The sequence below is a fragment of the Prionailurus bengalensis genome, chromosome C1 (assembly GCF_016509475.1).
Source record: "Prionailurus bengalensis isolate Pbe53 chromosome C1, Fcat_Pben_1.1_paternal_pri, whole genome shotgun sequence".
Classification (NCBI taxonomy): domain Eukaryota; kingdom Metazoa; phylum Chordata; class Mammalia; order Carnivora; family Felidae; genus Prionailurus; species Prionailurus bengalensis.
The window spans coordinates 142266135-142338223 of NC_057345.1; the positions used below are offsets into that span (position 1 = coordinate 142266135).

A 72089-nucleotide genomic window follows, 5' to 3' on the forward strand; every position below is an offset into this window, starting at 1 on the left:
ATGAGATACCACCTTACACCTGTCAGAATGGCTAACATTAACAACTCAGGCAACAACAGATGTTGGCAAGGATGCGGAGAAAGAGGATCTCTTTTGCATTGTTGGTGGGAATGCAAGCTGGTGCAGCCACTCTGGAAAACAGTATGGAGGTTTCTCAAAAAACTAAAAATAGAACTACCCTATGACCCAGCGATTGCACTACTAGGCATTTATCCAAGGGATACAGGTGTGCTGTTTCAAAGGGACACATGCACCCCAATGTTTATAGCAGCACTATCAACAATAGCCAACGTATGGAAAGAGCCCAAATGTCCATCAATGGATGAACGGATAAAGAAGAAGTGGTATATATACACAATGGAGTATTACTCAGCAATCAAAAAGAATGGAATCTTGCCATTTGCAACTACGTGGATGGAACTAGAGGGTATTATGCTAAGCAAAAGTAGTCAGTCAGAGAAAGACAAAAATCATATGACTTCACTCATATGAGGACTTTAAGAGACAAAACAGATGAATATAAGGGAAGGGAAACAAAAATAATATAAAAACAGGGAGGGGCACAAAACAGAATAGACTCATAAATATGGAGAACAAACAGAGGGGTACTGGAGGGGTTGTGGGAAGGGGGATGGGCTAAATGGGTAAGGGGCACTAAGGAATCTACTCCTGAAATCATTGTTGCACTATATGCTAATTAATTTAGATGTAAATCTTAAAAAAGAATTAAAAAAAGAAAAAAAAGTCCATCTAAAAAGGCTACAAAATATATGATTTCAACTGTTTGACATTCTGCAAAATGCAAAACTATGGAGACAATAAAAAGATCAGACAATAAAAAGATAGCACAGGGACTTTTAGGTCAATAAAAATACTCTGTATGATAATGGTGGACACATGTCATTATACATTTGTCCAAACCCACAGAATGTGGGTTCACCAAGAGTGAAACCTAACATAAACTATAGACTTTGGGTAATAATAATGTGTCCATGTAGGCTCATCAATTATGACACATGCATTACTGTTGAGAGAGATGTTGATAATGGGGTATATGGAAAACCTCTAGTCCATCCACTCAATTTTGCTGTGAACCTAAAACTGGTGTAAAAAATAAAGTCTATTAAAAATAATAAAAAATAAAACTCCAAAAATGTACATCCTTGGGGTGTCTGGGTGTCTCAGTCAGTTGAGCATCTAACATCAGCTCAGGTTGTGATCTCACAGCTAGTGAGTCGAAGCCTCGCATTGGGCTCTGAGCTGTCAGCATAGTGGTGCTGACAGCTCAGAGCCTGGAGACTGCTTTGGATTCTGTATCTCCCTCTTTCTCTGCCCCTCCCCTGTTCGTGCTCTGTCTGGCTCTGTCTCTGTCTCTCTCTCTCTCAAAAACAAACATTAAAAAAAAAAGTTTTTGGTTTTTTGTTGGTTTGTTGGCTTTTTGGGTTTTTGTTTTTTGTTTTTTGATACACAGAAGCTCTGGAAGGCAAAAAGTTTTTTTTTTTTCTGTGCCCTGGAGTAATATGAGAAGCAATTATTATAGAATTGGTCTTAGGGAACTCTGGCCAGGAGACTAAGACAACTCTCCCCTCTCCATGTGTCTACTGACAGCATGAGTATCACGAGTGCTAGGAAGGCTTCTGGGATAAACAAACTGTGCATAGGTGGTGTTGAGACCTGAATAACAGCCTAGGGAGATTATTGTAAAAGAGGAATTGGAGAGGGAGCAATGGGGAGGCTGAAAGAGAGCTCACCAGAAAGAAAGATGAAATTGCAGAGTGAACTAAAACTGCAATAACTTAAACAGTGGACGATAACAGATGCTTCTGGTTGGATGGGAGCATGTTCCATTTCCACCCAGGGGTATGCACTGTGGAAGGCAGCGACGGTATGTCCACTGAGAGAACGGTCTCACTAAGCCTGCAAATGATTAACAGCAAAATCAACCTTGCAATGGCATTTCCCTGTCCTTACTCCCCAGTGAGCAGGGACACAGGATTGCCCTTCTCACCCCACAGGATCTCTGCGGCTGGGCGCCGATGACCAGTTCCAATGGTACTGAGATAACGGTCATGGCTGCTGAAATATGCCAAAGGCTCTTTGAGCCTCGGGCAAGGATGGCAAAGTCTCAGGGTGACCTTCCATGACAGTTAAGGAAGGCAAGGGCTCATTTGTGGACTCAGGTTTTCTCTTGTGTTTACTCCAAGAAGTGCTCGGGGAGGGTTTCTCTGCAAAAGCCTAAACACACAGCCAGGCAAGTGGAAATCAGAAGCCACTTACGTTTAGGCTTTTATGTACTTTGTGCTTACCAGTTAATAAAACCCATGACAAGGATGGAGGAAAATGGATCCTGAGAAAAATGCCTTAACGAATCCACATTACCTTCAGGGACTCGGCAAGATGGCAGGAATGTATTTAGAAATGCTCAAAGGTGTGGGGAGAAAAAAAAAAAAAAAAAACTTCAAACTTAATTGCTGTCTAAATTATTACTCCAAAGGCCAAGTGTTGCTTAAGTTTCATACCCATGCTTAGCATCATGCGTGAGTTTACAAGCTGTAAACAAGCCGCAACTTAATCATAGCATTTTTTGTTGTTTGTAAAGCTTACTGCCAAAGGTCTTGGTATTATTTTATTCATCAAGCTTCCTTTTCCCTTTTGAAGTCGGAGTACACCCAGGGAGAGAGTTACTATTGTTGCAGTAATCTTTTATTCAAATAATCAGATAAATATTTCAATGATACAGAGTGATAAAGGAAGCACTTCATTACCTTCAGGCTGAAGATTCTCAGAGGGATAAAAGGAACAGGGAAAAAAAGTAGCGAACATGCTGCTGTTGAAAATCCAACACTACCCACATGACTGGGCAGCTCTACTGCCAAGAGCCGTTCTTGCCCCTCATTATAGGAATGGTCATTAATGTTTCATACCTGCTGGAAGAGAGAGGGGCTTTGTGAGCTATGGGCTCGGAGACTGGTATTGTCTTCTTCCCTGGTATTTATGGAGCTTCAGGGCTCGAGTGACATTTCCATCCCCCTGGTCGAGTTCTCCCCACGGCTGATTTCTTAAAGGCAGAGGAGCAGGTTGCTTTTCCCATCTGCCTCTTCCTCTGATCTCCAGGCTTGGCAAATTAGTTTTCAGACAAATAAAAAATATTTTGATAGTAAATCCTTGTTTGTAATATCCCCCTGGGGAGGGAGTAATCAGCCTTAGAATATCAGGCAGGCCATCAGTTTAACCACAATTTGAGTCCTGCAATCTGGTGAAACATAATTTCCTCTCTCTTTGTTGCTGAATATTTTTTTATTTTTCTGCCTTTTGTTCTCTTCAAAATCCCGTTGTCCAAATAATAATATTTTGGAGGATTAATCATCATGAAGTAACCATAACCACTGGAAAAATCATGTCCTTGAATTCATAAGCCAATAGTGTTACCTTTTGGAGCCCTGTAAAAACATGAAATCTATATATCTGGGTGAGACTGTACCTTTGTGACTGTTAAATAAACATGTACACAAAACTACACAAATACAAAATCAGTTCTCTTAACTTACTAAAAAGGAACAGCTAGCAAATGACTAAGAATTATTTTTTTTAGTTTATTTATTTTTAGAGAGAGACAGCACAAGCAGGGGAAGCACAGAGAGAGAGGGAGAGAGACGATCCCAAGCAGACTCTGCACCATCAGCACAGAGCCCAATGTGGGGCTGGAACCCATGAACCTTGAGATCATGACCTGAGCCAAAATCAAGAGTTGGACGTTTAACCAACTGAACCACCCATGCACCCCACAAATGACTAAGAATTATTTAGAACCATCCTAAACCAACCTAAATATCAATTTTTTATGAATTAAATTGTAGTGATACTGACTTACCTCTGACTATAATTAAACAAACTAAACCAATAAACTATTCCCAGTGTACTAGTAGGTCTTTTACATTTTGGAGAAATTTGCTTTCAGAATATGGGAAGGCAGATAAAGGCAGTGGACGGAAAACTACTTGCACAGAGACCCATGAAGGACAAGAATTTATACATTAAGGAGAAAAAATATAAGCAGTAAGAAAGAAAAAAAAGATGGTAATGAATCAAGCAATGAAATAAATAATAGCATGGCTGTGAAAAGAAAGTAAGTATGTACCTCCCATTCTCCATTCATACTTTTCAAAGCATTCCTGAAGGCATGAACCACAGATTCCAAAAACAAACAAATAAACAAACAAAATCCAGTAGAGGGCATGGTCTGAATAGTGGAGTCACTGAGAAAAGCTGGTGATGATCCCAACAACTGAAACCAGGAAACATGACTCAAGTAAGCCATTGTTCTGTAAGAGAGATGTGCAGAGATCAGACGGTGGGTAGAGTTGGAAATACTGGCTTCCTGTATAGATATTAACTTGTAAAAATTAACTTGTAAAAAAAAAATCCTGTATAGATATTAACTTGTAAAAATATATTAGTTTTAAATGTTGATTTAATGAATATTCCAACATTAATATTCCAACAGTTTGTGATTAAGAAGGAAGAAATCAAAGGAAACAAACAAACAAGAACCCCACAAAATCTTACCCATATTTTAAATTTACTATTGGGTGCTTGGGAGTGGGGGTTGGGAGGAGAATCAATCATCAAAAACCAAATTCTGTTAAAGTAATTACCCAAAGAATTCCTTGAGAAAACAACAGAAACAACAAAAAAGAAGAATTGATATAGGTATTACATAATAAGTGGGCTATTTTCAAGTGATACATCAGCAACAATGTACACAGGTTGGAATAAAAAGAGCATTGGTACAGAGCAACCATTTTGGAGAATGTAGCTGATGAGAAAAGAAATATAAGGGAAGAGATACACGTGAGTCAATTTAGAGGACAAATCCTCAGAGTTAAATATGGAGGCTAAGAAAAGAAAGCCAAGATTTTCCTAGTAAATGTGTTATTTAGTAACTCTTATGGAAATGACCCTTACTCCTATCATATTTCTGGGAAGCAGTATTTCTGCAGAGGTCCTAGGATAGCCCTATGGATATATATGACACATTTCCCCTTCTTTCCAAGTGTATAGGTAGCTTGTATTTATTTACAAATGAAAGCCACTTTTCTTGGCTAAATGAGCTAGAGAGTGAAAACTAAATTAGTAACTTTAGGTAGTAAAAAATAACCCAAGTGAGCCCTCAGATTTAGAAGCTTGCCAAAATTGAGGATGACTCTATTTTTAGGGTTTGGCTTTATTTTAATTCTCTGAAAATAAGCAATGAACATGTATGAAGCAACATATGTAAAGGTTATTTATCAAAAGCACTGTATATACCAGTAAAAATTGGAAGTAATCCAGCTTCCCATCATTAAGGAACTGCTTAAATAGATTACTGTACATGCATGCCATGAGAAATACTATAAAACTGTAAGAAAAAAAAGGCAAAGCACTTGAAGTATGGGTAAGAAAAGATCTTCAGGAGGTATAGTTAGGTGAAAATAGAAAAATACAGAGCAGTCTATAGTGTGCTACATTTTATGGAAGAAAGAGTGGAAATAATATATATCTGCATTTCCTTGGTCTTGCATAAAGACATTCTGGAAGAATACTCAGTAATTAATGATATGGTGACCTGCTGGTGACAGAAAAAAGTGGGGCTGATGAGGGTTAAAGTGATAGATAACCTTTTTACTGCACTTTGTATTATATATTTAATCATGTAAAAATACTCCCTATTCAATTTTGTTAAAGAAAACAAAATGAAAAATTAAATACAAACTTCAGTACACAGAGACTATTCAAAGGTATTATATTTTAAAATTTCATGGTTATTGTTTTCCTGGCACATTATCCTTCACTAAGAATATCACCGTTTACTTCTTGGTTTTGGTTCTCTAGTTGGGTAGAGAACTACTACCCAACTCTACTGCTTTCAAATGTCTACTCACATTTTGGCGGTAGACACAGAAAGTTTATTCCATAAGCTGATGATGTTTCAAAGATAGAAAGTGTTCTGATCTTAGTAAGTAACTGCCTCTGCTGGAATTGAAATATTGGCCATGGTGAGACCCCGTTCTGAGTCCATTCTGCCAATTCAGGGAATTCAGCGAGAAGTAGCAACGATTGAGAACAAGGTACTTACTCTTAAAGGGAAACCTCACAATTTTGCAAGCGTTATAGGTTCTATTTGTTGTTATCTACAACCTGTTTGTCATAGTTTTCTTAATTTCAATTATTTTCTAGTGAAAAAACTGCAATGATTAATCAGGAAAAAAAATCCAGTATTTTAGACCCTTTATCACTTCATGACTCCTTGTGCCTCCCCCCAACCCTTCTCTTCAGAAATCTTTGTTTATATATTTTCAAACAGGTATTGTTTTGAAAAGTGTAAATTCTTCACTTATCCTTGAAGAAATCATTTGAATCTTATTAGTTGTATAGTAGTCTTACATAGTTCTTATTTGGCATCCACCTATTTTTATGTCTTGCCTCTTGAGTGGTTTTCTTCCTTTGTCATCATTGATCTGGCTAGTGACTTTTAGGACCTTATAGCCTAAATTACTTGGGCTGGCTTCAAGGTTACTTCAGATGTCTGTTGTAGGAAAACGAAGTGGAATTTATGGTATGATACATAAAGCAATTTGTTTGCTTTGGCTGCAAGTAGCAGAAAACTGAACTAAAATTAGCTTAAGCAAATATATTGATTCACTTAAATAAAAAAGTCAGCCATGAGCCAAGGGTATGTGACATCATCAGAATTCCATCTGCCTTTCTCTATGATTTCCTGGACTCTGCTTCCTTCTTATGTCAGCTTTGCCATTAGGCTGCCTCATGAGGCAAAAATGGCTGCAGCTCTTCCAAGCCTCACCTCCATACCCTACCATTTATGCTAAGTTATGCTGCAGAAAAAAAACAACTCCCACATTTCAATGTCTCACATCAACAAAAAAAAGTATTTTTCATTTACTATTCATTTCCATTATAGGTCAACTATGGCTCTGTTTCACACAGCCCATATTCCAGGACCCAGGCTGATAGAGCAACCCTGATGTGGGACGTTGCCAGTACTATATGAGGGGGCAGGCATGGTGCAAACACTATGCGGGCACTTAAAGCTCCAACTTAGACATGCCACACACTACTTCTTATATATCATTGACCGCAGTTAAGTTGTATGCCCTAATCTGAAGTCAGTGGGGGCTGGGAAATAGAATCCTATGTTAACTAAATGAACAGAAGTGCCTTTCCCCCGGCATTCCAAACTAAGTCTTGGGACTCATACTGATTAGACAAACTAAGGTTGCATGCTCAATTGTTGAACTAACCATTGTACCAGAGGAACAGAAAGATGATTGGCTCCACCGGCATCACATGACACACCATTGAAACTGGGGTTAAATTTTGCTTCCCTAGACACAAATAGATCCTCTCCAAAAACGTGGAAGTCTCTGTGGCAAGACAGGGGACATGGTTGCAGGGGATGAAACCTGGCACCCAGTATATAGATCATATTTAACAACGTTTATATCAAATTTCTTAAAGGTAATTCAATGATTACTAGAAACTAAAACAAAGGAGCATTATATCATACCATCTCTCCAAATCTGAAGTCATCCTGTCAGGGTTTATCTCCCCAAATTGATAAAAAGAATATGGGTTTGGGGATTAGACAGACCTGTGTCTCTATGAGAAAGACCATCATATCTCTGTTATTTATTGGCTTTGTGATGGTGGATATGAAAAAATCCTCTCCTTAGCCTCATCTATAAAACAAGTTAATAATACTTAAAAGTGAGCACAATAAACAACATAATAATAATACTTAATAGTGCTATATTAAAAGAGACAATATATACAAAGTGAGAGAAAAACACAATGAGTGCTCCAAAAAAATGTTGTCTTCCCACTCAAGGCCTGATAGAAGGTGCTAATGAACTGCAAATGGTGGTCAAGGGAGTCTTCTTTTTTTATTATTATTTTTTAAATTTATTTTAGAGAGTGCACGAGCAGGGAGAGGGACAGAGGGAGAGACAGAGAGAGAGAGAGAGAGGGAGAGGTAGAGGGAGAGAGAGAGAGAGAGAGGGAGAGAGAGAGGGAGAGAGAGAGAGAGAGAGGGAGAGAGAGAGAGAATCTCAAGCAGGCTTCACACTCATCATGGAGCCTGACAGAGGGCTCAACCCCACAACCCTGGGATCATGACCTGGGCTGAAGTCAAGAGTCAGACACTCAACCGGCTGAGCCACCCAAGCACCCCAAGGGAGCCTTCTTTTAGCAAGGAAAAATTAACTAAATTTCATAAACAGTGCTTCAGCTGCCCTTTCTTAACCTAAACAAAACACACAAAAAAAACACTCAGTGTTTTGCTGTTGATAATGCCATTCCATTAAAAAAAAAAGGGCAAAACTCACATTCTTTTTCAAACTGAGATTGGAGACAAGACAGTGGAAGGAATTTAGAGACCTCTTTATCATTGATAATATATATTTATGAAAAGAAATGGAAATATATAAATGGTAAACACACTGTTAAGCACATTCTTATATATCTGTCAGTATGCAATTTCCCCTAGAGAAGGTCATATGTCAATTATATTATGTATATGACTTGGTTTTAAGCGAAGCCTACTCATCTGCAATTATTATTTTACACATAGTGCTTAAAGATCATTAAATAAAGTGTGGAAGAACTTCAAGGCTTCAGAATGACTCTTAAGTTAATTATACATGGATATCTACTTAAACTTCACCAAGGACAGGCTGATGTGATTTCATCTTAATTGCTATTTGAAAACTGGCGCATATAATGTGTATGTATGTGAATCAGTGGTTCTTGTATTCTCTTTGTGGAGGATGCAGCAATGCAGCTAATAACTCCCTAATTTTGGTTCAAGCCACAGGATGAATGGTCGCAAAGTCCAGGGAAAAATTATAATTACAGATTCATTCACCTTATGATCTGTCCATCCTGATTGTATAAAACTTTGTCCACCCATCCCCCACTGAACAGTATTCCCAAGGAAAAGTCCTATTTAGGACGAGGCACCGTAGATTAAAATGCGAATATTAAAGCAAATGAATTGCAGTGTCGGTTATATAATGAAGCCACTGTCACCTTGAAAGCTTCTCTTCCCACGTGAACACAAAGCAGAGAAATCAGCAGCTTTGGTAGCTGTGGCAACCGCACCGCCAAGCCTGGAGAGCGAACTGTGTCCTACGCAGGTTTTGTGCCCCTCTGGCGCTTTGTAGATTTTGCTAATGTTAAGGCCTCTCAGATTCTCAACTTGGTGCATTCACCCAGCTGGGAAAATTAGAGCTGTGATCAGGAGACAAAAGGAGGCTTGCTTTGTGTCTGACAAAGGTAGGAAAACACCCTTCAGTTGAAGCTCCTAATGACCACCCACAACAGCATCACAAATAGCAAATATTTATCATGCATATTCTTTGTTTAAATTCTGGGAAGAATACAAAGCCAGTTTACTTGGGTTAGACAAACCACTGGATTAATTGCCCCCAAAGTCTGCAAATTTATGATGAATGTCAAAAAAATCTGCATGTCACATAGACCCAGAAGTGTGTGCCATGGTGAAGAGTAATTACTAGACATTTGTTGAATGTTCTAACCCAGTAGTGTAAGCATCACAATCCAGCTACACCTATATAATTGTTTTCTTCAACAGAACAAAACGGTGTTCACAAATGAACAAGTTTCACATTTATTTTTATCTTCTGTAGTTGTTTAAAATTTTTTATCTCTTTGTACATATTTCTTGTATGAGAGTGATGAGTATGAGATAAAGTAAAGAAGAAATCGTCTTCCTGACCACAGGGAACATCCCGATTTGTCAAACATTTACAGTTTACTTATGTCACCACTGATCAGGAAAGCAAAGCAGACACTTGCTGTGTCCCTGCAGCTACAGTGAATGGGGAGCCTCACATTTATGCATGCATCACATGGACTGAGAGGGGCCCACAGTAGCCATCTTCCTTCCTTCCCTATTAACAGTATCCCTAGATTTGGGGGAGCAGTGATGTGAATGTCTCAAAGATTACATTTCCCTTGCAGAAGACGGTGACCTTTCAATGGGTACCACTTCCAGAAAAGCTTTTCAAAATAGACTGATCACCTACTCCACTTCTTTCCTCTTGACTGAGCTACTGCAGCATCTTGTATCTTTTCAAGTTGTGGACCAGACCTGAGGAACTGAAGAACGGAAAGCCACAAGGGGCCACTGTAGCAACTGTGAACTCCCTACCTCCTGACACCTCATTACATGAGAACGAGTATCTGTCATATTCAGGCCACCATAGTCAGGTCTCTTATAAGTAGCCAAGTGTACCTCCTAACCTATACAGAATGAAATAACCATAGGAAGCTAAAAGGGTTAAATTATGTGTTACAGACTCTCAATTTGCTCTTAGAATTGAGATAGAAAAGGTTGTGGGATGAAGATTTAATTATTAAAGAAGATTTCACAGAGGAGATGTGAGTAGGCTAGAACTTGAGCAGAATGGGATTTATCTTAATAAAATGTAAGACGGCTTAAAGATAACAGGTGGCTGCAGAGAGGCTGGGGAGCACTACAGAGTTTAGACTGACTGGAGCACAGACGTCACGGCAAGCCTTGATGCACAAGAGCTTATTTGTTTGTTTGTTTTAATGTTTATTTATTTATTTTGAGAGAGGGGGAGAGAGAGAGAGAGACAGAGAGACAAAGAAAGAGAGAGAGAATCCCAAGCAGGCTCCATGCTCAGCAGAGGGCTCAATCCCACCAACCGTGAGCTGAAAATCCAGAGTCAGAAGTTGAACCAACTGAGCCACCTGGTGCCCCAAGAACTTGTTTTATACTTGATGAGTAACCAAGAACAATTATGGTCATTGGAAAGTAACATAATGGAAGAAATATTTTGGGAAAAATAATGTGTTAGGAAGATGCGACAAAGAAGAAAGCAAAGAGGGAAGAGGAGAACATTCTGAAGGCAGTGACAACAATTCTGGAAGGAGGAGCTGAGATCTGGGCTACAACAGTGGTGCTGGCAGGCAGTGTCGCTCAGGGACTGGATACACAACCAGAGGAAGTGATGTCGTCAGGGTCCAGCATTAATGGAGTGGGAGAAGCCACTGGCTTCAGAGGAATGTGGACAGAGAGTTCACCCGGAATTATGGGGAGACAGATAAATTAAGACTGAGGAATTTGCACCAAGATACATTTCCAAAAGTGAGGTGAACCAACTGTGGTTGGAGTTTGCCCAAATAGAAGGAAGTCAAAACAGAGACAGAATTGCTTATGCTCTACTCCCAGAGTTCCTGGCAGCGGGATTCCCACTGATGCTAATAAAAGTAAATAATCCACATACAAATAAAGCAAATGGTAATCAGAGGTAGAATATCAAGTGGTCTAGTTATCCACACCTTGGAGAAAAGACAGGAAGAGTTTGGGAGGGTTCTCTTAGGCACATCAAGACGTACTGACAGAAATAATTCTAGTGATATATCAAAGGTTTGCCATTAGTCTGCACACCTGAGAAGTTGTCTGGGTCCTACTGATACAGAAGTTCTCCCATAACAATTGACAGTCAGTTGAGGAATAAATGACATAGCTGCACATTCTCTCCACCTAGTCCACACCTCAACATCACTGCCTGGGGCTGGGAAAAGGCAGAAGTGTACTCTGAGTACCCTCTAAGAGGTGGGCTGCTCTTCCTCTTTCCCCAGGAGGACGGGCCCACCTAGCATAAGGAGAAGAGCAAGATGTCACCCATTGCTCTAGTAAACAGTGTTTAGTATAGGGAAACAAGCAAACAAACAAAAAGTAATGTAGAAAAGGGTTAGTAACAATATTAAAAAAATATGTCAAACATTTAGTAGTTTTGCCACTAAATCGATACTACATAAATGTTGAGGTAGCTAAAAAAAAAAAAAAATAGAGTAATCTGAGACCTGCTCTTGCCATATATCACAGAATTTTAATTGTCTGCAATGCCCATTATCAACAGAAAAACTAGATATCAGCTAAATCAAGTAGAAAGGGAAACATTTTATGTAAATATATACCAGCCATAAAGAGATCACAGCCTAAAACTTGCACTCTTAGTTGGACAAATAAGACAAAAAGAATGTCAGAAGTCATGCCCACATGCTAGTAGGTATAGAGAGGATATGCATCACTGAAGTCAGGAAGATTTAAAACAAGCAGGGGAGGGGCAGACAGAGGGGGAGAAAGAGAATCCCAAGCAGGCTCTGTGCTGTCAGCGCAGAGGCTGATGGGGGGCTCTAACTCAGGAACCATAAGATCATGACCTCATGATCCAGGAGTTGGATGCTTAACCGACTGAGGCACCCAGGCTCCCCTCAAATAAAATTTTCATTAAATACAAAATAGTATAAAATGGAATATCATGAACTACATGCAGAACCCAAAGGCAATTCTAAAACCATGAAAGCCATTATTATTTGTAATAGCAGAATTCACTGCATATGTGTAAAGATTCTTCAGTCTGGATCATATCCATGTAAGAGACTCAAAGGAAAGCTATCCTTGGCTTTCAATCTTTTCTCACATTTCAGTCATTGAGTGACTGACTAGTGAAACTCCTCTCCCAGATGGCCCATGTGGGCTGGGTCAAACTTCATGTAGTCAAATATTAATTCCCTTGAGGCAATATGCAAATGAACCAAGTATATATGCAAGCCAAAGCCATAGTGAATAATTCCAGCCACATTTTTTTTTCTCAACTATGCCAAGTAAACTACCATAAAATTAAAATTCCATTCCATTAAAATTAGTGAGTTATTAATGGGTAGAACATCAGAAATACAAACAATTATTTTTGAAAATATATATTTAACTTTCTACTCTCAAATGCAACATAGTAACACAGACACAGACATACCCACACCACATCCACACCCCCACCACACACACACACACACACACCATTTAAAGGAATAATTCTAGTTGTATGAATATAAGTTACATGCCTAATCTGATCACAAGTTTCCTCTGAGCAGGAAGCACGTTATACATACCATTTTCTGCGCTCACAGAAACTAGTTCATTTATGAATGCAAATCATTATCCACTAAAAAATTGGTGAATTGTCAGTTTAAAAATATGCTAAATAATTTTTCAAGTGATTAAAGGCAATTTTATTACAAGAAAATAAATAAAAGAATAATTCTAAAGTAATCAAGAAGAAATTTAAAATAAAAGTAAACAATGGGAAAACAAAAAAACCAAAGCAATACCAGAACTTTAACTGACTGTGCAGTTTATATTTTTAGTTTAACTTTTGAATTTGTAACACATTCACATAGTTCAACATATATATATATATGTATATATATATATATTTGTATATATATATATTTGTGTGTGTGTGTGTATATATATATATATATATACATATATATAGTTTTTTTTTAATTAAATGTCTACCCTGAAACATCTCGCCTCTCCTCTCTCCTGCCTTTTTCCATCTTCTCAGGATCTCTGGGTAATTTCCATTTCTCTTCTAGTTCCACTAAAATCCTGTGAGGTTAACAGGTAAAATAGAAAGGAAAGAAACAGATGTACATGTGTAAACTCACCCATACACACATAGATAAATTTAATACATGACATAGAGAACTTTTCAAATCAGGGGCAAGGATTGACTATTCAGTAAAAAATCGCTGAGTCAGCTGGCCAAACATCTGGGAAAAAATTGTTCTTATTTTACAGCATAGAAATGTGAACAAATAAATATATTCCAGGTGAATTAAAGATGTAAACCCTAAAACCATAACATTAGTAGCACCAAATATAGTATAACTTTTACCATCACCCCGAGGTTAGCAAGAATATCAAAAGCAAGCCAAGAAACATAGAAGGAAAGACCACCAATACTACTTAAAAATTTAAAACTTTTATTCAAGAAAAGACTCTACAACAAAAGTTAAATGACAGAAAAGAAAATATATATATATATTTGCAATGCATACAATAGGCAAAGTTTTAATCAAAATCTATAAGGAGTTCCTATTTCTATATTTATGTAAGAAAAAGAAAACAACACAATGGAAATATGAGCACAGGTTATAAGCAAGCCATTCACAGAAAAAGAAATACAGTAAATATATTTAAAAAGATACTCAGCCTTACTAAGTATCAAAAAATGTACATGAAGCCAAAAAAGACACAAATATTTTACCCTTCAGATTGGTAAAAAAAATTAATGAGATATATGGAGTGTCAGTAAGAACAAGGAAATTTTGAGTCTTATACCTTGGAGGTATAAATAAATAAATAATATATTTACATATTTGTTAAGATGGAGCAAATTTATGTACCAGAATTCCCAGGAAGTTAAGAAGGCAGGCCAAACTGGCAAGAACCACACACCCCACTCACAGCGCCCCCCCCCCCACCCCAAGAGTAGGAGTTGTCTAGAGCGATCGCAGGACACTTTTACAGGGACTTCCAGACCAAGAGGAAGGTCAGGCAGAAGGCAGCTGGCCTTTGGCAAGCACTGAAGCAGAAGGAGAGCCAGCGAGAGGGCAGAAGACCAAGTAAGGAGTTGGGGGGGGGGGGGGTGATATCATTTATTATGACTTCTCTTTTCCTCAATGAGGTTTCAAAGCTCAGGAATTTGGAGTATGATTGGCTTTTTGGAGGAAAACACTGAAAGGGAATAAACTTTACATACAAATAAAGCATTGTAAAAGAAGTAAAGGGCTGATTCATGGGGCAGCTTTGAACTGCCACAAACTCTGGCATTGGAGTTTGGTCCAAGTTGAACTAGTCCCTTACAGGAAGGCAACTTCTAGTATTCAAATTAAAAAATAAGAATTAAGATAAAATAAGAAATATACTATGCATGTGTCTTGCATATGTGTGTGTATACATGCCTACTTAATTTAGCATGAATTATTAGTTTTTGTGTTTTGTGCATAAATATATTTGCACTACTGAAAAGAAATCATTATTTGTTTTTACTCATGACTGGCCATCTATTTTTACTGACTGAATACTCTCAAGGAGCAAAGGGGTTATATCGTGCTGTCCTCGGAAAAGTATTTGCTCACAATCTGTTTGTGCTACCAATGGCTTTCCTTATTATTTTTATTCTTATTTGCATCAAATAAAACATACATAGTTTAATAGGCTTATTTAAACTATAAGGCTAGCCACTTTCCCCATACTTCTCCCCAAGAAACAGAAAGCAGTATCTTCCCTAAGCCCACTCCTTTTCCAAATCTTTCCCGGGAGCAACAAATTTTAATTCCCTTAACTGTTTTCTCTTCAATTTACCTTCACATTCACACATTTGGCTTCTATTTCTATATATTTTTTCAACAATAAACATCATCTATTGATTTCTTTCATAGAAAAAGAGGATTTAATTCTCTTAGATAACTACCCCAACTCATAATTCCCCCATGTCCTTCTCAAAACAGATAACCACAATTTTGTATTAAATGAAAATACTGTGATTATATTTTCCAATTTAATTGAGATATAACTGACATATAACATTGTGTAAGTTTAAGGCATACTATGTGATGATTTGTTAAATGTATGTATTATAAAATGATTACCACAATAATATTAGTGAACATATCCATCACCTCACATAACTACCATCTTTTTTGTTGTGGTGATGATTGCGAGAACATTGAAGATCTACTGTCTTAGCAACCGTCCAGTATATAATTCAGTATTGTTAACTATGGTCACCATGCAGTATGTTAGTTTCTCCAGAACCTTTTCATCTTATAACTGGAAGTTTATATCCTTTGGCCAAGATCTACTCATTTTCCCCACCCCCAAACCCTTGGCAACCAGCAATCTGCTCTCTGTTTCTGAGTTCAGCTTTTTCAGATTCCACATATAAGTGAGGTCAAGCAGTATTTGTCTTTCTCTATCTGACTTATTTCACTTTGCATAATGCCCTCAAGCTTCATCCACATCGTTGCAAATGTCAGGATTTCCTTCTTTTTTATGGCTAATATTCTACTGTTTATATATAGACACCAGATTTTCTTTTTGCATGTCTTGGCTATTTTGAGGGACCTCCATACTGTTTTCTATAGTGGCTCCACCAGCTTACATTCCACCAATACTAGTACAATCGTTCTCTTTCCTCTATTTCCTTGCCAACACTTGTTATTTCTTGTATTTTTGAATAGTAACTCCGAAAGGTATGACGTGATATCTCATTGTCGTTATGATTTGCATTTCTCTGACAATTAGTGATGTTGAGCACCTTTTTGTGTGCCTACTAATGACTTGAATATCTTATTTGGAAAAATGTCTAATCAGGTCAATTGCCCATTTTTTAATAGTATTTTTTTTTTTTTTTTTGCTATTGGGTCATATGTATTCCTTTGGATATTAACCTCTTATCAGATAGGTGATCTGAAAATATTTTCTCCCATTCCATAGGTTTCTTTTTTACTTTGTTATTTCTTTTGCTGTGCAGAAGCTTTATAGTTTGATATTGTCCCACTTGTGAATTTTTGCTTTTGTTACTTGTGCTTTTGGTAATATATCCAAAAAGTCATTGGCAAGACCAACGTTAGGGATCTTTTTCCCAATCTTTTCTTCTAAGAGTTCTATGGTTTCATGTCTCATGTTAGGTCTTTAATCCACTTCAAGTTAATTTTTGATAGCGATCCAATCATTCTTTTGCATGTGGATATCCAGTTTTTCCAGCACCATTTATGAAGAAATTATCCTTTCAGACCAATATTCCTGGTGAATATAGATGTAAAACTCTTTAACTAAATACTAGCAAACTAAACATAACAGTACATTAAAAGAATACATGTCATGATCAAGTGGGATACATTCTTGGGATGCAAGAATGGTTCAACATATGCAAACTGATAAACGTAATAAACCACACAAATAGAATCAAAGATAGAAATCATATTATAACCTCAATAGATGCAGAAAAAGCATATGACAAAATTCAATATCTTATGATAAAAATTTTCAAAAAGTAGGTATAGAAAATAAAAAAACATTTTAGTATTATCAAGTAAACTATATATAAACACAACAAAACAAGACTAAATTTTAGTTTATAAGATGTATAATTACTCAAGAAAATCAAACATGAAAGTAATATACAATAAAATTAATGTACACATTTCCTCAGAGGGAAGGAGGGAATGTAGAAGGAATTTACCTCAACATAGTAAAAGCCATATATACAAGCTCACAACTAACATCTTACTCAATGGTGAAAGGTTGAAAGCTTTTCCTCCAAGATCAGGAACATGACAAGGATGTCCACTCTCACTATTTCCATTCATCATAGTAGTAGAAGTCTTAGCCAAAGCAATTAGGTCAAGAAAAAGGAATAAAAGGTATCCAAATTGAAAAGGAAGAAGTACAGTGGCCTCTATTTGCAAATGACATGATCTTATACATAAAAATTCAAAAAGATTCCACAAAAATCTTTTAGAACTAATAAACACATTCAGTAAAGTTTCAGAATGCAAACCAACAGAAAAAAAATTATGAATTTCTATAAAGTAATATTATAATACTAAGACAAAAAGTGTTTTGAGCTGAACCACATAGTATATTTTGATTACGCATTCTTTCTTTGCACAAACATTTGTTTTAACAGAGCTAATAACTGCCTCTGTTTCATATTGGCTACATTTATTTTATTTAAATTTTTACTGTAAAATATTCATATCTAGAGTGAATGACATGAGATATCAATATATAAAGCACATCTATATACACCACTACCCTGGCCAAGAAAAATATTACCTGTAGATCTCTTTTGCAAGCACATTTCCTTCCTCTCTCAGAGAAAACCTACACATTAATTTTATTGTATATTATTTTCATGTTTTACTTTCCCAAGTGATTATGCATCTTACAAACTAAAGTTTAGTATTGTTTGGTTATTTATGTATAATTTACTTGATAATACTAAACAATTTTCCAAAATATTTGTAGCAACTTACTTTGCCATCAGCAATATGTCTTTGTTCCTTCATATCCTTCCCAATATTTGAAATTGCCATATACATATGGTTTTTATATATTTATATTTAATATTATACATGTTTATATTTATATTAATCTCTAAATTTATATAGAGACATATTATATATATATATGTTATCACTGGAATAGCGAAAATTATATATATATTTATTATATAATTATGTATCATATACACAATTTTTGGTGTTCCAATGATTATGTTGTGTTGTCTCACTGTCATGTAATTTGCATTTTTTTGATCCGATAAGGTTAAGCACTTTGTATATGTTTACTGGCCTTTTGAACTTTCTCTTTGTGGATTGACAGTTTAAATCTTTTGCCTTTTTGGCGGGGAGAGGGAGGTTCTATTTTATTCTTGTTACTTCTTTTGTAGAAGTCCTTTTTGTATTCTTAGTTGTATTTTTTACAGATTATCTCACTACATGGATTGAATTTCACTTTATTTGTGGTGTCCTTTAGTAAACTAAATTATTTATTCAGTATCATTCCAATACTCTATGATTGGCTTCTCTCTTTCTTATGCCTTTTTTCCCCTTTTCTTTCTTTTGTGCCCTTAAGAAACTGTTTCCTACTTTGAAATTCTGAAGATATTCTCCGATTTTATTTTCCAGAATATTAACAGTTTTGCCTTTCACATATTAAAATGAAATTTTATAATTGATTTTTATGGATGGTGATTTGTAGGTGTCTAGTTTCATTTTCCAAAATGGATATCCAACTGCCCCAGCACCTTTTGTTGAAAAAGCTATCCCTTCTACTCAGCTTTTCAGTACCATCCTTTCTTTTTTCTTTTTAAAGATAAAAGCTCATATATCCTTGGGCCTATTTTTAGGTCCAGTAATTTGTTTTACTATCCTATTTGGGACACTTCTACCAATACTATACTCACTTAATAGATTTGTAAGTTTTGATATTTAACAGAATGTTTCCTATTATTTGTATTCTTTAAGTTGTCTTAGTTATTCTTGACCCTTTGCATTTCAATTCTATCAAAAAAATAAGATAAAAATTCAGATTTTGATTGGGTTTGTCTGAGTCTGTATTTCTGTTTGAAGAAAAGGATATCTTTAAAGACTGACATTCTAGATACGAAGATGATCGTAAGTACACAGCAATATAAACTTTCCAAAATGATGGGGCGCCTGGGTGGCTCAGTTGGTTGAGCGTCTGACTTTGGCTCAGGTCATGATCTCACAGTCGTGAGTTCGAGCCCCGTGTCGGGCTCTGTGCTGACAGCTCAGAGCCTGGAGCCTGCTTCAGATTCTGTGTCTCCCTCTCTCTCTGACCCTCCCCGGTTCATGCTCTGTCTCTGTCTCAAAAATAAAATAAAAAAAACATTAAAAAAAAAAAAACAAAAAAACTTTCCAAAATGAAACATGAAGAATAAAACCACTAACATAGCTTAATATATATACTTTAATCTCTAAAGTATTGTGAAGGAAACAAATATTGAAGAAATATTTGCAGCAAAATTTCTAAATTTGATGAAAGCTATAAATTCACAGATCCAAGAAGCTCAACAAACTCCATGCATCAGAAAGATGAAGAAAACTATTATAAGACTCATCATAATCAAATCCTTGAAAATCAAGGACAAAGAGTAAACTTTAAAAGCAGCCAAAGGAAAACAATGCATTACCTACAATAGAACAAAGATCAAGATGACAACAGATTTCCTTTTGGAAATGATGCAAGGTGGAAGACAGTGATGGACCACTAAAGAAATAATTGGCAATGTAGAATTCTTTATTCAGAAAAAAATAATTTTCAGCAAAGAAGACAAAATACAGATTTTTCAGGCTTCCAAAAACTAAAAATATTCAGTAACATTGAACTTACATTATAGAATATATGAAAAGAAGACCTTTAAGCAGATGAAAAATAATACCAGGAAAACACATAGATCTACACAAAGAAATGAAGAGCACCACAAATGTAACTACACAGGTAAATATAAAGACTATTTTTATAAATATTTCTTTTATTTTATTTATATAAATCTCTAAAATATAATCAACCGTTTAAAGCAAAAATAATAATCAAGAAGTATGAGATTTTTAACATACATAGAAATAAAAACATATGACAACAGTGCATAAAGGCCTGGAGGGAAGAAATAGAAGTACAACTTTGTTAGTTTATCATATTATTCAGGAAGCAATACAATGTCACTTAAAAGTAGGCTGTCGTAAGTTAAAGAGGTATGCTACAAGGCTTAAAGTACTTCTAAAATAACACCAAAAAAGTGTCTCTAATAAGCCAACAGAAGAAATAAAATTAAATCATTTCTTTAATTCCAAAAAACGGCAGGAAAAGAGAAAAACAAAGAACAGATAGAATTTAAAAAAGCAAACAACAATATAGTTGAGTTAAATCCAACAAAAGAATCATCACATGAAATCTAATTACCTAAAATCTAAAACCTAAAGTACCCAACACCCCCATTTAAAAGTAGAGTTTGTCATATTGGATAAGAATGTAAGACCTAACTGTAAGCTGCCTATAAGAAATTCACTTTAAATATTAAAAACAAGAATAGGTTAAATGTATAAAGATGAGAAAAGATACACCATGATAACACTAACCAATTCCCTGATTAATTTCTCTTACTCTTCACCCCAGGACCCTGAAATTATATTCCAAATAAACTTTCATCCAAGCCTTCATTCAAGCTCCGCTTTGAGAGAAATCCAGGCTAGCTAGCCACTATTACTTTATCTACTTTCTTAATTTCATCATTTTTAAAAGACCCATGTTCATAGAGTATGTGCAAACCCTCTATTAGTTATCACACCAAAATAGAAATTAGAGTTTTCATTTTCTCTGAAATTTCTGAAAATTCTTTTTTTAAATCTCCAATTTTTTTGTTAATAAGACGAGCCTAAGAGGCGGTGAGCAAATGACAAGCAGCACAGCACTGTTCTGGAAATGTTGTTTTTTGTCTATTCTTCAGATCCTTGACATCATGGGCTTATAATTTGGTAATTAATGCACTTTTTCAGCTATAACAATGACAATTCCTTAAGACATTTGTGCTATTACCGCATCTTGACTTTATTATTAAGATGACCAACTTAATACCTGAATATCAAGGAATCATAATGCCTATTTTATTACTTATGAATAGAAGGGTCAGCTAAAGAAGATATATCAATAATTAATATCAGAAGACATCACAGGGGCGCCTGGGTGGCTCAGTCGGTTAAGGTCAGGCTGACCTTCGGCTCAGGTCATGATTTCGCGGTCTGTGAGTTTGAGCCCGCATCGGGCTCTGTGCTGACAGCCCGGAGCCTGGAGCCTGTTTCGGATTCTGTGTCTCCCTCTCTCTGACCCTCCCCCGTTCATGCTCTGTCTCTCTCTGTCTCAAAAATAAATAAACGTTAAAAAAAATAAAAAAAAAAGAAGGCATCATAAGTCCTTCATTTACTATTTATTCAATCAAACTACATTGAACTTTTAAGGCCCTGGTGTGGTTAGTTCTGTGAATTGTACATTGACACACTAGCTAGTAATGAAGGTCATGGTTGGAAGATTTTAATATTTTTCTACAAACCCTTAATCATGCTATTTTAAGGATATAATCCAGTGTTATACTCATTAAAATAGCCATATGTTTAAAGACCCTAAAATTAAGTAGAATTTTGTTTCCCAGTTACCCAAAATGAATAGTAGCAGACAAAACATACATGCACACAGCCAAATTCAACCCAACTGCCTTTGATGTTTCAAGGCCAAGATAAATTCACTCAGCTACTTGAAGCTAAGCCAGAACCACTTCCTTACTAAAATGGAGCTTTCCTTAAGCTACCAAGACCAAGTTGAGAATCACCACAAGTTTGCTGAGACCCAAACTATTGATAAATCTTGTGTTGTTTAGAGTTGACTGTAGAATATATCACTGTAGAATGATTCACCATTATAAATAGAAATAAAATAACTAGTTGGATGTTTTTAAATGGATGGGTTGTAATAAAGATGACACAAAGAACTGTGGTCTGCTTTCCAAGTAATAGCTATAATAGTACAACTTTATGATCTTACAACTGGTATACAGTAGGTATAATCTTATAACTGCCTAAGTATAAAAACCTATCACTAGGCAATGTTCTTTCAAAGTAGGATCAAAAGCCTGATATTTTGAAATGGTATGAATTTATCACTGAAAATACATGGGGAGGGGGGATTCTTCATGGTAAACTTATGTATTGAGATAGAATACATTAAAGACCACTGTTTATATAATAAAGAGCACAGCTCAACAAATTTTTATGAATTCAACACACTCAGGTTACCATATAAATTAAGACCAAAGCTATTATCAGCACCTGAGAAACCTCCCCCTGTCCTTTCTCAATCAGTCTCAATCATTATTCCTCAAAAGGTAACCAATTCTGACTTCATCACCATAGATTAGTGGTTTTTTTGTTGAACTTTATATAAATGGAATCACACATTATCTTATAGTATGTACTCTTTTGAGTCTGGCATTTTTGCTCAACATTTTATCTGTGAGATTGATCCAAATTTTTACTTGTAGCTGTAGTTGGATCTTTCTTCAGTGTCTATTGTAAAATATACCACAACTTACTGAAGAACATTTGGGTTATTTACATTCTGGAACTCTTGCAAATAATGGTAATATAAACATTTTGTATATGTTTTTGGTGAACATATGTATGCATTTCTGTTAGGTGTATACCTAAGATTGGAATTTCTGTGACATGAGGTTTATGTGTATTTAATTTCAGTAGATACTGCAAGTTGTTTTCCACAGCAGAGGTACCAATTTACATTCCCCCAGCAGTGTGGAAGAATTCATTATTCTACATTCTTACTACCAATTGGCGTTATCTGTTCTTTTTTTTTTTCTTCTCATTGTAGTCACTGTTGAATGGGTGGTGCTATGTCATTGTGGATATAACGTGCATAACTCTATTAATTAATGATGTTGAATGTCCTTTCATATAAACAATTTGCATATATTCCTAACTGCCAATTCAAGTCTTTTGCCTATTTTATTTGGATTGTCTTCCTATTTCTTTATTACTATTTCTTCATAGTAATCTTTGCTAGATATATGCAATTTAAACTGCTTTTCCCCCTCTATGGCTTAAGTTTGTTTCAACTCTCTTCATAGTATCTTTTGATTAACAGAATTTTGTAATTTTTAATCACACACAATATGTCAAGTTTATCCTTTAGTGTTTCTGTGTCCTTTTTTGAAATCTTTCCTCAACCCATGGTCATGGAAATCTTGTTGTATGATCATCTTTAAAAAACTTACTGTCTTACTTTTCACATTTAAGCATATTACATTTCAGCATTCTATATTTAACTAACTACATACATTAAATCAATCCAGAATTAATTTTTTGTACGGTATAAGGTAGGAGTCAAGATATTTTTTTCCATGTGCATAATCCAGTTCAATTAATCTATTTCAATTTACTTTTTAAAATCTTTTCCTCAAAATTAAATTACATTAAAATTGCGTCTTTGTAATTTAAAATTACATTGCATTAAAATTACATCTTTGTAAAGTCAAGTGACTGTATATGTGTAGATCTATTTCTGGACCCACTATTCTGCTCAGTGGTCTATTTATATATCTTTGTGCCAAAAAAATAATGCTTCAATTTTAGACTTTTATGAAAGTATTGGCATTTGGTGGCTTACGTCCTCAAATTTTGATCTTCACATTGTCTTGACTATTCTAGATCTTTTGCTTTTCCATAAAAATTTTAGAATTACCTTATCAATTTTCATTTATAGAAGTGCTAGTGGAATTTCTTTAAGCTTATTTATTTATTTTTAAGAGAGGGAGGGGGAGAGAGAGAGAGAGAGAGAGAGAGAGAGAGAGAGAGAATATCCCAAGAAGGCCCTGCACTCAGCGCAGAGCCCAATGCAGGGCTCAAATTCATAAACCATGATGAGATCATGAACTGGGCTTAAATCAAGAGTTGGACACTTAACCAACTAAGCTACCTAGACACCCATAAGTGCTAGTGGAATATTGATTGAGATTGCATTAAATCTATAAATCAGTTTAGGGAGAACAGATATCTTTGCATTGCATTTTCTAATCTTTAGAAATAGCATATCCCTTCTTTTACTTAGTTCTTCTTTCATTTACCTCAATAATATCTTGTAGTTTTTTGTTTGATTTATTTATTTCTAGGTGTTTAATGTTTTTATGTCATTGTAAAGAGTATCATTTTTTAAATGAATTATCTGTATATTTATTGCTGCTATATAAAAAATAGGTTTTTTTATAGTTACCTTGTATTTAGTTACCTTGCTAATTCATTTATCAAGCCTAATGTATTTTGTTTATAGATTATTTTGGATTTTCTATAAACATAATCACATCATCTCCAAATAATGAAATTTAAAATTTTTCAAATTCTTAAGACTCATTTTTTTTGTCTGTTGCACTGGCTACACCTTCCTGTACAATATTGAATTAAAATGGTGATATTGAACATCCTTGTGTTATTCCTGACTTAGAGAAAGAAGGCATTTACTATCTCCCTATTATGTATGTTTTTTAGAGATATCCATTAATAGTTAAAAACAGTTATTTCTATTTCTAGATCCTAGGAGATTTTAGCATGAACGGTATTGAATTTTATCAAATGCTTTTTCTGAATCTACTGAGATGACCACGTGGTTTTCTCAAATTCTTCCTGTGGCGGGGAAGTGCCCTGCAGGTCCTCACCACGTCAGGGACTATCCAAAATGACCAAGCGGAAGAACTCCCCTCAGAAGAATCTCCAGGAAATAACAACAGCTAATGAGCTGATCAAAAAGGATTTAAATAATATAACAGAAAGTGAATTTAGAATAATAGTCATAAAATTAATCGCTGGGCTTGAAAACAGTATACAGGACAGCAGAGAATCTCTTGCTACAGAGATCAAGGGACTAAGGAACAGTCACGAGGAGCTGAAAAACGCTTTAAACGAAATGCATAACAAAATGGAAACCACCACAGCTCGGCTTGAAGAGGCAGAGGAGAGAATAGGTGAACTAGAAGATAAAGTTATGGAAAAAGAGGAAGCTGAGAAAAAGAGAGAGAAAAAAATCCAGGAGTATGAGGGGAAAATTAGAGAATTAAGTGATACACTAAAAAGAAATAATATACGCATAATTGGTATCCCAGAGGAGGAAGAGAGAGGGAAAGGTGCTGAAGGGGTACTTGAAGAAATCATAGCTGAGAACTTCCCTGAACTGGGGAAGGAAAAAGGCATTGAAATCCAAGAGGCACAGAGAACTCCCTTCAGACGTAACTTGAATCGATCTTCTGCACGACATATCATAGTGAAACTGGCAAAATACAAGGATAAAGAGAAAATTCTGAAAGCAGCAAGGGGTAAACGTGCCCTCACATATAAAGGGAGACCTATAAGACTCGTGACTGATCTCTCTTTTGAAACTTGGCAGGCCAGAAAGAATTGGCAAGAGATTTTCAGGGTGCTAGACAGAAAAAATATGCAGCCAAGAATCCTTTATCCAGCAAGTCTGTCATTTAGAATAGAAGGAGAGATAAAGGTCTTCCCAAACAAACAAAAACTGAAGGAATTTGTCACCACTAAACCAGCCCTACAAGAGATCCTAAGGGGGACCCTGTGAGACAAAGTCCCAGAGACATCACTATAAGCATAAAACATACAGACATCACAATGACTCTAAACCCGTATCTTTCTATAATAACACTGAATGTAAATGGATTAAATGCGCCAACCAAAAGACATAGGGTATCAGAATGGATAAAAAAACAAGACCCATCTATTTGCTGTCTACAAGAGACTCATTTTAGACCTGAGGACACCTTTAGATTGAGAGTGAGGGGATGGAGAACTATTTATCATGCGACTGGAAGCCAAAAGAAAGCTGGAGTAGCCATACTTATATCAGACAAACTAGACTTTAAATTAAAGGCTGTAACAAGAGATGAAGAAGGACATTATATAATAGTTACAGGGTCTATCCATCAGGAAGAGCTAACAATTATCAATGTCTATGCACCGAATACCGGAGCCCCCAAATATATAAAACAATTACTCATAAACATAAGCAACCTTATTGATAAGAATGTGGTAATTGCAGGGGACTTTAATACACCACTTACAGAAATGGATAGATCATCTAGACACACGGTCAATAAAGAAACAAGGGCCCTGAATGAGACATTGGATGAGATGGACTTGACAGATCTATTTAGAACTCTGCATCCCAAAGCAACAGAATATACTTTCTTCTCGAGTGCACATGGAACATTCTCCAAGATAGATCATATACTGGGTCACAAAACAGCCCTTCATAAGTTTACAAGAATTGAAATTATACCATGCTTACTTTCAGACCACAATGCCATGAAGCTTGAAATCAACCACAGGAAAAAGTCTGGAAAACCTCCAAAAGCATGGAGGTTAAAGAACACCCTACTAACGAATGAGTGGGTCAACCAGGCAATTAGAGAAGAAATTAAAAAATATATGGAAACAAACGAAAATGAAAATACAACAATCCAAACGCTTTGGGACGCAGCAAAGGCAGTCCTGAGAGGAAAATACATTGCAATCCAGGCCTATCTCAAGAAACAAGAAAAATCCCAAATACAAAATCTAACAGCACACCTAAAGGAACTAGAAGCAGAACAGCAAAGGCAGCCTAAGCCCAGCAGAAGAAGAGAAATAATAAAGATCAGAGCAGAAATAAACAATATAGAAACTAAAAAAACTGTAGAGCAGATCAACGAAACCAAGAGTTGGTTTTTTGAAAAAATAAACAAAATTGACAAACCTCTAGCCAGGCTTCTCAAAAAGAAAAGGGAGATGACCCAAATAGATAAAATCATGAATGAAAATGGAATGATTACAACCAATCCCTCAGAGATACAAACAATTATCAGGGAATACTATGAAAACTTATATGCCAACAAATTGGACAACCTGGAAGAAATGGACGAATTCCTGAACACCCACACGCTTCCAAAACTCAATCAGGAGGAAATAGAAAGCTTGAACAGACCCATAACCAGCGAAGAAATTGAATCGGTTATCAAAAATCTCCCAACAAATAAGAGTCCAGGACCAGATGGCTTCCCAGGGGAGTTCTACCAGACGTTTAAAGCAGAGATAATACCTATCCTTCTCAAGCTATTCCAAGAAATAGAAAGGGAAGGAAAACTTCCAGACTCATTCTATGAAGCCAGTATTACTTTGATTCCTAAACCAGACAGAGACCCAGTAAAAAAAGAGAACTACAGGCCAATATCCCTGATGAATATGGATGCAAAAATTCTCAATAAGATACTAGCAAATCGAATTCAACGGCATATAAAAAGAATTATTCACCATGATCAAGTGGGATTCATTCCTGGGATGCAGGGCTGGTTCAACATTCGCAAATCAATCAACGTGATACATCACATTAACAAAAAAAGAGAGAAGAACCATATGATCCTGTCAATCGATGCAGAAAAGGCCTTCGACAAAATCCAGCACCCTTTCTTAATAAAAACCCTTGAGAAAGTCGGGATAGAAGGAACATACTTAAAGATCATAAAAGCCATTTATGAACAGCCCACAGCTAACATCATCCTCAATGGGGAAAAACTGAGAGCTTTTTCCCTGAGATCAGGAACACGACAAGGATGCCCACTCTCACCGCTGCTGTTTAACATAGTGCTGGAAGTTCTAGCATCAGCAATCAGACAACAAAAGGAAATCAAAGGCATCCAAATTGGCAAAGATGAAGTCAAGCTTTCGCTTTTTGCAGATGACATGATATTATACATGGAAAATCCGATAGACTCCACCAAAAGTCTGCTAGAACTGATACAGGAATTCAGCAAAGTTGCAGGATACAAAATCAATGTACAGAAATCAGTTGCATTCTTATACACTAACAATGAAGCAACAGAAAGACAAATAAAGAAACTGATCCCATTCACAATTGCACCAAGAAGCATAAAATACCTAGGAATAAATCTAACCAAAGATGTAAAGGATCTGTATGCTGAAAACTATAGAAAGCTTCTGAAGGAAATTGAAGAAGATTTAAAGAAATGGAAAGACATTCCCTGCTCATGGATTGGAAAAATAAATATTGTCAAAATGTCAATACTACCCAAAGCTATCTACACATTCAATGCAATCCCAATCAAAATTGCACCAGCATTCTTCTCGAAACTAGAACAAGCAATCCTAAAATTCATATGGAACCACAAAAGGCCCCGAATAGCCAAAGGAATTTTGAAGAAGAAGACCAAAGCAGGAGGCATCACAATCCCAGACTTTAGCCTCTACTACAAAGCTGTCATCATCAAGACAGCATGGTATTGGCACCAAAACAGACACATAGACCAATGGAATAGAATAGAAACCCCAGAGCTAGACCCACAAACGTATGGCCAACTCATCTTTGACAAAGCAGGAAAGAACATCCAATGGAAAAAAGACAGCCTCTTTAACAAATGGTGCTGGGAGAACTGGACAGCAACATGCAGAAGGTTGAAACTAGACCACTTTCTCACACCATTCACAAAAATAAACTCAAAATGGATAAAGGACCTAAATGTGAGACAGGAAACCATCAAAACCTTAGAGGAGAAAGCAGGAAAAGACCTCTCTGACCTCAGCCGTAGCAATCTCTTACTCGACACATCCCCAAAGGCAAGGGAATTAAAAGCAAAAGTGAATTACTGGGACCTTATGAAGATAAAAAGCTTCTGCACAGCAAAGGAAACAACCAACAAAACTAAAAGGCAACCAACGGAATGGGAAAAGATATTCGCAAATGACATATCGGACAAAGGGCTAGTATCCAAAATCTATAAAGAGCTCACCAAACTCCACACCCGAAAAACAAATAACCCAGTGAAGAAATGGGCAGAAAACATGAATAGACACTTCTCTAAAGAAGACATCCGGATGGCCAACAGGCACATGAAAAGATGTTCAGCGTCGCTCCTTATCAGGGAAATACAAATCAAAACCACACTCAGGTATCACCTCACGCCAGTCAGAGTGGCCAAAATGAACAAATCAGGAGACTATAGATGCTGGAGAGGATGTGGAGAAACGGGAACCCTCTTGCACTGTTGGTGGGAATGCAAATTGGTGCAGCCGCTCTGGAAAGCAGTGTGGAGGTTCCTCAGAAAATTAAAAATAGACCTACCCTATGACCCAGCAATAGCACTGCTAGGAATTTATCCAAGGGATACAGGAGCACTGATGCATAGGGCCACTTGTACCCCAATGTTCATAGCAGCACTCTCAACAATAGCCAAATTATGGAAAGAGCCTAAATGTCCATCAACTGATGAATGGATAAAGAAATTGTGGTTTATATACACAATGGAATATTACATGGCAATGAGAAAAAATGAAATATGGCCTTTTGTAGCAACGTGGATGGAACTGGAGAGTGTGATGCTAAGTGAAATAAGCCATACAGAGAAAGACAGATACCATATGGTCTCACTCTTATGTGGATCCTGAGAAACTTAACAGGAACCCATGGGGGAGGGGAAGGGAAAAAAAAAAAGAGGTTAGAATGGGAGAGAGCCAAAGCATAAGAGACTGTTAAAAACTGAGAACAAACTGAGGGTTGATGGGGGGTGGGAGGGAGGAGAGGGTGGGTGATGGGTATTGAGGAGGGCACCTTTTGGGATGAGCACTGGGTGTTGTATGGAAACCAATTTGTCAATAAATTTCAGAAAAAAAAAATAAAAAAAAATAAAAAAAAAAAAAAATAAAAAAAAAAAAAATTCTTCCTGTGGCATATTAATGATGATTGAATTTTTAATATTAAATCAACCATGTATTTCTAGAATAAACTCATCTTGGTCATGAAGGGTTTGATTTGCTAATATTCTATTTAAGATTTTTAATCTATACTTATATAAGAAATTGGTTTTAAAATTTTCCTTTTTGTAATTTCCTTGCTAGGTCTTAATTTCCAGGTTATGCTGACCTCATAAATTTGCTGACCTTCCATTCTTTGTCTTTTTTCCTAGGGGATGGCCCTTTACGGTCTCACATGAAAGCCAGATGTATTTATGAGGGACCCTTCTTGGCAAACTTGAATTCCAGTTTTTTCTCAGTACCATCAATTTGTCAAAATATGTACAGCTTAGCTTTGTCGCCTCTTTACAACTGTATTCTGCTGAGTTTCTATGTGTCTCATCCTGTGCACATACAGCTTAGAAGTAACCAAATGACTCAAAGGAAAACTGCACAAAGAGTGCTGCATGCGATTCTCTGCAGATTTCTCTTTTCAGTACAAAGATCTTTCAGGTCCTAGTTGTCTTAGTAGCTTTAAATTCCAAATTTTTATTTTACAACCAGTGAGGCTGCCAGAACTCAAAAGACATTGGTTTCTTTTCAGCCTGTGTGCCATGTCCTGAGGGGGTAAAAGCAGCAATGAATATAAAACTCACCTCCACATATTTTTTTTTCTCTATGAGGTCTTAGCCCCTCAAGTCCTGGCTGTCTAGTTATTCTTCAATGAGTCCATGAAGATTTTTGTTTTTGTTTGTTTACCTAGAATTTTACCCATCTTTTATAGTTGATATCAGAAAGAGTAGGTTGGTAAGAGGTACTCCATCACAGCTAGAATCAGAAGCCCCTAAACAGAGTTCTCAAATAGGTGACCTTCAGCATCACCTCTCACTCCATCATTGCACATCTGGGAACAAACTGCTCCTTTACTGAGTCCAAGAATTTGGGCCCCAGTCAGGGGCAGGATGAAAGACTGTCTCATTCTCCTGAGCCCTGTCATTGTTCACTAACTGGGAGTCATCTTCATGGTCCATTGGTATTGCCTCCAGACAGCAGAATTTTATAGTAATATTTACAGAGTTATTCTGAGACATAATTTTACCCAAATTATATTTCTAAATTGTGCCCAACTGATACTAAAACAGGAGATATCATATGACTATAAAGTTTGTTTTTGTTTTTCTGTTTAAACAGCTACTATTTCCTCCTATATAGAAGGGGGATAATATTAACCCATAAATCCAAAATATGAATCTACCCCTGAGTAACAGCTTATATACTTATGATTGATTCATTACCTGTAACTTTAACAGTCACAGTATTTCAAGATATGTTGATAGCATAGATTTCTTCCACATGGGCCCCAACCCATGTCCTATTAATATTAACTATATATAGTCAGAAATTCATAATAGAGCCAAGAGGACTCCTCTGGACAATTTATTTTCTGATTTCTCTTGGAAGAATCTTATTAAGCCATAGCATATGTTAAGTTTTAATTTTTTTAATGTTTATTTTTGAGAGAGAGAGCATGAGCGGGGGAAGGGCAGAGAGAGAGAGAGGGAGACATAGAATCCGGAACAGGCTCTAGGCTCTGAGCTGTCAGCACAGAGCCCAACGTGGGACTTGAACTCATGAACTGTGAGATCATGACCTGAGCCAAAGTCAGACGCTCAACTGACTGAGCCACCCAGGCACCTTGCATATGTTAAATTTTAAAAGGAACAAATACCTATTGACTGAAATACTCTTCTGTCACTGTAACCAAGAGCTACACAAAGACAAGTTTGCCTAATCTACACTAAAAGTCTTTCTTAATTTCAAAAATTAATTCTGAGCCTCCGATTTCCTGAATTCCACAATAGAAAAACATTAACTTGGTGGTAATGGCACTGAAAAGCTTACTGGCATTCATTTCTGAAAAGCCATGAAAAGGATAAAAATGAGGGGTGGGTGGACTTCGGGGTAATGTAATCATTTTGCAAGTAAGACATTTGGCCCTGGTTCTAAGCCATTTCCATCTTTTTTCAAAGCCTACTTATCTCTTCAGCACCTCACTCCAACTTGTTAGGCTGCAAGGACTTACTGTTTGTTAACATCTGAAACACTGAAGCCTATGGACTTAAACTGCTTTGCCAGGGTGTTGCATTCATGACGATACAGTCTTAAATGGTTTGGTTATTTTTGGCATAGCTCTGACAAATAGAATTCTTGCTTCAGTTCTACCAACAGTGAACAATACAATCTGGGACCACCCTCATATGCAGCTCTTTATTGAAGACGTGACTAAAATATCACCAGCCTTTAGAATAGGTGACAGGTGGGAACATGTCACACTTCTGCTTAGGGACAAGGGATGAATTAATAGCTATAAAATGCTAATTTCCTTCCTAAGAGTCTCTGATTAGAAAATGCCATATCATCCACTTACGGTAAAAAAAAAAAAAATGCTATCTCACCTATTGAAGGACAACATCACAGCATGGGAAAACCCAGATGTTTTCCTAGAAAATTTCTGAGACATTGGACAACAGGAGAAAACAACTCACAAAGACGAGAAAGTAATTTCTCCAAGATCTTAACAAATGTGTACTAAAAGCTGCAGAGGACACAAAGACTTACAGAACACTGTTCCTGTTCCTTAAGGAATTCATGGACTAATTAAGAAATAATTAAAATGGCATCTGTGGAACAACACTGATAACACATACATGCATCCATAAGAGCTGGAGAATTCCTCCCAAGTCTGACTGCCTTCATTGGTGATATAACACTATTTTTAATTTGAATTTCTCTGCTCAAATACAATGTAAGTTTCGTGAGGACAGAAACTCTGCCTTCCTTATAAAGCCTAGAACAATAGTCCATCAATATTTTTTGACTGAAAAGGTTTTTGATGAAGCCAGGGAACTCTGTGCAAATTTCCTTTTGGAGCAAACTTACTATTTTTTTTTACATTTATTCATTTATTTTTGAGAGACAGAGAGAGACAGAGTCACAAGCGGGGAATGGGTAGAGAGAGGAGATGCAGAATCTGAAGCAGGCTCCAGGGTCCGAGCTGTCAGCACAGAGCCCAACGAGGGGCTCGAACTTATGAACTGAGAGATCATGACCTGAGCCGAAGATGGACACTTAACCGTCTAAGCCACCCAGGCACCCCACAAACTTACTATTTCTAAGTGCGTGCACAAATATGACAAAGGGGGCGCTGTTCTGATCCCCAGGGTGCAGTGGGATGTAATGTTATTTCTGTGGGAGTACTATTAACATCAGGAAGGATGAAACTGCTATTCATGCTATCTATTTCTTCCAAAATGATTCAGAAATTAATTGTGAATGATTCACTAAATGTTCTTAAAGTTAACGTGGGTTTAGTTAATGCTGCCAAACATTCTGTTTGAACATTTGCATTTTTCCTTTGGGGTTGAAAATCAACCCCCCTCAATGTTCCCAGTCTGACTTGTCTAATGAGGACCAGTGTTCCTGCAACTGCAGCAAAGGCTAACTCCCCTAAGCAGAACCATATGTAGAAAGTAAATAAAGTTCAAATATGTAAAAGGAGGTAATAGTTGTTCATTAAACAAGTTCTTTTTTTTTTTTTTTACTGTTCACTTATTTTTGACAGAGAGAGAGCATGAGTGGTGGAGGGACAGAAAGAGAAGTAGACACAGAATCCAAAGCAGACTCCAGGCTCTGAGTCTGATGTGGGGCTTGAACTCACAAACCATGAGATCATGACCTGAGCAGTAGTCGACTCAGCCACCAGGCAACCAAACAGGAAGTTCTTAATAGTGCCTAAGGAAGAGTCCCTTTTACACTTTTTGATGCAATTCTCTCTTGGGAAAATTCTTTCTTCTGTTACCATGACTAATTTAGAACTGTTAGGGGCTAGGTAAACAGCTTCCTTCCTTATGGATTGTTTGAGGTTGTTGGCTTTCACAATCCTCTCTGCTACTGAAGAATATCTAGGTTTCTCCCAACTGTACATTACTGTGACTAAGATAATACTTGGCATACAAGACCAGCTCAGGGGTGCCTGGGTGGCTGAGTCGTTTAAGCATCCAACTTTGGCTCAGGTCACTATCTCATGGTTCGTGAGTTTCAAGCCCCACATCAGTCTCTGTGCTGACAGCTCAGAGCCTGGAACCTGCTTCAGATTCTGTGTCTCCCTCTCTCTCTCTCTGCCCCAATCCCCGTTCATGCTCTGTGTCTCAAAAATAAATAAACGTTGAAAAAAATTTTTAACAGAAGTCAGGAAGACAGAGAAGAGTTATTAGAAAAAATAACCAGAAATCCCTCTACTACTAAAAAAAATAATAACCAAAATAACAAATGCAGGAAAGGTCTATGATTCCCAGAACTTTGGTTTTCAAGAATATATATCAGATATACCTTAGTTGCTTTGTGGGACTGAAACTCTGATTAAAAGCCAAGGTTCTTTGTCAGTAGGGAAAACATTTTCATATAAAGAACTCACAGTGATTACTTGAAGTAACATCAAAGACTACTTCTCTATCTGTTGCAAGCATATTTAGATATGTACATGGATTTCATACATGCACATATTAATAAATCTATGTTAACAAACACATGTGAGGTTTCATTTTTTGTTTTTTAACTTTATTCAATTTCAGAGGAGGTGAGATTTTGTGACTGGGAAAGACAATGACATTTCAGGCTCTACTTGTAAAATAAGAAAGGATGCTAGAGAAAAGAAACAATGCTAGAGAAAGCTTTGACATAGCACATTCTAAAATACTAATATTTTTAATACTAATATTTTAAAATAGCACATTTTAAAATACTAATATTTCAAAATAAAACATACTACCTTCTCTGTATTGTACTGGGAAAGTTCTTGTTTGTTTTCTCTAGGGGAATTTCAATTACAGTAAGCAACCACTGGACTCCACAACTGAAGTAAAGTAGGGCATTCTAAGTGTAAAAGTCAGAGGACTTCACACCTGTTTTATCACCCTTATTTCTTGCTTAAATGCTGCCGGTAAATATGTGTGGGCTTCACGTCACGGTCTTCTCAAAAGACCAGGAACTACTCAAAGGAAACACTTAACTCACAAAAGTGCACCACTTCCAGGCTGGAAGCTTCACAAGTATCAGTTCCAGTAGCTTTTCCAAGGAGAAATCTCTTGAATGACAGTCCTCTATTTGATTACCACTGGTGACAAGAAGTTCACTACTTTGCAGAGTGCATATTTGCAATGAAACTGTTTTAACCCAGCTGAAGACAGCATTTCATATCTCTAACCATTATTTTTTTTTCCAAAGTTCAGTGGGCATTTTGTTTATTAAGGATCAGTCAATACGAACTTGCTTAGGTTTAGATAAAGACCTATACAATTCACAATTTAAAATGCAGAATGTTAAAAAATAGGCATGCCAAGAAGATAAGTATCACTTATCTTCTTAGTGGCCCTCTCTTAGCATATCTAGTATCTATATAACTTCCATTTTATATGGGCATTTGGAGACCATTGAGCCATTATCACAATGGTTTTCAACATGCTGCTGGATATAAGTAATTCTGATTTTACATTTATCTTTGATCTGTAGTTGGTTTTACAGGGCATTCTTTCTTTTTCAGATTTTAATATCAAGATTATGATTATAAGTAAATGTAGACATTTTCTGTATTTGTTTCTTTGCTTTGTAACAGTTGGATTAGGATGAGATATATCTGACCTGTAATGTTTGTTTGAACTCACTTACAAAACTATCTGAGCCCCATGCCTTCAAAGATACGTCTTTAATAACTCTTGCTGTTGTTCAATATACACATTTGTAAGACTTTATTTCACATATATGTATAGCCTAAAGAATAATAATGAAAGGCTTACACATGTTCTCACCACTCAGTTTCAGAGAAAGAACACTATCAGTGCCTTAGAAACCCACTCAAATCATCTATGTATGCCTCTCTCTGATAATCTCCTCCTCTCTGCCCCAACCCCCACCTATCCTGATTTTGGTTTACCATTACTTTGCTTTTCTTCACAATTTTACTATCTTTGTATGCATTGCTAAAGATTATATTCTTTAGTTCAACCAGATTTTGAAATTAAATAATGGAATCATACTCTTCTATTTCTTTTGTGACTTCATTTTTTGTTCTTGCTTTGCTCCTATATTTTTGTTTTGAGATTCATTTATGTTAATAGATGTAGCTGTAGGTCATTTTCACTATTTTATAATATTCCACTGTATGACTATGTCAAAATTTATTTATCCATTGTGTTGAGGGACATTTTGGTTGGTTTTAGTCTGAGGCTTTATTATTGCTGCTATATGACCATTTTGGTACACGTGTCCCAGAACTCAAGTGCCAGAATTCCTCATATATATGCACCTGAAGTGCATTTGTTGGGTTGTGAGATGCACATATGCTCAGCTTAATAGAATGTGCCTAATAATTTTCCTAAATAGCTTTAATAATTTTTTCTCATTAATTTTTTTTTAATTTTATTTTTTAAAATTTACATCCAAATTAGTTAGCATATAGTGCAACAATGATTTCAGGAATAGATTCCTTAGTGCCCCTTACCCATTTAGCCAATCCCCCATCCTACAATCCCTCAGTTTGTTCTCCATATTTATGAGTCTCTTATGTTTTCTCCCCCTCCCTGTTTTTATATTAATTTTCCTTCCCTTCACTTATATTCATCTGTTTTGTCTCTTAGAGTCCTCATATGAGTGAAGTCATATGATTTTTGCCTTTCTCTGACTGACTACTTTCGCTTAGCATAATACCCTCCAGTTCTATCCGCATAGTTGCAAATGGCAAGATTCCATTCTTTTCTATTGCCAACTATCACTCCATTGTATATATATACCACATCTTCTTTATCCATTCATCCATCGATGGACATTTGGGCTCTTTCCATACTTTCGCTACTGTTGATAGTGCTGCTATAAACATTGGGGTGCATGTGTCCCTTCGAAACAGCACATGTGTATCCCTTGGATAAATGCCTAGTAGTGCAATTCTTGGGTTGTAGGGTAGTTCTATTTTTAATTTTTCGAGGAACCTCCATACTGTTTTCCAGAGTGGCTGCACCAGCTTACATTCCCACCAACAATGCAAAAGAGATCCTCATTCTCTGCTTCCTCACCATCTGTTGTTGCCTGAGTTGTTAACGTTAGCCATTCTGACGGGTGTGAGGTGGTATCTCATTGTGGTTTTGATTTGTATTTCCCTGATGATGAGCATGTTGAGCTCATCAAAAAATGTTGAGCATTTTTTCATGTGTCGGTTGGCTATCTGTATGTCTTCTTTGGAGAAGTGTCTCTTCGTGTTTTTTGCCCATTTCTTCACTGGATTATTTGTTTTTTGGGTGTTGACTTTGATCAGTTCTTTATAGATTTTGGATACTAACCCTTTATCTGATATGTCGTTTGAAAATATCTTCTCCCATTCTGTCGGTTGTCTTTTAGTTTTGCTGATTGTTTTCTTCGTTATGCAGAAGCTTTTTATTTTGATGAGGTCCCAGTAGTTCATTTTTGTTTTTGCTTCCCTTGCCTCCAGAGACGCATTGACTAAGAAGTTGCTGCGGCCAAGATCTAAAAGGTTTTTCCTTCTTTCTCCTCGAGGATTTTGATGGCTTCCTGTCTTACATCTAGGTCTTTCATCCATTTTGAGCTTATTTTTGTGTATGGTGTAAGTGATCCAGGTACATTCTCCTGAATGTCGCTGTCTGGTTTTCCCAGCACCATTTGCTGAAGAGACTGTCTTTATTCCATTGGATATTCTTTCCTGCTTTGTCAAAGATTAGTTGGCCATACGTTTGTGTGTCCACTTCTGGGTTTTCTATTCTGTTCCATTGATCTGAGTGTCTGTTTTTGTGCCAGTACTCTACTGTCTTGATGATTACAGCTTTGTAATACATCTTAAAGTCCGGGATTGTGATGCCTCCAGCTTTGGTTTTCTTTTTCAAGATTGTTTTGGCTATTCGGGGTCTTTTCTGGTTCTATACAAATTGTGGGACTGTTTGTTTGAGCTCTGTGAAGAATGCTGGTGTTATTTTGATAGGGATTGCATTGAATATGTAGATTGCTTTGGGTAGTATCGACATTTTAACAATATTTGTTCTTCCTATCCAGGAGCATGGAATCTTTTTCCATTTTTTGTGTGTCTTCTTCAGTTTATTTCATAAGCTTTCTATAGTTTTGAGTGTATAGATTTTTCACCTCTTTGGTTAGATTTATTCCTAGGTATTATGGTTTTTGGTGCAATGGTAAATGGGATCGATTTCTTGATTTCTCTTTCTGTTGCTTCATTGTTGGTGAATAGGAATGCAACCAATTTCTGTGCATTGATTTTATATCCTGCAACTTTGCTGAATTCATGGATCAGTTCTAGCAGTTTTTTGGTGGAATCCTTTGGGTTTTCCATACAGAGTAGCATGTCATGTGTGAAGAGTGAAAGTTTGACCTCCTCCTGGCCCATTTAGATGCCTTTTATCTCTTTGTGTTGTCTGACTGCAGAGGCTAAGACTTCCAATACTATGTTGAATAACAGTGGCAAGAGTGGACATCCCTGTCTCGTTCCTGATCTTAGGGGGAAAGCTCTCAGTTTTTCCCCATTGAGGATGATATTAGCGTTGGGTCGTTCACATATGGCTTTTATGATCTCGAGGTATGCTCCTTCTATCCCTACTTTCTTGAGGGTTTTTATCAAGAAAGGATGCTGTATTTTGTCAAATGCTTTCTCTGCATTTATTGAGAGGATCATATGGTTCCTATCCTTTCTTTTATTGATTTGATGAATCATGTTAATTGTTTTGCGGATATTGAACCAGCCCTGCATCCCAGGTATAAATCCCGCTTGGTCATGGTGAATAATTTTTTAATGTATTGTTGGATCCGGCTGGCTAATATCTTATTGAGGATTTTTGCATCCATGCTCATCAGGGAAATTGGTCTACAGTTCTCCTTTTTAGTGGGGTCTCTGTTTGGTTTTGGAATCAAGGTAATGCTGGCCTCATAGAAAGAGTTTGGAAGTTTTCCTTCCATTTCTATTTTTTGGAACAGCTTCAAGAGAACAGGTGTTAACTCTTCCTTAAATGTTTGGTAGAATTCCCCTGGAAAGCCATCTGGCCCTGGACTCTTGTTTTTTGGCAGATTTTTTATTACTAATTCAATTTCGTTACTGGTTATGGGTCTGTTCAAATTTTCTATTTCTTCCTATTTCAGTTTTGGTAGTGTATATGTTTCTAGGAATTGGTCCATTTCTTCCAGATTGCCCATTATATTGGCATACAATTGCTCATCATATTCTCTTATTATTGTTTGTATTTCTGCTGTGTTGGTTGTGATCTCTCCTCTTTCATTCTTGATTTTATTTGGGTCCTTTCCTTTTTTGTTTTGATTAGATTGGCTAGTGGTTTATCAATTTTGTTAATTCTTTCAAAGAACCAGTTTCTGGTTTCATTGATCTGTTTTACTGGTTTTTTGTTTTTTTGTTTTTTTGGGGTTTTTTTTGGTTTCAATAGCATTAATTTCTGTTCTAATCTTTATTATTTCCTGTCTTATAGTGGTTTTGGGTTTTATTTGCTGTTCTTTTTCCAATTCTTTTAGGTGTAAGGTTAGGTTGTGTATCTGAGACCTTTCTTCCTTCTTTAGGAAGGCCTGGATTGCTATATACTTTCCTCTGATGACCGCCTTTGCTGCGTCCCATAGATCTGGTTTGGCTACCCAAGGCTTGGCACAGGCTCTGTCATCTGAAGCCCCCAGCCCTCCTTTGGACCCCAGGAGGCAAGGCCCAACATATGCCAGCTCCTGTCAAGGCAGAGCCCTGGAGACACAGGCAGGCAGAGCTGGCCCCAGGGCCCTGGGCTTCAAACTAGGCAGTTGATCACCACCTTGTTTGGGGCTGGGCTGGTGACTTCAGCCTGCTGAAGGCGGAGGGGGGGGCGGGGAGGACAGGCTCACTGCAAAGCCGACTTCTGGGTCAGTGGGTGTTGATGTACTTTGGGTTCACTCACTGCCCCAACATCTGCCCAGATGAGCTGGAGAAGTTGGTGCAGGTGGTACGGTAGCTGGAGGCTGAGCCCGCCTGCCCCTGGTGCAGCCTATCTTCGTTACTGTGGACCCCGAGTGGGACTCTGTCTCAGCCATGGCCTGCTACCTACAGGACTTCCACCCATGGTTGCTGGGCCTGACTGGTTCTGCTGAGCAGGTAGCCCAAGTGAGGCACAGCTACTGCATGTACTACAGTGCAGGCCCCAAGGACAAGGACCAGGATTACATTGTGGACCACTCCATTGCCATCTATCTGCTCAGCCCTGAGCTGAGCAGATCTGAATTTTCTGTCCAAATCACAAACGCTTCCTCCTCTTTACTCAATTGATTTACTGTATTTGCTAATTAAATTAGAACACCATCCCAAGCACGCAACATTAGCTAGGATGGAGAAGGGATGGGCATTCTCAGTATTTCTTCTGGGGAAGGAACACACTGCTCTTTTAGCATCATTGATCACAATTGATTACGTTGCTGATGTTTTACATCTCATATGTTACTGAAACTTCAAGTCACCGGATCAGTAATAGAAAATGAAGCTGAATGTAGATTTGTCAGTGTGTGTGAGACAGAACTTAAACTTCAGAGGTTTACAGCCTTGGTTCCTATCTTCATTTCCCTGCTAGGTGACTTAGGAGAAATTACTTCACTAAACTACATCTTGGTTTCCCCTTCTGTAAAATAGGGAAATAACAGCACCTGAATCAAAATATTTGGGTTGGAATTTCAAAGAGTTGATGTGTGTGAAGTTCTTAGTAAGTATGCCAAAATATTATTATTTCATAACAATGTTTTTATTGTATAAATAGTTATTTTATTTCATACAATTATCACTTATAATACTATTTATAGGTATAAATATATTAATATTAAATATTTCATATTTATAAATATAATAACTAATCTAATTTTTATTACTATCATCATTACTACACCAAGTATTATCGACTCTAAAACACCCAGATATTTTCTGTGTCTTTTACTCTGGCCTCACAGCAGCATCTGGGAATGAAGCCAGATGCCTAGGGCTAAGGAAGGCAAGTCTTTTGTTACTAATAGAGAGACAGCCTGACTGAAGCACAGAAGCGTCCAGAAAGCAAGTCCCTCAGGGGCAATCATCTCCCCTCTCTCACACCCCTGGCCACATGCACAACATTCTTCTAACCTCCAAAGGCCAGTGTAGGGCCCAGCTCCTGGGGTTTATTTTGATAAATGTTTCAGGCCACAGAGCGCTAAGAAACTTGATTCTTTCGCTTTTCAAATACCAAACCTCTACCTGAAGAAGGAATGCTTAAATTAGAGCACAGAGATGAAAAGTTTTAAGTTAAACATGGAGTTCTCCCCTTAACCTATTGTCTGCTCTGTTCCTCAACTCTGGAAAGTTGGAAGAAAAATATCTTCAGATAAAGACTATTATAAATCACTATTGAAAAGTTAAATATGATTTATCAAATGTTCATTTTATCTTGGAAAGCAGGGTTTTAATGGAACTGCCTTTACAGTTAAGGCCAACAACGCTCTTGAGGGAATTGTATGTATTTTAATAAAATCACTCTGCACAGTAACATAGCTCAAATTCTTTACTGTAGTTCTAAATTTTTTAGACCTCATGGTCAAAATAAGTTTCACCTGGTTATTGTAAGAACACTGTATCTTTCTTTTTCACTGGAAAGGAGAATTATTTCTTGAGAACCTGCTAAGTAACATGTGTTTTACTTATATTGTACTAGTTAATACAGCAAATGTGCACCACCTTAACAGACCAGCAAGCGGACATTCAAAAAGATTAAAAAAACTTTCCTGAGTTCATAACACTAACAAGTGAAGGATGTAGGATTTGAACGTAAGTGTGTGTGATTTGAGAGCCAAAGTCTTTAACGAAAACTGTAAAAAGGCTTCATATTTCGACTGCGGTATTGTAGAGCACTTTCATCTCATTGCATTCAACAGTCCACATACACAACAGCTTATCTACAATTTGCAACAATTTATGCCTCTAGGAAAACATATTTTTGAAGTTTGAGAAAACCTCAATATGAAAAGCTGATCAGGTACTATCAGCAGTTAATGATCAATTCTTCTTCATGTATTTGCTTACTTGTTTATTGACTATGTTCCTGCCATACTGTAGGCTCCATGGGAACCCAGCTTTGTCCATCTTGGTCATCTCTGCATTTCCACCACCTAAGACAATTCTTGCCACCAAGAAAAAGCTCAGTAAATATTTTTGATTAAAAGGATGAATGAATGACACATTTCTAACATGCCCAGGATTATGAGTCAATAGGAATTCAAATCAATTCTGACTTTCCCTCTGGAAATGAATGATGATGGCAATACTTCTAGTACCTTGTGGCATTTTCTCATTGCAACACATATAATAGAAAAGAAGTCTTTCCTTCTTTTTGAAAATACCAGTCGTGGGTTGCCTGGGTGGCTCAGTCAGTTAAGTGTCCGACTTCGGCCCAGGTCATGATCTCACAGTCTGTGGGGTGAAGCCCTGAGTCAGGCTCTATGCTGACAGCTCAGAGCCTGGAGCCTGCTTTGGATTCTGTGTCTCCCTCTCTCTCTGACCCTCCCCTGCTCATGCTCTGTCTCTCTCTCTCTCTCAAAAATAAATAAACACTAAAAAAAATTTGTTTAAAGAAAAAAAGAAAATATCAGTCACTATCTATCAAGTCCAGAGACTATTATCATTCCCTATGAGTTTGTGATGGCACCAAATCTACACTGTTGAAGCCTGAAGAATTTTCTAACTTTGTAAGACATATCAAAAATTTCTCCTAAAAAGATGGTTTCCAAATTTAGTTAATGGTGACAACTGAAGCAGTGATGCTGGGGTGACATGATAACATGTAATGCTTTAGAGTTGACATCAGGTTTCTCTCATAGGTTTCTTCCTTATTAGTTAGCTCAGTTGGTTAGAGTTTGATATAATGAGGTCAAGGTCATGGATTCAAACCCCTGGTGGAACAATTAGCTTCAGCTTGTTCCCTGACATAGGGTTAACTCTGAGCCCTTCTATTCCCCTTGACTTTGGTTCTATGCTTCAGAAAGGCCAGGATAAACAGTCACACAAAGTAGAACAGATGCTTAGTGAAGGAACTGCAGGAGAGTCATCTCTCTATAAAATCTTCAGATTTCATATTCATACTCTTGAAAGAGCTGTGCTACTGACTCACACTTCCTTAACAATTGATTTTATACATTTCCTAATTATAGCTATAAACAGTGGAATAAGTCATCTATAAACAAGTCTATAAATAACCAATTGCCTTATATAAAATTAAATATGAAAAAATACTTCCAGTGACCAGCAGTAACCCTTTTGAATAAAACTTCTACTGAAATACATTAGCCAAGAGTTTGTCTTAATGGGAAAATAGCTACTCAAGTTATTGTATGGGTGAATACACACTTATAATAAATTTTATATATAGATTCTCAGAAAATTATTAGTGACTTTATAAGCAATAACAAGAATGCATCTCATTAACTGAGAACATTTAAGTCCTCGAGGAGATCAATTCCAGGAGACACACAGCCAAGCAGTCTACTTGCAATAAGGACTTATTCAATTTAAGTCAAGAGCTGAATAAGAAATTGGACCTGAATCTGGCCCACAGAAAGATGACTCCCTCTACTAAAAAAAATGGAACGTCTTAAAAATGAATCCAGGTCACATTAGCTTGCTGAACCAAATGCCAAGTGTTCATTTAAATATAATTTGCTTTTCTTACTGGAACCTCCAGAGAATGAATGATTCCACAATTCATCAAGTGAAAAAAAAAAAAAGGTGAGGGGTAGTGAGTGGAATGTTTCCTTTGGAAATCAATGTTGTCCTTGGATATGGCCAAGCTGCCATCCATGAAATGAGGACACCCCCACCCCCGTCACTGCCTTGGTTATCACCATACTCCACGAATGAATATTTTGGTTGTCCTTTTTTACCATAATAAATTCTTGGCTAATACCTGGGCAAATACTGATTGAGATGACATTTGGAGAAGCTAAGACAATCTCTAATATATTACTTTTAACGTAAGTCATTCTCTTAACTTTTCACTCATGGCTTCTTTTTTAGAGACAATGCCTTGGTTCTTTCTTTCTTCTTCTCTAAGTAGTCTTGCACATTCAATTACAGACAGACATGGCCAACACTAGGTATAATTGAGAACCACGTAGTGCTCGCATTTGGTGTTCGCAAGTTTCCTCTTTTCACGGGTTGAGTCCTTCCAGCAAGCTCATCCTCAGCCCTGTGTCTCCTCAACCTGTCCCTCACCCTCACATTCCTACCCTCATTACAATCTGTGCACAGAGATACAGTCCTATCAGCTGTTCACATTTGAATGCAATTTCTATTCAGCTCCTATCTTATCAAAAGATTTCTAAACTTCAAAATTCTTTCTCCTTATTAAGATATGTAGAGTAGATCAGAAAAAAAAGTTGGGTTTGGATTAGTTTTTGTTTTGATATGTTCAATTTTCTAGAAGCAGCGTGGAGTCATAAAATGAGCAGAGGCTTGGTGACTCCTCAGACCTATGTCTGAACTCTTTCTAAGACTTCATACTGTCTTGACAGGAGGGAATAGTAAGTCTACATAAAGGTGATGTTAATATTACTGAGACCATTTGTAAAAAACAATAAAAGCACTTCCTTGTACGGCATTCCTCCCATCTGTGGTTTCACTGTCCAACGTTTCAGTTACAGTGGTTAACTGTATGTGAAAATGAATAATCCTCCTTATGACATATCATTATTAGGTCAATAAGAGGCTAACACTGCATCACGGTACCTACACCATTCACCTCACTTCTTCTCCCTCTGTAGGCATTTTATCTTCTCACATCATCTCCAGAAGGATGAGTACAGTCCAAAAAGATATTTTGAGAGAGAGACCACATTAGCATCACTTTTATTAGGGTATATTGTTGTAATTTTTCTATTTTATTATCTATTATAAGGTTGTTAGTCTTTTATTGTGCCAAATTTATAATCTTTATCACAGGTATGTACATATAGTAAAAAACATAGTATATATATAAGGTTCAGTACTATCCACAGCTTCAGATGTCTTCTGGGAGTTTTGGAACCTATCTCCTGTAGATAAAGGGGAGGGACTACTGTACATAAGATGCAATACATACAACTTGTTATTATCTAAGCAGTGAAGCCCTCTGTTTCCCGTGAAGTGGGAAGCACGATTACCTTTTAAGAGTAAAGTGAATGTAGCACAGTAATAAAATTGCATAATATTGAAGGATTAGAACAGCTGCTGTGGGAAGCCTGAACAGATTAGAAGAATAGTCAGTAAAACAGCATCCAACAATGCTATGGTTCTGGCTGAGGTAGAGACTGTATCTTGTTCAGGCACTATCATGCAGGGTGCAGATACCCTGGTATAGGGTCAGAGGGAGCAGACTGTTTGCTTGGTCCAGAGTCTGAGTAACCTCTGTTTGTTAGCCATTTGAAAGACATTCTTGTCAACGACTTCATAGGCTTAGCCCTCCACTGGGAAAGCAAAACCAGCTCTGGAGTCTGGTCTAAGTCAAAGATACACTAAACATTCATTAAGGATGCTTCTGCCTTGGGAAGCCCAGATTCCTGACTCAGCACCTACTTTCTAAGGAGGAAACTGAGAAGCCCTGTTTGGTTATGACTGTGGAAGATTTACTTCCTAGCTCCAGCATCCTGCTCAAGCATTCTTTTGTCTCTTTTTCTCTTTTAGATTAAACAAAAATGATTTGGTGCAAGATGTGGGACCCATGTCATGGGTAGCTATTTATCTTGGATCTCCTTGCACTTTCTATCACCATTGCTCACACATTTTCACTCTTGATCAGAGTTGGGTCATCTTTTTTTGGAATTTAGATAGATAAGAAATACAGTTTCTCTGTTGGGTGACCTACTTTTAGTAAGCTATTCTGTAAAAAGCCTCAGGATGATTCAGTTATATATTCTCTTTAAATGTGCTACTGTCTTTATTGGTCCATTCACACCTCCATTGCTCCTTTCCTACTGCCCAGTTTGGGTAGGCACTGAATCCTCTCCCAAGAACCATCACCGACTTCAGTGAGTAGGATCTGTTGAGGGTTCTTGGAGAGATTAGAGAAAGGATGCACCTTAGAACAGTGTCACAAATTGGCAAAAGTCTCAGAGATGTGCTGGGGGTATCTAGGTGCACGGAGGCAAAGAGCTGCACTGCACATTGGACAGAAGAGCTCTGTCTTATTTGGGCCTATGCATGAACAGGTTTCTCTGATAGCAAGGGTTGATTATTCAGTGAGACTGAACATGGGAAACCTCAGGATATGCTCAGAAAAGAAACCAGGGAAGTTGAACCGGTTGTTAAGAGAGAAGCTGGGGTGATGGACTATGGGATCCTGACTAAGCAGAGAAGTATAAAAAGCCAAAGGTGACTCACTGACTGAGAGAAAAATGAAAAGATGATAAATCTAGAGGGTTAGCAAAGCCAAAGAACAGATTCCTTGGGACTAAGGAATGAGAGAGCCAGAGATGGGTGTGATAAGGGAAGGGGTCAGCCAGGTGAACATCACATCTGGACTTAAATAATTCAAGGTGCTGGTGATCCCCTCTAGGATGTAGAAAGCTCCCCATCACCTGAAACACTCCAAAAGACACGGTCATCTGGAATGGACAAAAAGGAAATCTCTCAAGGATGCTGTATAGGGCAATCCTGTGTTGAGAGAGTTTAACACTTCCTTTAGAAAAGGAAGCTTTTACTATAGATCTCACATAACCACAAGTACAGAGAGGAGGAGAGATACGGTATTCCGTAAGTTCCCTTCTAACTCCGTGATTCTGTAAACCCAGCTTTATCTGCAGATTTTAGGTGAGGTGGGTAACTACAAGCTGAATGCTATTTTCTCAATTAACTTCAGGCTGTTTCATGTAGAAAAAAATTTCAGTGTGTAGCCTGGCTTTGCTGCTCTTCTGGTTTCAAAGAAGTGCATAAGTTTATTGTAAAATCATATCAAAATTCCAAGTTTTCTCATAAGTGGCTTTACAGCTATGACCATCTAGAGCATGACCAGAAAACCATGTCTTAGTTTGAAGATGGTTGTTTTGAAAGTAGGTTTGATTGGCGGTTGATTATCCGTGGCTGTGAAGTCAAGATCCACATGGATAAAGAAAATTCACGTATAACCCCAAAATTTCATGCCAATGTAAACAACAAGGGAATAAAGCCACCAAATAAAATTCCCATCCCTGCCTGGTTCAGTCTTCAATGGATGTGTTAATAAGGAATGAAGTGGGCAGAAGGGTCACCAGTGGGAGAATGTCTGGGTAAGTAAGGATCCTAGCAAATCTATAAGCTTGGATAATAGAATGGTACAGTGAGAAGTCCAGATTCAAGGTGATTGATTATCCACAGTTTGCTGTGGAGAAAATTACCTTCTCTATTAACACAACTGAGGTCCAGAATGGCTTTCACACAACTCAGCTATGGTATTTTCCTCAGGCAACAAATCAGCCTCCTGGAGTTATAACTGTTTGGTCCCAAGGATTACTCCACTATATACACACAGACTCTGTATAGACCCAAACAAAAAAAGCACACTGTTGTCACATAAATAATAAAGCCAAACGTGCTAATGCTTTGCTGCCTTTGCAGTGATCCACTAGGGAACTTTTGCCAAATAGACTGGAATCGAGTCAATGTTACATTTTTAAAAGGAGAAGAAATTCTAAGCATAAAAGTGTGCCAGTTATCCATCTGACAAAGTTGATAGATAAATATATCTGTAAGTTTACTTCTTTTTATGGACTCCAATGGTCTCTAAACTTTTTAAAATACCCCCATCAATAAAAAAAATTGGAGAATGCATGCCTGGTAAGTATTCGTTATAAAATTATTAATTTACATATGTATGTGATATTAAGCTACTCTAAAAAATATGTTCTAGATGCAATAATATTTAAAAGCATTTAAAATGATGTAATAAGCATAAAATAAACATTAAAAATGTCTTGCAAATTATCATACCTCCATACTACCACTGACTAATATCCTAACACATGGTATAGACCGAGTTTGATGCATTGTTAACTGGGGTTGACTTAAATCCACATTTTAAAATAGATGTACTGATATTTGTGAATTTTTACTGACTTCTTGTCAGATCCTCTTAATGTGGCTGATAAAGAGCTCCTACCAAGAGCAGAAGTGTCAACTCTGCTATGGTCTTGTTATTGCCTTCAGCTTGCATTATTTTTACTTTGCATTTGAATTTTCTGTGCAAGATATTTCATGTCATTTAGCTCCATAATTGTGAATGTTAACCTTATAAATATACACATGAAAATATAAAAATAAAAATATATAAATGACATAAAAATATGACCCCCAAATGCACTTAAGGAAACCCTTGAATTACAAGGTATTACGAAGCACTGGTAGTCATCAATCACACGAAGCTACCAGGGACAGCTCTTCATGATGTGGAACTCCTAGCCTACCTACAAGACAGCTTCCACACTAGCTGACAAATGGGCAGGTGGTGGCATCACTGGTACTGCATACAGTAAAATTAGTTGTATACAATAACAAAAAACGGTAAGTTAGACTTTATCGAAGTTTTAAAACCTCTGTACATCAAAGGGCAGTATCCACAGAGTAAAAGGACAATTCACAGAATGTGAGTAAATATTTTTAAATCACACATGTGATAAGGAATTAATGTCGAGAATACATAAAATCCCCATCATTCTACAACAACAACAAAAACGAGCAGCCCAATTAAAAAATGGGCAAAGGTCTTAAGTCCTTTCTCCAAAGAAGATATACAAATGGCCAATGAGCACATAAAAGCATTCTCAACCTCACTAACCATTAGGAAAATGCAAATCAAAAGTTCACTGAGATAATACTTCACACCCATTAGGCTGGCCATCATAAAAAAATAAACAAATAACAAGTGTTGGCAATGTGGAGAACCTGGGGAGAGTTTGGAAATTCGTGCTCTGTTGGTGGTTATGTAAAATGCTGCAGTCACTGTAGAGACAGTTGGGAGGTTCCTTGAAAAGTGACACATAAAATTACCATATGATCTGGCAATTCTACTACTAGGTGTATACCCCAATGAACTGAAAACAGACAAAAACAATACTTGAATGCCAATGTTCACAGCAGCATTATTCACGACAGCCAAAAGGTGGAAACAACTCAAATGTCTTTCAGTGGATGAATAAATAAATCATCGTGGTATACCCATACAACGGAATGAAATTCTGATACATGGATGAACTATAAAAAACACTAAGCTAAGTGAAATAAGCTAGACACAAAGAATAAATATCATATGATTCCATTCGTATGAGGTACCTAAAATAGGCAAATTCATAGAGACAGAAAGTAGAACAGAGGTTACCATCAGCTGAGGAGAGAAGGGAATAGGGAATTATTATTTAATGGGTCCAGAGTTTCTGTGTGGGATGTTAAAGAAGTTTTTAAAGTAGATAGTGCTGATGGTTACATTACATTGGGAACATGTTTATTGCCACCGAATTGTATTTAAAAATGGTTAAAATGGTAAATGTTATGTTTTATGTATTTTACCACACAAAAAAATCACCAGAAAATTAGTGAAGCTTAATTTTTTAAGGTTAATTTAAATTAAATTTTTATTATATTCTTTTGGCATAATTATAGGTCGCCGTATACTCCCTTTATAGTTCCTTACTCTGGAGACCTCTGATTTTAAATCAAACTGCACTTATTAGTGATTGGAAGGGGACTTACAAATAATGTAAGGTTTATGTATGCCTTGGAATTGTCACGTACATGATACCTCCTGGGCCCCCACATGTTGTTTTACAAGTGTGCTACACAATGGTGTTTCCTGGCTGCTGCAGAGGGTGAATGGGTCTGAAATCTAACTTGTGCTGCACTCTCCAAGCCATGAGCTTCATCTACGTCATCCTAGATGAAGGGGTGCAATTATTTAAATCATTTTGAAAAGTGTGCAAAATCATCATATGTGTAATAACCAATAGTTCTTGCTATTACTATGTAAGTTTGAAAACCTAATGTTGAAACAAATAATTTCACGGATTTCATACCAATATTCAAATGCATCTTTCTTGACATGTCTAGAAAAAACTGTTGGCCAGTTGATATGCCATCTTGTTAGCCAAGGCAGTAAAAATCCTTTGATTTTTCTGAATGAAAAATGGTGACCACAATCGTCAAATGGAGCAAGGTAAGCTGTTAAGTATCCAAGTTCCTAATCAAACCCACATTCAAGAGATGCTCAACATCACTCCTCATCAGGAAAATACAAATCAAAACCACCCTCAGATATCACCTCACGCCAGTCAGACTGGCCAAAATGAACAAATCAGGAGACTATAGATGCTGGAGAGGATGTGGAGAAATGGGAACCCTCCTGCACTGTTGGTGGGAATGCAAACTGGTGCAGCCACTCTGGAAAACAGTGTGGAGGTTCCTCAAAAAATTAAAAATAGACCTACCCTATGACCCAGCAGTAGCACTGCTAGGAATTTACCCAAGGGATACAGGAGTGCTGATGCATAGGGGCACTTGTACCCCAATGTTTAGAGTAGCACTCTCAACAATACCCAAATTGTGGGAAAAGCCTAAATGTCCATCAACTGATGGATGGATAAAGAAGTTGTGGTTTATATACACAATGGAGTACTACGTGGCAATGAGAAAGAATGAAATATGGCCCTTTGTAGCAACGTGGATGGAACTGGAGAGTGTGATGCTAAGTGAAATAAGCCATACAGAGAAAGACAGATACCATATGTTTTCACTCTTATGTGGATCCTGAGAAACTTAACAGAAACCCATGGGGGAGGGGAAGGAAAAAAAAAAAAGAGGTTAGAGTGGGAGAGAGCCAAAGCATAAGAGACTCTTAAAAACTGAGAACAAATGGAGGGCTGATGGGGGGTGGGAGAGAGGGGAGGGTGGGTGATGGGTATTGAGGAGGGCACCTTTTGGGATGAGCACTGGGTGTTGTATGGAAACCAATTTGACAATAAATTTCATATATTAAAAAAATGAAAATAAAAACCCACATTAATTAATTAATTAATGAAACTGTATGGCAAATCCACTTTGTACCAAGGAAGTACAGAAACTGGGGCTAAGAGATGAAGTGAGGTCTCCAAGTGAGGTGGTTAGTGTGAAAACTGGCATAAGAGTCTGGATCCCCAAGCAGCTGAGGCTCATGTCACAGTCAGTGTGGTGCTCCCCAGATTGGGGAGATGAGCACATAGAATCCAGCCTAGGCATGGCTGGTATTATGGACTCCACAGAGCAGGATGTTAGCACCCTCACTGTAGATTGAGATGTTTGTGACATCTCCATATGAAGTAGAAGAAAGAAAAGAATAAACAAGGAAACATTTAGTGACTATCACCCACCATTCCACACCATTTTGTGTGGGCCCCTCTGTTCTGCTCTTCTCAGAACTTTCCATAGTATCTGTATTCTGGATCTGCTAAAGGCAATACAAACATTGTCTTACATGTATATATGCAATACATTATAGGTATTGTACATAGATATTTATATATTTATTTTTCTACCATTTACATAATAAACCATACTTTTAATAAACCCCTAATTTAACTTACTGAATATTCTGGAATTGCAAATGTTCCCCAAAATAAGGAACCAAAACCCACTTCCCTTAATAAGCTGTCTGTGTCCCATTTTTGAAATACAACATGTAGCTGAAGTAAATGGATCTGGGGTGGAAGAAACAAAATTAAGCAAAAAAAAAATATTTTTTTTTCCCATTTGACTGGTAATTCTCATTCCCTCTCTCCTTTTGTCCCTCCTCTCCATGCCCCTCATATGTTTATGTGACTTCTGATTTCAGATTCCCTGAATGAAATTCAGTGGGCTATAAGCTAACTGACTGACAAACACTGGCCGAGTTAAACAAAGGTGGGAACAATGAGAAGGGCCCAATTGCTCTGAAGAGTTTTGAAGTGAAAAATCTTCACCTCTGGGTTGAATTTTTCATGGCACCTGAAACTAACCTACTCGTAATGGGTCAAGAGCCACGCCTTCTTTTGCTGCTGTACACACGGATCCATTTTGTGTGCTCTACCAAGGAATGGTTTGGAGCTGGGTAGGTCTTCCAGAGGTCATCTTTTCCTAAGGCCTCCAGGCAGTTTTCCTCTAAAGCATTCCAGATTTTTCATTCCTTAATTCTTTAAAATGCATTGAGCAATTGATAGCTAAACCTCTGATGTCTACAGGAAGAAATGTTAGAGTCAGTGGGTCTTAATTTTACTCCTAGGCAAATCTGTGTGTAAGGCGAGGATGCCCTTTAAAGTCAAATTTAGTTTTGCTTTCTTTATTCTTACATTGTGATAATACTTTAGGAAGCTGGCATTAAAGAGAGGTCAAATCACAGGCTAAAAGAAGAATTATGTCCATTTTGAACAGAGACTTTTAGACAACAAAATGATCATTTAGTGCCTATATTAGATTCCTTCCTGAATTTAGCCTTTAGGCAATCGGTTTATTAAAGGATTCTAAAAGCATTTGGCCTTTATGTGAATGGGAGTAAGCTCTACAGAGCTTCTAACTATAATGAAATCAGAAGGGTCATAAACCCTTGTGCTGTAGACATTAATTAACGGCCAGCTTACCCCAGAGTAAAGTGCTGGGATAGCAGGTGTGTTTGGGGGAGGTACATGACTGCCTGGGAAGCAGCTGGACTTGGCAGTTTTTGGATTGAGAACAGAGAGGTAGGAAATCTCTCGCACAGGGGCAGTTTGTCCATCCCTTTGACCCCCACATGCCTTAAGTGAACTCCTCTGTTTCTTACAAATTTTGCATCTGCATGTGGAAAACCATGCATTTCCCATCTTTTAAAGGAAGTAGTTGCTTTCCCACTCTCTCCCTTTTCCCACACCTGGACTGGACATTATTTGTCTTGAGGCAGAAGAGGGTTCAACACACCATGTGACCATATTTAATGGTCTCCGAAATTACTTCTGTGAAATATCCACCTACTTGCCACAGCTTGATTTACTGCATCGCCAGGAAATAACAAATGTAATTACTTTGGAATCAACATAATATGAGGCCAGATTTCCTTAACATTCCTTTTGCTTGAGAGGAACTTAATATGAATGAGAACCAGCTGTCTGTCTGTCATCATGTGCATTTGGTCAGCTTTCATAACTGATGACAGATATGGCTCTTTTGGAAAATACTTTAAAGTCACATAATTGTAATGGCCATTTTTCCTCTGACAGCTTTAAGATCTATAATGAATCATGTAAAAGCACATGGATCTTACCTGAAACCAAGAGATAACTTTGTGTCCTCTCAGTGGTTACCTCCCCCAAAATAGTTTCCCCCAGCCTAATGTTTTGGATTTCTTTGGGTAGTATGTTCTTATTCAAGAAGAAAACACAAATGAAGCCTGTGACATTGTGACTATAGAAATGCATTAGTAACCTATGTAACCTAGAGCTTTGGATGGCCAGCAGGGTCTTCTGTGTGTGTGCGCACACGCATGTGTGTGTGAGAGATCTGATTTAATTAGCCTTATTACACATCGACTAATTACCAGACTATTTGTCACACGCTAAGATTTTTACAAGGACCTGGAATTTTGGGGTCTCTACTTTGTGTTAGGCTACTGACATCCATTTTCTTTTCTTAACCTTCACATCAAACCAACCTCATGAGTTAGATATTATGACCTGCTTATTTCCAAAGAGAACATTGAAATTTAGTGACACTAATAACTTTTTTAGGGTCACGGAATTTGTTAATTAATAAAGTTGAGAGTAGGAACTAGGCCTCTTTGATTCAAGTCAGTAATGTACCATTAATGAAAGACTCAGCAAGATTGGTAAATACAAGCTCATTATACAACAACTGATAATTGTCTATGGACCAGGAATAACTAATTAGACAATCTAATACAGAAAAATGATCCCATTCCTAAATCAGAGAAATGAGAGTGCAATAGACAAATAGCTCAGTAAAAGTGGAGCACAACCACATGTGTGGACACTTAATATTTGACAGAAGTGCAATTACAATGGGGTAAGGATCTGCTAATGAAGTAGTGGTGACTGGAAAATAAGATAGCCATCTGATTCCTTACTTTACACTATATAAACATTCAATATTCCAGGAAGATTAAAAACCTAATGTGAAAAAGTAAAGCCTTAAACATTTTATTTCATTTTTTTAGAGAAAGAAAGTGCACGTGATCAGGGAAGGGGGTAGAGAGAGAGAGAGAGAGAAAATCCTTTTTTTTAATGTCTATTTATTTTGAGGGGGAGAGACAAAGCGAGAGCGAGAGAGAGAGAGAGAGAGAGAGAACAAGTGGGGGAGGGGCAGGGAGAGAGGGAGAGAGAATCCCATGCAAGCTAGAGCCCGACGCAGGGCTCGATCCCATGAACTGTGAGATCACAACCTAAGAGACAAATGCTCAACTGACTGAGACACCTAGGTGCCCCGAGATAGAATCTTAAGCAGGTTCCATGCTCAGCACTGACAGAGCCCCAATGCCGGGCTTAATCCCACGACTCTGGGATCATGACCTGAGCCAAAATCAAGAGTCAGACACTCAACCAACTGAACCACACAGGCACCCCAAACCTTAAACATTTTAGAAGAAACTAAATGATGTTGAAGTATGGAAGGAGTTCTTAAATAAAACACAGAAAAGCACAAATGGCACAATGAAAGATTAACAAATTCACTATATGAAAACTAAGGCTCTTTTAGCCTAAATGTCCATCAACTGATGAATGGATAAAGAAATTGTGGTTTATATACACAATGGAGTACTACATGGCAATGAGAAAGAATGAAATATGGCCCTTTGTAGCAACGTGGATGGAACTGGAGAGTGTGATGCTAAGCGAAATAAGCCATACAGAGAAAGACAGATACCATATGGTTTCACTCTTATGTGGATCCTGAGAAACTTAACAGAAACCCATGGGGGAGGGGAAGGAAAAAAAAAAAAGAGGTTAGAGTGGGAGAGAGCCAAAGCATAAGAGACTCTTAAAAACTGAGAACAAATGGAGGGCTGATGGGGGGTGGGAGAGAGGGGAGGGTGGGTGATGGGTATTGAGGAGGGCACCTTTTGGGATGAGCACTGGGTGTTGTATGGAAACCAATTTGACAATAAATTTCATAATTGGATAGCACTTCTCTCTGTGCTTCCACATTTAAAAATAATAATAATAATAATAATAATAATAATAAATTAATTAATTAATTAAAAAAACTAAGGCTCTTTTTTTTTTACAATAAACACAATGCATATAGTGAAAACACAAGCCACAGACTGGAGAAAATATTTGCAACACATATAACTAACAAAAGAATTAGTATCCAGAACATTTAAAGAAATAAAAATCAATAGCCCAAAAGAAAAAACGGGCAATTCGCAAAACAGGAAACTCAATGTTTATTTAATATATAAAAAGATTTTTTAATCTTACTAGTAATAAGGAAAACAAGATTAAAGCAATGAGATCTCATTTCACATTTATCAAATTGACTAATTTTTAAAGTCTGAAAATACCTATTGTTGATTAGATGTGATGCAACAGGAATCCCATTTATTGTTGATGAAATTGAAACAACTACTTTGGAGCACAATTTGGTACTGTCTAGTAAAGCTGAAGATGCACATTACCTAACACCAAGCATTTCCACCTCTGTGTAAGTATCTTAGAGAAGCTGTCTAACACGCATACATCCAAGGGAGACATACAAAATGTTAATTTCAGCATTATTTCTAAAAACAAAACAACAGGAACTCAACTATATTTAAATTTTAAATGGATATATTTTGATATATTCATAAAATGTGAAACCATGCAGCAGCTAAAAGGAACAGACTAAATTCTACCTTCTTGTAGCAACATGAATAAATCTCAAAAACACAACGTGGTCAAAAAAAGTTGCAAAGCCTTAGAACAGCATGATATATATAAAGTCCAAATATATGACATTGTTTATAGAGACAATTTATGGTAATTTATGCTTTACTGAATAGTGAAACATGCAGTTTGTATTTATATAAAAGTATAAAAGCATGCACATAAGAAAAATAACAAAATAAAATAGTGGCTTTCTCCGGAAAGGGGCAGATAAGAATTAAATCAGAGAGTTTGGTTAGGAAAGGCCCTTAAATTAAAAAAAAAAAATCTGAAATGAATATGGTGTTGGGTGATTGAAAGAAAAAGAAAAAAGATGAGGCAGGCAGACGGGAGAGAAGGTATAAAGGAAAGGGAGAGAGGAAGGCAGATTCTGTCTTTCAAGGTACAGTCATTTAAATTAAAAACCAGATTAAAGGAGGAATTTCCAGATTTTCTGAAACACACAATGAACAAATGGGGCTAGGTTTGATAGGACTTAATAAAATTCATTAATTTTGGGGCACCTGGGTGGCTCAGTCAGTTGAGCGACTGACTTCGGCTCAGGTCATGATCTCATGGTTTGTGAGTTTGAGCCCCGCGTGGGGCTCTGTGCTGACAGCTTGCAGCCTGGAGCCTGCTTCGGATTCTGTGTCTCCCTCTCTCTCTCTGCCCCTGCCCCACTCATGCTCTGTCTCTGTCTCAGAAATAAACATTAAAAAAATTTTAATTCATTAATTTATATTAATTAGCAGAAGGTCCATTTGAATTAAATAAATTCAGAAATTCTGAGTATTTAAAGGCATGCAGTTGTAAAACATTCTGTGCCTACAGCTATTCAAACTGACCACAGCAAACAGTTTACCTTTACGTATGTGGCACATTTGTATCTTGAAATATGAAGCAGCTTTTTCTCTGTGTGTCCCCTCTCCTCTCTTACTTGTGCCCTAGGGCAATTTTCCTTCCTCTCATCCAGAAACAAAAATTCAAACAAATCTATGAGCAAAGTACCTGATTTTCTTAATCTTCATGTGTATACTTCTCTTTCATATAATGTCCATACTGTTTTTCACTATTTTACTGAGCAGTAAAACATTATATTTTTGTTTACCAAAATGAGATCACAATCTACATATCCCCTTGAAAGCTAATTTTTCCAGTTCACATTCATCATTTCAGAAAATGTTCATCTCACCTAATATTAGAATTTAGATTCTCCTCATGGCCCTAAATACCCCTTTTAAGACTGATTTGCACAAATCACAGCCCATACATTTCACCTATTTTATTTCTTATGTCTCTTTTCATTTAGAACAGATCCTTTATTTTAATAATGCTGAACTATTATCTTACAGGATATACCACTTTCTAAATCTGTCCAGTTCCTCATGATGAATTTTAGCTTGTTCCTTACTTCATAAACTGAGAGCTACGTCTAAAGGCTCTAGAGATTCAAGTTGAGCATATTTGGCTAGATAATTCATAAATGATGTTACCAACCTCATTTTGCAACACCTGAGAAAACATGTAACATCTGGCCGAGCCCCATTAATGATACTAAGCTTAACCACTGAATTAGAGTGGTGACAGTTTGATTTCTCTATTTAATAGTTAACATTTTTCCCTTTGCAACCTGAAACAATTTGAATGGTGTTGCTTTGGCATTATACAAGTGTTTCATTCACCATCATCCATTCCCTTAATGGTTTTAACATCAACTGATAATCCTGAATTAACAATTTCATTATATCACTGGCCTATAAAGCAAGGAATAACACGAGCAAAAATCCCTGCTCTCATGGAACTTACTATCTAGTAGGATAGTAGGATAGAGAAACAATAAACATATAAAGTTAGAAAAATACTCTATGAAGTATATCATGTGGTACAAAGTGCTACAGAAATAAGGCTGGGAAGGGATGAGGAAATGGGATGGAAGAGAGGACTATGGGATTGTTGTACTGAATAAGGTGGTCAGGGAAGGCATCACAAGGTATCTGTGACTTTTGTGCAGGGACAGTGGACATCTGGGGGAAAGAATCATTCCAGATAAGTGCAAAGGCCCTAGGGTGGGAGACTGCTCATATGTTCAAGGGCCAGCTAAGAGACCAAGGTGGCTGGAGCCGAGATAGGAAAAGAAGAGAATGAAAAGTGGTCAATGAGTAGACAAGAGAGTGTGCAGATCACGGAGGTCTTGAGGGCCAATGTAAGCGCTTTGACTTTTACTCCAAGACAGGCTAGAAGCAGAGGAGCAACTTGGCCTGTCTCACATATTATAGGAATTTCACAGGCTGGTTTCAGCATGGACATGTAAAGAGAAGTTATCACCCCTGTTCTTACGACAAGAAGAAACTGAAGCAAACTGAAAATCGGTAATCTTCTTGGACCTGTTAGAGAACTGAGGTTGCAGAGCAACGGGCTACCCTGAAATTTGGAGACACAGGAGAATATGAGATCACAGCCAAGATCTACCTACCAGGAGCAAAAGCTGCTAGAGCCATAACCTGGCAGGAACACTTGAATGGTAATTTTGGCAAACTGACAGAAGCAGAATATAGACTAGAGTGACAGTGAATAGCTCCTGGTGGCCTAGGCCGACGCTCAGATTTTCTTGGCTTTTCCCTCCAGGGTCCCCCAGATTCTCACAGGAAAAAGATGCCCTCATAGCTCTGGCAAGAGGAGTAGAAAGGTAACTATTTTGAAATACACCCAGAGTATTCTCCATGCCAAAGGCTTACTCTCCACAAAAAGGACTTCACCAGAGCCTTGCCTCGCCAAGGTCAAAAATCCATATGCACACAAAATAGAGTATAGGACAGGCAGGAGAGGAAATTAGGAAGTTATTGCAATACCTGTAGGAGGCAAAGATAGAGTTGGCTTTTTTTCCAGGAAGAGTCTAGAAAAGACTGTGACTGGAGGAAACGGCAAAAGAAAGCCAAATAGTGAGTTTGTTGAAAGGAGGATAGTTTCTAGTCATGGACAGGGAAAGGAGAAGGTTAACCATCCCTCTCTGATTACAAAGTGAAAGGGTCTCTCCCTGAGCCATACGGGCCAAGAGATGGGCGAACCATTATTCCCATGGCCAATTCACTAGTCACCTATGGGCAAACTGCTCTTCAGGAGTGCTGACACTTGTAAGTCTTCTGAACAGAGGGCAGAGGATTCAGTTCCTGGAGTGGGGACCAGGGCATCAAGAGGAACATTTCTTCTGTCAGTGGAAGGTGGAACAGGAAGAGAACCTGGAGAAGTTATCCTTGTGCCAACTCGTCACTACAGTTTGCAAGCATCCCTTGTCCAATGCACTGTATGATTTTGGAAATGGACACTATTAGCACTCCTCGGCACAGCTACGTGGTCCTAAGGCCACAGAATCATACATTCACATTAGGAATCACCCCTTCAAGTCCCCTCAGATCATGACAAATTTCTTGGCATATTTTTTTTTGTCATGGCTATAGCTCATGTGGTTGTGGGTCAGTGTTCCAGATTGCAAAGATGTTAATCACGCCCATCCAAACATTAAAGGATTACACTAAGCCCTGGGATCTGCTGACCTTTACCCTGTAGTTCCTCAAGCATCTCCTTGAAAGTACCTGAAGTCACTGTAAAACTTATATTTTATCCTTCAGGTATTCCTGTTTCTGTTTTTTGGTTTCTACAAGTCCAACATCAACCCTTGTTTCTTCTCAAATTAGTCAAAACTATTTGTCAGAGCACAGCACAAATGACAGCAGCCACACCACAGTATGTAGAATATTCTTTTTTACGAAAAGATTCTCCTGGGGGTGCCTGGGTGGCTCAGTGGGTTAAGCGTCTGACTCTTGATTTTAGCTCAGGTCATGATCTCATGGTTCATGGGTTCAAGCCCCACATCAGGCCCCCGCTGACAGTGTGGAGCCTGCTCGGGATTCTCTGTCTCTGTCTCTCTCTCAATAAATAAATAAACATTAAAAAAAAAAAGATATTATCTCGGGCTTGGTATCTCTGGTTTCACTGCCATTTCTGTGACAGCAGCTGGAGATTCATGGGCTGCCCAATTTCAAGGTAGTCTCCAAAGCACAGCAGATGAGACACAAGAGGACTCTAACTTTTAGTAACTCCTGTGCTGGCTCATTTCTATGTCATGGTGACTGCACTCTGAACTTCACAGATAACATTACTGAGATTTGCTAGTTCACTATGAATGGATGGACAGACAGATGAATATCAGAAAGCAATGTTAAATTAACAGTTGAACTCACTTTATAAAAGGGAGCTCTCAAAATACTTCCTTTCAGACAGAAGACATCCTTATTTTCTACTTCTTATATTTTTAGTAGCAAAATTTGGGAAGTATGTGGGGCTAAAGGAATCATATGGAAGATGACTTCGTTAAGTGATTATTGGCCCTCAATCTGATGGTCTCTCTGACCTAACATACTGAACCTAGAATGAACTAGAAAGTGTAGGGGCGCCTGGGTGGCTCAGTCAGTTAAGTGTCCGACTTCGGCTCAGGTCATGATCTCACAGTCCGTGAGTTCAAGCCCCGCGTCGGGCTCTGTGCTGACCACTCAGAGCCTGGAGCCTGTTTCAGATTCTGTGTCTCCCTCTCTCTCTGATCCTCCCCTGTTCATGCTCTATCTCTCTCTGTCTCAAAAATAAGTAAACATTAAAAAAAAAATTTAAAAAAAAAAGTGTAAGCTGATGAAGTGCCCTTGGGCTGGATTTACTCATCAACAAATATCTAAACAAGTTGTAGTATCACTTTTCTAGCCTTAGAAGTTGATATCTGATCACACAGCTGATTATAATGACTTCTAAATAAAAGAGAGAAATCAAGTTCAACAGCTAAAAAATTAGGGAACCATTACTGAGATACTTACCACATGTTGTTGTGAACCAAACACTGAAAAAGATACAGGTAGGAGTTTTTTAAAATAAAAAATTCCTCAGAGTTGACATCATAGTCTACTGAACTTTATGTTTTGACTGTGGTATTTTACTTTCAAAACAGATTAGGAAAATAATATGTAAAGCTAGAAATAACAAGGGAATCTCTAAACCTGAAGGTCCTATGGAATAGAGTCAGAACTTTCTCAGCAAATGTGGTGAGTTAACATCTATACACATATAGGAAACAACTAACCAAACATTACAAAGCCAAAAGTTAATTCCACCCTGTTGAGTGTGGCCAAAAGCCATACTATTTTATTTTAATACAATAAAGACTATATCACACATCCCCAGAATCTGGACCAGAGTACGTAAGAACTAAACTATTCTGACAAAATGCAAGCTGAGTAGTCATATTCCTTTACATAATTTTTTGCATCAGTCACCCAATTTTGCATCAGTCATACAATTTTTTGCATCAGTATAATGCAAAGCACCTTTAGAATGATAGAAACATCTGAGCTCTGCACTTCCTAGTCGCATGGCCAAGAACAAAAAAATCTCCTGAACAATGTGACCTACAGCTTTCCCAACTGAAAAACTGAACCATAGTCCCCATCTTGCAAGGTTGTTGAGGAGATTATAAATAATATGGGTAAAATGTCTGATTTTGAATGCCTACTGCTATTCTTAGAGGGTAGTCTTTCATTAAGTAAATCTGACGTAGGTGTGCTTGGCTACTTCCTGTAACTCTGTGTCCTCCCAAAAAGTGGAAATTTCAGTAGTAATTTGTAGATTGCATTTTCACATAGAAAGCTGGCTACTTTGTATTTATTAGAGATGTGCCACTCAGGTCCCCCTTCCAAAGAGGGCTTGCTGCTCAGCTGTGAGGAGTGTGGTTTGCTCAAGGCCTCCAGCTGTTAGTCCTCCAGGGTCTGCTTCAGCTTTCCAACCAAGGTCACACCATTTGTGAAGTGGCCCTGGGCCAATGACTGTGCCAGACAGTGGTGGCCAAGAACATGTTCCTCTCACAGCAGCCTCCAGTCAATGACTGAACAAAGCAGGAATACACCCAACGCAGCATTCCTCCGACAGGCAAGCCATGCTCCTGAGCTCCCCTTGGGCAGCCAGAGGCTTGGCCAGGTGGGCAGGGCAAAGCGACAGCGCCCCCCACCCAGTCCCACTCCCTCTCATTCCCATTCACAGGCTTACTCCCGGTAAATATTTTACACCCTAACAGCCTTGGCATCTGCTTCCAGAGAACCCAAACTGGGACACCTAGAAAACGTTTAAGAGATCTGTGTTACCAGACAATGATCACCACAACCACCACCACCACCAATCCTGCTAGAAGAATCCATGGAAATGCAGAAGCTCTTTATAACTTTGTCTAAAACATCCCAGGCAAGTGTCTACTCTGTTCTTTTTTGTCCCCCAGCTATATTGAGATATAATTGATATGCCACGTGTATAAGGTTAAGGTGTACAACCTGTTGATTTCACACACTTACATAAGGCAAAATGGCTAGCACCATACCTTAGCTAACATCTCCAGCACATCACATGATTACCATTTCTCTTTTGTGGTGAGAACATTTAGTATCTACTCTCCTGGCAACGTTGAAGTATATGGCGCAGTATTGTTGACCATAATCACAATGCTGTACATTACATCTTCAGAACTTAGTCATGTTATAACCGGAAGTTTGTATGCTTTGACTAGCATCTCCCCAAATCCCCCTCCCCGAGCCCCTAGCAACCACAACTCTATTATAAATTAACACTTCATGCCTTCAGTCTTCCCTCAACGTGTTAAACCAATGTTAGCATTTGTGCATATTTTTCCTGTTTGCTCCAATATGAATTTGCTTGCTGCAACTTAGGCTGCCTTCTACATGCATTCACTGTGAAGATGAAGAAAAAGCACCTACAATGTGATTTCAAGACATGTAGGCTGTGCTTTTGCTATTGATCAAGACTCTCAACCTCTTTAGACATGCCTTGGAGGTGTTACTTCCCAAGCTATTAATCACTTTTATTGCTTTTCTCTGGATGTTATCCAAACTCTCCACCCTGCAGCTGTCTTCTGATGAACAGTTTCAAACTCATAGCAGGTCTCTAGGAAGAATCTGGCTTAGTATAGAAAGATGGAGAAGCTCAATGGCCAGAACTCCAATGACTAGGATTAACTACGGAAACTGGCTGCAAAAACTTTCTAATTATGCTTACCTTTATCATTCAGTAATTGTGTAATTCAAAATATTGGATTTGTTTATATCTCACCTCATTCTATTGCTTTGGGATGCAGACCTCTAAATATATCTGTCAAGTCCATCTGATCCAATGTATCATTCAGGGCCCTTGTTTCTTTATTGACCGTGTGTCTAGATGATCTATCCATTTCTGTAAGTGGAGTGTTAAAGTCCCCTGCAATTACCACATTCTTATCAATAAGGTTGCTTATGTTTATGAGTAATTGTTTTATATATTTGGGGGCTCCTGTATTCGGCACATAGACATTTATAATTATTAGCTCTTCCTGATGGATAGACCCTGTGATTATTATATAATGCCCTTCTTCATCTCTTGTTACAGCCTTTAATTTAAAGTCTAGTTTGTCTGATATAAGTATGGCTACTCCAGCTTTCTTTTGGCTTCCAGTGGCATGATAAATAGTTCTCCATCCCCTCACTCTCAATCTGAAGGTGTCCTCAGGTCTAAAATGAGTCTCTTGTAGACAGCAAATAGATGGGTCTTGTTTTTTTATCCATTCTGATATCCTATGTCTTTTGGTTGGCGCATTTAGTCCATTTACATTCAGTGTTATTATAGAAAAATACGGGTTTAGAGTCATTGTGATGTCCGTAGGTTTCATGCTTGTAGCGATGTCTCTGGTACTTTGTCTCACAGGATCCCCCTTAGGATCTCTTGTAGGGCTGGTTTAGTGGTGACAAATTCCTTCAGTTTTTGTTTGTTTGGGAAGACCTTTATCTCTCCTTCTATTCTAAATGACAGACTTGCTGGATAAAGGATTCTTGGCTGCATATTTTTTCTGTTCATCACATGGAAGATCTCCTGCCATTCCTTTCTGGCCTGCCAAGTTTCAGTAGAGAGATTGGTCACGAGTCTTATAGGTCTCCCTTTATATGTTAGAGCACGTTTATCTCTAGCTGCTTTCAGAATTTTCTCTTTATCCTTGTATTTTGCCAGTTTCACTATGATATGTCGTGCAGAAGATCGATTCAAGTTACGTCTGAAGGGAGTTCTCTATGCCTCTTGGATTTCAATGCCTTTTTCCTTCCTCAGATCCGGGAAGTTCTCAGCTATTATTTCTTCAAGTACACCTTCACCACCTTTCCCTCTCTCTTCTTCCTCTGGAATACCAATTATGCGTATATTATTTCTCTTTAGTGCACCACTTAGTTCTTTAATTTTCCCCTCATACTCCTGGATTTTTTTATCTCTCTTTTTCTCAGCGTCTTCTTTTTCCATAATTTTATCTTCTAGTTCACCTATTCTCTCCTCTGCCTCTTCAATCCGAGCCGTAGTTGTCTCCATTTTATTTTGCAGCTCATTGATAGCATTATCCCACCTCATTCTAGAGAATATTTTGGATGTGCCTAATTAAAATGCACCAAGGGTCAGCAATACACAAAGCATGGCCTCAGCAGAAACACAAAACTTCACATTTACAATCAGTTCCATAATAGGCATTTTTTAAATCTCCCTATTAAAATAAGATGAATGGCACTTACACCTACACACGTCTCTAAAAGTGATGGTGAAGGGCACAACAAAATGAAGAAGGACCACATTGTGTTATCTTTCTCTGAATCTTTTAAAATAAGAGCCACCAACTCTGCTTGCAGTCTGTGTTTTTTGTAAGCTGGCTTTCTTGGCCTGCAGAATACGGTGTGACCTGCTCTTCCAGCCTATTCTTCAACAATCCCTTTACCCACTCTAAATTCTGGTTAGACTGAACCATATGCTATTTCTCTCCAAACACTGCTGCTTTCCCTAGCCCTCTTACGTTCATTTCGTATGTCCTCAAATGTATTCTCCCCTCACTCAAAATAGGTTAAGCCATCCAAAGCCCAATTTGAAAATCTCCTTTGCCTGGAAGCCCTTTCTAAGAAGGTTGTACCTTCTCCCTTCTCCGAATTCCTAGAGCACTCTATTGGCATGATCCCATTCTACACTATGCTGTCTGACACATGTATGTGTCTTACATCATGTTTCTGTGGCCAGAAAAAGGATCAGGTTTCTCTTTGTATTTCTGACAGCTTTCTGCCAAATTATCTATCCAGTAAGTCACTGAATTGTCCACAGATACATGCCAGGCACTGAAGTAGATATTGGGAAAATAACCCACCAAAATTGACTTCGTATCTATCCTCGAGGAACTTCTGGGCAGAAGGGACTACAGAAAATGCAATGGCCATAGTTTCACAGCAGGCAGAGGGTTCCTGGGCTGGTGCAGGAGACATTGGAAGGGCTCCTAACCTGGATTTCAGGATCAGGGACTCCAATAAACACTAATATGCAAACATTTAGCCAAAAGAATAGGCTGGGTGGTGGTGATTGCTACTGGTAGAGAAATAAGTCATGAAAACACCAGGGGACAGTTTCAAAGCATCAAGAGAGGAGCATGAGGACAGGTGGAGTAGCCCCTAAACTCAGAGGTGTGGTTGACATTTAAGCTAGGTCGTGACAGGCCTCTTACAAGTGAGGGAGTTCAGATATTAGCATAAGGACAAAGGCAAGCCACTGAAAGATAAACATAATTTGCATTTTCAAACAATCCTTCTGGCTTTAGTTCATAGACTAGGTTGCAAGAGAGCAGGACAGGGAACAGGGAGACGAATTAGTAGCCTGTTTGCAGTAATCCAGGCAAGTCTCTATCAGTGGTATGATAGGAGGTTTATACTCACATATTTAAATAAGCATCATATGCCAAATTCCAACTAAAATGCATTATGTACCAGCTCTCACTCTCTCCGTGAAAAAATTTTAAGTGAAACCGACAGAAAATATGCACTCCCCCATATGATCAAGGGGCCTCCGACTGTCCTGTGCCAGACTGCCTTGTCCAACATCTGGGTTTTTAGTACACCTGGTAACACTTAAGCATTTTAACCATATTTATCATGGAGAAATTCACTGAGTTTCCAAGCACTGTTTTAGTTCACAGCTCATACACTCAATCAATCAATACTGCAAGCATCTTTATTTTTGCAACAGAAACAATTACTATACTTAGTTGATAAGCAGTGAGGACAGAGAATATAAGCAGGAAAACCACTACCAAGGAATGATGCCATATTCTCTTCCTTATGACCATGGGCAAAATCAGCAGGCACTTTTGCTTCTGCCATTTTTTTCTGAAATTTTTTTAAGTTTATTCATTTATTTTGAGAGAGAGAGAGAGAGGAAGAGAGAGCCAGAGAGGGGCAGAGAGAGAGAGGGAGAGAGAATCCGAAGCAGTGCAGAGCCCAATGCAGGGTTCTATTTCACAAACCATTAGATCATGACCTGAGCTGAAATCAATAGTCACCTGCTTAACCGACTGAGCACCTCCAGGCGCCCCGCTTCTGCCTTTGTTTAAAGCTGATTTGGAGATAAGAAACAGTGTAGAGCCCACTACATTGGGACGGTATGTTTTTGGTTAGGGTATAGCATGAAATTCCCTGTATAATATAAAGCTGTTTTTGAATGACAGGAAAAGAGAGATGAGAAATACACCATGTGATATTTCCCTCATGGTTATAAAATATAACCCCTCCACCATCACTATGAGCTCACAGACAGATAAGTGTTCTGTTCTATATAGATAACTCAGCATTATAGTGAGGAATTGGGAATTATTTTTAATAGCTGCCATAACAACTAACTAATACCAAAAAGAAGAACCTTAAAAATTTTTTTTTGGAAACAGGTAATCTTTCTTGGCAAATGTCCTCATTATCTGATTTACTCAAAATTAAATAATTTAATTCATTCAGTGCATCTTAAACTATACACCAAGAAATTATATTACACATGACAATGTCCTATGGATTCCTAATGTAGCTGTTACCATTTGATTCTGTTTAGTCTTAACAGATGTGGTAATTGGTTGCAGCTGTTATAAAAACATTGAAGGAAATAATCAGCAAAACTAAAAGGCAACCCAAAGAATGGGAGAAGATATTTGCAAATGACATATCAGAGAAAGGGTTAGTATCCAAAATCTATAGAGGACTTACCAAACTCAAAATCCCAGAAAACAAATAACCCAGTGAAGAAATGGGCAAAAGACATGAATAGACACTTCCCCAAAGAAGACATCCAGATGGCCAACCAACAAATGAAAAAATGCTCAACATCACTCATCATCAGGGAAATACAAATCAAAACCACACCCGTCAGAATGGCTAACATTAACAATTCAGGCAACAACAGATGTTGGCAAGGAAGTGGAGAAAGGATCTCTTTTGCATTGTTGGTGGGAATGTAAACTGGTGCAGTCACTCTGGAAAACAGTATGGAAGTTCCTCAAAAATTAAAAATAGAACTACCCTACGACCCAGCAATTGCACTACTAGGTATTTATCCAAGGGATATAGGTATGCTGTTTCAATGGGACACATGCACCCCAATGTTTATAGCAGCGCTATCAACAAGAGCCCAAAGTATGGAAAGAGCCCAAATGTCCATCAATGGATGAATGGATATATATACAGTATGTATTATGTATATATATATGTATATACACACACACAATGGAGTATTACTCAGCAAACAAAAAGAATGAAACCTTGCCATTTGCCACTATGTGGATGGAACTGGAGGGTATTATGCTAAGCGAAATTAGTCACTCAGAGAAAGACAGATATCATATGACTCACTCATATGAGGACTTTAAGATACAAAACAGATGAACATAAGGGAAGTGAAGGAAAATTAATATAAAAAACAGGGAGGGGGACAAAACATAAGAGACTCTTAAATATGGAGAACAAACAGAGGGTTGCTGGAGGGGTTACAGGAATGGGGGATGGGCTAAGTGGGTAAGGGGTTTAAGGAATCTACTCCTGAAATAATTGTTGTACCATGTGCTAATTAACTTGGATGCAAATTATAAAAAAATAAATAAATTATAGGAAGTAGAAAAAAAAGAAAAACATCTAGGCCACATGGATTGTGGCACTGTTCTACAAGAAAAACACTTAAGCCTGATTTGCCTTCCTATTTGTCTACATTAAAGTGGTTCAAAATTGACATTCTTGGAGCCAAGATGGCGGAACAGCATGGACATTTTTTGTGTGTCTCACAGCCATGAAATACAGCCAGACCAACACTAAACCATCCTACACACCTAGAAAACTGGTTGGAGGATTAACACAACAATATGCACAACCTGAACCACAGAATTCAGCAGGTATCCGGTGCAGAGAGGTGAATTTGGGGAGTGAGAAGCCACAGAGGGTAGGGAACCACTTTTGCAGGTGGAGAGGATGGGGACTGGGGAGGGAGGGAGAACACGGGAAAAGCACCCCTCCCCAAAAGCAGCTGGAGAGAAAGTGGAAAATTGGGAACAGCCACAGGGACTAAACTAAAAAGGGAGAAAGGAGAAAGGAAAGGATTTAAATTCCATTAAAACTGTAAACAAGGGGAGTGCAAAGGTTGCAACTCTGTAGCTCGATACCTGGCAGTGCTCTGGTGGGAAGGGCGAATCCCCAGGAACAGAGTGGGGTCTAAGAGGTTCTCAGGCCACATAGGAAAAAGCGGTTCCACTGCTGGAAGGACATTTGGTAGAGACTGTTGAAACCTCCTGGTCCCAGCAGACCCCAGAAAACGGCCACATTCGCTGGTGCTGGAACAAGGTCATTAAGGGTGAAGTCTGGTGCCAGATGTGTGTGGTGATTTTCCATAATCCCTGAAACACTGTTGCTACACTGTCTCCCGAACTTTTTCTGGGGTGTGCTGGCACCTGGCCGCAGTCTCAGGGCACCAGAAGCAGCAGGGTCCAGCAGGCGTTCCTGGGTGCAGCCGGCATTTGGCCTTTTCTCGGTGAGACCCTCCCACAGAGGGGCAGAATGGGTCAAAGCCGAAGTCCTTCGGAAGTAAGGGGCCGGGGAAAACAGCCACATCTGAGACAAAACACGGGAGAGAGGTACTGCCTGGGCCTGGTCACAGAGAGTGAAAAAGCGGGGAGTGGACAAGAGCTGAAGACGGAGGATAGGTGTGCAATTGCTGGTCTGGGAGAACAGACTGGGTGGCGCCATTTTCACTGCTCCCACGCATGTGCACACACACCTATGAGCACTGCAACAATCCACCCCAGTAGGCTAGCAGCGCCATCTAGTGGAAAGTGTAGCTGTTACACCGAGCCCTGCCCAACAGGGGCAACCTCGCTCTTCAGGAACACAAGTCTCACCGCCAGCTTAGTTTATGGACTATAAAGCGCTACATAGACTGACTTCTAGGGGAAAACAAAGCAATTTCAGTCCTACTTCAATCTGTTACAGGGTTCATCTATTCAATTTTCTTTCTTTTTTTTTTTGGCTTTTTTTTCTATTTTACACTTTTCTTTTTCTTGAATACAGAAAGAAAAAATTCATTTTTATTTTCAATTTTTGTTAAAAATTTTTTCTTTAATTTTTATTAGTATATTTTTTCTTTTGTGTAAAATTTTTCAAATTTTATTTTACTTTCTTCATTTTATTTTAGTCTACTTCAGTATATTCACCTTTTCAAATTTTCAATGTCCTTTTTTTCTCTTTTTCATTTCTTTTCTTTTCTTGAATGCAGAAAGAGAAAAAACTTCATTTTTACTTTCAATTTCTATTAAAAACATTTTTATTTAATTTTTATTACTATATTTTTGCTTGTATGTAAATTTTTTCAAATTCTATTTTACTTCCATCATTTTATTTTAGTCTACTACAGTGTATTCACATTTTCAAATTTTCAAACGATTTCTTTATTTTTCTTTTTTTAAATATTTTTTTCTTTTTCATTTCTTTTCAATACAGAAAAAGAAAAAATTCATATATATTTTTAAATTTTATTAAAAATATTTTCCTTTAATTTTTTTCTACTATATTCTTTACTTTTGTGTATATTTTTTCAAATTATATTTTACCCCGATCATCTCATTTTAGTCTACTTCAGTGTATTCATTTTTTCAAATTCTCAAATGATTTCCTTGTTTCCCCCCCCCTTTTTTTCTCTAATCTGTCAAACCAATTTCAACACCCAGACCAAAACACACCTAAGATCTACCATCATCTATTCAATTTTTGTGTGTGGGTGTGTTTTTAATTTTTAACTTTATTAGTTTTTTATTTTAATTTTTTTAATTTCAATTTTTCTACCTCATTAATTCATTTTCTCCCTTCAAAATGACAAAATGAAGGAATTCACCCAAAATAAAGAGCACGAAGAAAAGACAGCCAGGGATATAACCAACACAGATACAAGCAAGGTGTCTGAACCAGAATTTAGAATCACGATAATAAGAATGCTAGCTGGAGTCTAAATAGATTAGAATCCCTTTCTGCAGAGATAATAGAAATAAAATATAGCCAGAATGAAATTAAAAATGCTATAACTGAGCTGCAATCATGGATGGATGCAGCGGTGGCAAGGATGGATGAGGCAGAACAGGGAATCAGCCATATAGAAGACAAACTTATAGAGAAAAATGAAGCAGAAAAAAAGAGGGAGATGAAGGCAAAAGATAACGATTTAAGAATTAGAAAAATTAGTGACTCCTTAAAAAGGAACAACATCAATATCATAGGGGTCCCAGAAGAGGAAGAGAAATAGGGGTAGAGGGTTATGTGAGAAAATCATAGTGGAAAACTTTTCTAACCTGGGGAAAGACACACACATCAAAATCCAGGAAGCATAGAGGACCCTCATTAGAGTCAACAAAAACCGATCATCAACAAGGCATATCATAGTCAAATTCACAAAATACTCAGGCAAGGAGAGAATCATGAAAGCAGCAAGGGAAAAAAAAGTCCATAACCTACAAGGGAAGACAGACCAGGTTTGCAGCAGACCTATCCACAGAAACTTGGCAGGCCAGAAAGGAGTGACAGGATATATTCAGTGTGCTGAATCAGAAAAATATGCAGCCAAGAATGCTTTATCCAGCAAGGCTGTCATTCAAAATAGAAAGAGAGATAAAAAGTTTCCCAGACAAACAAAAATTAAAGGAGTTTGTGACCACTAAACCAGCCCTGCAAGAAATTTTAAGGGGGACTCTCTGAGGGGAGAAAAAATGAAAGAAAAAATATATATATAAATACCAAAAGCAAAAAAGATTGGAAAGGACCAGAGAATGCCACCAGAAACTCCAACTCTATAAGCATCATAATGGCAATTAATTCATATCTTTCAGTACTCACTCTAAACGTCAATGGACTCAATGCTCCAATCAAAAGACATAGGGTAACAGAATGGATAAGAAAACAAGATCCATCTATATGCTGTTTACAAGAGACCCACTCTAGACCTAAAGACACCTTCAGATTGAAAATAAGGGGATGGAGAACCATCTATCATGCTAACGGTCAACAAAAGAAAGCCAGAGTAACCATACTTATATCAGACAATCTAGACTTTAAAATAAAGACCGTATCAAGAGATGCAGAAAGGCATTATATCATAATCAAGGGGTCTATCCACCAAGAAGACCTAACAATTGTCAACATTTATGCGCCAAATGTGTACACACCCAAATATAGAAATCAATTAATCACAAAAATAAAGAAACTCATCAATAGTAATACCATAATAGTAGGAGACTTCAATACCCCAGTCACAGCAATGGACAGATCATCTAATCAAATAATCAACAAGGAAACAATGGCTTTGAATGACACACTGGACCAGATGGACTTAAAAGATATATTCAGAACATTTCATCCTAAAGCAGCAGAATATACTTTCTTCTCCAGTGTACATGGAACATTCTCCACAATAGACCATATACTGGGACACAATCAGCCCTAAGTACAAAAAGATAGAGATCATACCATACATATTTTCAGACCACAATGCTATGAAACTCGAAATCAACCACAAGAAAAAATTTGGAAAGGTAACAAATACTTGGAGACTGAAGAACATCCTACTAAAGAATGAATGGGCTAACCAAGAAGTTAAAGAGGAAATTAACAAGTATATGGAAGTCAATGAAAATGATAACACCACAACCCAAAACCTCTGGGAGGCAGAAAAGGCGGTCCTAAGAGGAAAGTACATAGCAACCCAGCCTTCCTAAAGAAGGAAGAAAGATCTCAGATACACAACCTAACCTTACACCTTAAGGAGCTGGAAAAAGAAGAGCAAATAAAACCCCAAACCATCAGAAGACAGGAAATAATAAAGATTAGAGCAGAAATTAATGCTATCGAAACCAAAAAAAAAAAAAAAAAAAAAACAGTAGAACAGATCAATGAAACCAGAAACTGGTTCTTTGAAAGAATTAACAAAATTGATAACCACTA

The 72089-nt window shown here is 37.6% G+C and overlaps 1 pseudogene; it reads left to right on the forward strand.

Moving 5' to 3' along the window:
* Nucleotides 1-6032: 6032 nt before the first annotated feature.
* On the forward strand, nt 6033-40138 carry LOC122479481 (annotated as a pseudogene).
* Nucleotides 40139-72089: the final 31951 nt, after the last annotated feature.